Genomic DNA, 66,114 nt, shown 5'->3' with positions numbered 1-66,114 from the left:
GAGGTCACAGGATGTTGGAGTCAGTTCTCTCCTTCCACCATGTGTATTCCAGGACTTGAACTCAGGTCACCATGCTTGGCAGCAGGCACCCGTACCCACTGAATCACCTTGCCAGCCCACATGAATGGATCTTGAAACTTTTCCTGTATACAATGGACATCTTGTTGTGGCTAAGGAATTCACATCCTCGCTTCCTGGTCAGATTCTTGAGCCAAGTGAATTGTAAAAGAAGACCACGCCTCAGGGGCCCACTGATGAGTTCCTAACAGAACTGTGGAACTAGACAGAAGTGGATAATGGTGTCAGAAGGGAAACCAACTCAGACAGCATGGTCCTAGATCTAGTTCCCGTTAGATCTCAAAGACAAGTGTAGGAACAAAGCGAGAAGCTGTGCTGGCCCAGTTGCTCAACCTAACAACTGGGAGAGGGGTGGCCAGAGTGCGGTTTGTTTTCCAAAGCTTGTGTGCTCGAGGCTGAAAAGGAACCGAGACCAGATCATGGAGCAAACCTGCCTCATCGTCCACAACAATCAGGTGAAACAGGCTTCCTTCTATTGCTGTGGGTTTGGCCAGCTAAAGGGCACCTGGGAAGGGGCCCCTCCTAGCACGTCCACTGTGGGGTGTGCTGGGGACTCGATGCAACAGTTCTCATGCCAAAGTCAAGGTTTACCCTTGAGGCAGATATGAGTGACCCGTGGCTCAGAAACAGCACTGTAGGTTGCTCCAAAGACACATTCCACTGTGGAAATGGTTATAGGAGATTTTATTAGTTTCAAAACAAGGGGAGTCAAGACATTTATCGCATACGTTGATGGCAACACAGGTGTTGCATTAAAGCACGGTGGGAAATCAGCCATTGATTTCAGGTATGATCTGAAGACATGCTTGACCTCCGCACCGATGGAAGCCAGTGATCTGGTATGGATCTCTCTTAAAGAGTCAAAGGACTGGACAATGAAAGGCATTCAAAGGAACTAGAGTCACCCAAGATAATCTAACCTGCAACTTTCTATGTCTTCAAATTCAGAGATTCTAATCAGTCAGAAACGCATCTCTGTAGAATCTTCAATTTATGTTGAAGGGGGAGGACTTCAGTGATAAGAACAATAATGATCTTTGTCTTTGAGGTTTACAGAGTAGGAAAACGTGACGACAAGCAAGTTGGGTCAATGTGCCTCACTTGTCCACAAAACACCACAGTGGGAAGGGATCCACCAGTCCCTCTCCCATCTCCTAAACCACCCCACGTCAGCCCCTGCTATGGTTGCTCCTCAGGATGTCTGCCATCTTCCCGTTAGCTGGATCATCACAGCCTAGTTCTTGTCTGCCGACTGAGTGGCTGCCATCATACATAAAGGACGGTGAGCCTTTCGCATGGGTAAAGAACCTTTAAGAGCTGGAGTGTCTGAGAAGGCACTAGGTTCTTGGGGACACCACCTGTGGTGGTTTGGGTGCAAATGGCTCCCCTGGGCTCCCAGGGAGTGTCACTATTAGGAGGTGTGGCGTTGCTGGAAGAATTGTGTCACCGGGAGTGGGCTTTGGAGATTTTAGATGCTCAAGCCAGGCCCAGCGACTTCCATTCCTTTCCTGTTGCCTGTGAATCAAGATGTAGAACTCTCCTCCTTCTCCAGCACATGTCTGACTATATGCCACCATGTCCCCCCATGATGATAATGGACTGAACCTCTGAAAATGTAAGCCACCCTAATGAAATGTTTTCTTTAAAAGAGTTTCCATTGTCATGGTGTTTTTTCACAGCAACAGAACCCTAAGACACCCTTAGATAGGATTCACACTCATGGAATATGTTAGTTCCCATAGGTTGTTGTAAGGGGGAGTGAGCCAATCTCTGGGTTCTTGTCTCACTGTGGGATTTCTTCTGCACATGGCCCTGCCATTGCGATGCTACCTTCCATGAAGCCAGAGCCAAACAGAAGCATATGTCATGCTTATAGGCCTCTAGAACTGAGTTAAATAAACTTCTTTTAAAGAAAAATGCCAAGTTGTCAAACATAGTGATATATATATGCCTGCTATTCTAGCACTAGGAGGCTGAGGCAGGAGAATTATGAATTTAAGGCCAGTTTGAATTGCATGGCAAGTTTAAGGCCAGTTTAGGCTTCATGAAGGCACCCTGCTTAAAAACATAACAAAACAAACAAACACAACCATAAGATAACTTTCTTAGAGTTTCTATTACTGTGAAGAGACACTGTGATCATGGAAACTCAGATAAGAAAAACATTTAATTGGGGGCTGGCTTACAGTTCAGAGGTTTGGCCCATTGTCTTGGTAAAAACATGGCAGCATGCAGGCAGACATGGTGCTGGAGAAGCAGCTGAGATCTGGAGCCAAGGCAACTGGAAGAAAGAGTAACACTGGGCTTGGCTTGAGCATCTGAAACCTCAAAGTCCATACCTAGTGACACACTTCCTCCAACGAGGCCACACCTGCTCCAACAAGAACACACCTTCTAATAGTGCCACTCCCTATGAGTGCAGGGGCCATTTTCATTCAAACTACCACCACCACCATAAAACAAAATAAATTTTAAAATGTTCTCAGCCTCAGGTACTTTGTTCTAACAATGGGAAACAGACTGATACAGAGGCTGAAGGGTAGATAAAGGTTGGTTGTCTTGCTTCATGGTGGGAGGAGGAAAGAAAGGCTTCCCTCCAACACCATTACTTTTCTCAAAACCATCCAGTTTATGGGATATTCAGGGCAAGAAGTGTTTACTGAAGGCTTGGCATGACGGGGGAGCTCATGCCACAGGATGCCCACAGCTTAACCTTGACGACCAGCCATTAGCTCTCCTTGTCTTTGGTAGCCCACAGGCTTGCCTGCGGTTAGCAGTTCTTCACGAGGCTGCTTCCAAGGCTGCAGTTTGCTTTTGTATTCTTGGAAATCCTCTCTTGGGATGGAGGGACGGCATTTCAGCGCTCCACCCCTCCAGGGTACCTCAAGGAACATCAGAAGGCTCAGCTAACTAAGGGAAGTCATCCACCCGCTTGATTTCCACTTGCTGGAGTCCCAGAAGGACCAGCAGGGACCTTGATGTTTCAGCACTTCCGCTGTTCTCTCTGTCTGTGTGGGTGGAAGGGCACAATTTGGATATTTATCTTCCCACTGAGATAAATGATGCCGTTCCTATTAGAAGGTAGTGGGACTACAATCAGCTTGGCTGGTAATAGCATTCTTTTCTTTTATAGTAAAATCAGAACATAGGGTAATCAGTGGCCTCCTAAACATTTAACGTGGTCAGGAAATGAATAGTGTGAGCCTTCACAGCTAGGTCGGCTATTAGATAATTAATTTTCTATTTTTAAGTACAGTGTGTCTTGTGTAGATAACAATTCTTTTTTTTCAATGAACTCAGACTTGAAGAATTGAAGAATCCATATTACCCACTCACCAAAATCAGCATGTACTAGGCACATTGTTCTCCCTGTGAGCTCTATGTCCGTCAGACTATGTATCTATTGCTGTACCAACAGTGCACTTGAAAAATTGTAGTACCTTGCCTGGTATTGTGGTTCACTTCTGTAATTCCAGCACTCAGGAGGCTGAGGTGTAAGACTGCCATGAATTTGAGAAGAATCTTGGTTACAGAATGAGATCCTATCTAAACAAAACAAAAAAGTATGGTAATTCTATGGTATATGTGGTGGTTTGAAAGAAAATGGCCCTCAAAGGGAGTGGTACTATTAAGAGGTATGGCTTTGTTGGATGTGGCCTTGTTAGAGGAAGTGTGTCACTGTGGAGGCGGGCTTTGAGGTCTCATATATGCTCAAGCCACACCCAGTGTCGTAGTTCACTTCCTGTTGCCTGCAGGACACAGGACACTTGGCTACTTCTCCAGCACCGTGTCTGCCTGCACACCCCATCACACCATGATGACAATGGACTGGACCTCTGAAAATTAAATGTGTTCCTTTATAAGAGTTCCCATGGTTATGGGGTCTCTTCACAGCAATAGAAACACTAAGACAGTGTATTTTGATACTTTTCAGAGCAAATTCTCCTTGTGCTTCTCCCAAAAGATCTTGGCTTCATATGGTTCCTTCCTCCTCACTTGTTTTGGCACTGGGATTGAACCTAGGACTTTGTTCATGTTGGGTAAATGCTCTACTGCTGAACTCCATCCCCAAATTTCTTTCACCCTTTTTGTCTTCTTGTTTTAGTTTTGGGATAGATCTTACCAAGTTACCCAGGTGAGCCTTGAACTCATGCTACAGCCTAGGAAGGCCTTGAACTGGTAACATGCCTGCTTCAGTACCTTTCAAACAGCTGGAATGCACATCTTGCATCACCTGGCCTGATAGAAATCAGGCGTGCATTCGTACGCGCACATGCAGGAATGCATTGCTGGATATGGAAACATAGCCTTTAGTAGGCTAGGCAAGCACTCTGTGCCTGAGCTGTGTACTATGTATACAGATATTCCTGCTTTCTGAAAGCATAGCTCACATGTAATAAAATCAGCCAAAAATGAACCCAGTGTACAGTTGTTAGCTTTGATACATGAATATCACCATGTAACTACCCTTATAGCTATGGCATATCTCATTTCCATCATCTAAAAAATCCCCTCCTGCTCTTTTGCAGTCAACCTTCCCTTCAACCCTGGCCCCAGGCAACCATTGTTCTTTTTCCTGTTCCTATTATAAAAGGAAATCGTACAGTGTGTAGTCTTTTGTGCCTGCCTTTTCTTCAGGGGCATAATGCTTTTTGAAACTGTAGGATTGTTCATTTGTTCCTTTTCGTCGCTGGTGGCCATTCACCCTGCGGATATTCGCTATTTGTCTAACCATTTACCTGGTGATGGCTGTTTGAGTCATTCCCATTCTTTGTCCCCCTGCCCCAAAGCCTTCTGAGTAGACACAGACTCCCATTTCTCTTGAGTAGACACCCAAGGGCGGGTTTCCTGGGTCATATGGTAAAGTTTAACTTTGTGGGAAATGTTTAGGTGTTTCAGTTTCTCTGCGTTCTCGCCAGCATTTGTTAGGGTCCCGTTTTTACCTCTTCTGATAGCTGTGCAGGGCTCTGATAGCTGTGCAGGGCTCATCACAGCTGTTTTCATTTTCATCCACTTCATGACTGCACTGCCCGGTGCTGCGTCAACTTGACACAAGCTAGAGTCATCAGAGAGGAAGGAGCCTCCGTTGAGGAAGTGCCTCCATGAGATCCAGCTGGAAGGCATCTTCTTAATTACTGACTGATAGAGGAGAGCCCAGCCCATGGCTGCTGATGCCACCCCTGAGCTGATGGTCCTGGGTTCTCTAAGGAAGCAGGCTGAGCAAGCCAGGGAAAACAAAGCAGTAAGCAGCTCCCCTCCATGGTCTCTGCATCAGCTTCTGCCTCCAGGACCCTGTCCTGTTTGAGTTCCTGCTCCAACTTCCTTAAGTGATGAACAGCAACATAGAAGTGTAAGCCAAATAAGCCCTTTCTTACCAACTTGTGTTTTGGTCACGGTGTTTGTCGCAGCAGTAGAGCTCCAGTTGGGACAGAGACAGATGATAGACATCTTTCATGCGCTCGTCACTTATAGAGTTTGGGTAAAGTGTCTGTTCGAGCGCTTCAACCATTTCTTTTTGAAATTGTCATGTTTTATTACTTCTGGGTTCTTATGTAAATCATCTAGCCAGTATGTGGTGCTTGCTCATATACAGATGATATATGTTATATTCAAGATGTTTGTGTCTATATCTTGAGCTAGCAGCAGACCTGGGCAATATCATCCTCAAGATACTGGCTTTGCAGTCATGAAAGATGCAAGATAAAAGTGGTTGTGGAGGCTTATGCTGAGGTTCTATATAGCCACCAAGGCCAAAGAAGGTGCACCAGTTTCAGATTCCCTGAAAGGACCCTCTGTTATCCAAGCCATGTGTCAAGCCGTGAAGGTAATGCTAAAGTTTCATTGGAGATCTCAGGATTTGGAGACGGGGGTATCTCCCAAGGAAAGCTACAGGCATGGGATGGGGCCAGCCCAAGACAGAAGTTCCACATGCTGTAGGAGCGAAAGCCATTCAAGACCATAGGAGCCCAGGTGATTCCATCACAGTCCCAAGATGCTTGACATGGAGCTGTCAACGTCAATGCTTGCCCTGCTCTGTCTGGTCTTGCTTTGACCTGATTGTTCCTTGCTGTGCCCACATTCTTTCCTCTTAGAATGGGGGTGTTTGGTCTGTGCCTTTCTACAGTGGGGATGCTTTGATATTACAGGGACTCATTGTGGAGAGGCTGCCTGGAGTCTCAGAAGAGGTTTTGGACTTTTCAAGTGTTGGGACTGTTACCCATTATGAGGACTTTTTAAGTTGGATTGAATACAATACATACTACAAAATTTGTTTTATGAGATGACCATGGACCAATGGGAGTCAGGGGTGGGTGGGATGCTATGGTTTGAATATGAAATGTCCCCTGATGTACCATGTATTTGAACACCTGGTCCTCGTCCCGTGGCACTGCTTTGGAAGGTTGTGGAAGGAAGTGGGGCCACTTGAGGTTTTAGAGCTCAGCTCCCCTTTGAGGTTGGTCTGTTTCCTGTCCTGCCACCATATGAGGAGGAGATGGGTCCCAACTGAGGTCCTGCTGCCGTGGAGCCCCTATCACCGTGCCTCCCTTCTAGAGGAAGTAATTCTCCCCTTTAGAGTTGCTTCTTTATAATTAATTGCTGTGTGTGCGTGATGTGTATGTGCATGTGTGTGCCACAGCGTGTATATACATGCCACAGCGTGTATATGCGTGCCGCAGCGTGTATATGCGTGCCACAGCATGTATATGCGTGCCGCAGTGTGTATATGCGTGCCGCAGCGTGTATATGCATGCCACAGCATGTATATGCGTGCCGCAGTGTGTATATGCGTGCCGCAGCGTGTATATGCATGCCGCAGCGTGTATATGCGTGCCGCAGTGTGTATATGCGTGCCGCAGTGTTTATATGCATGCCACAGCGTGTATATGCATGCCACAGCGTGTATATGCGTGCCGCAGTGTGTATATGCGTGCCGCAGCGTGTATATGCGTGCCGCAGCGTGTATATGCGTGCCGCAGCGTGTATATGCGTGCCGCAGCGTGTATATGCGTGCCGCAGCGTGTATATACGTGCCGCAGTGTGTATATGCGTGCCGCAGTGTGTATATGCGTGCCGCAGTGTGTATATGCGTGCCACAGTGTGTATATGCGTGCCGCAGCGTGTATATGCGTGCCGCAGTGTGTATATGCGTGCCACAGCGTGTATATGCGTGCCACAGCGTGTATATACGTGCCACAGAGTGTATATGCGTGCCGAAGTGTGTATATGCGTGCCGCAGCGTGTATATGCGTGCCGCAGCGTGTATATGCGTGCCGCAGCGTGTATATGCGTGCCACAGAGTGTATATGCGTGCCGCAGCGTGTATATGCGTGCCGCAGTGTGTATATGCGTGCCGCAGCGTGTATATGCGTGCCGCAGTGTGTATATGCGTGCCGCAGCGTGTATATGCGTGCCACAGAGTGTATATACGTGCCACAGCGTGTATATGTGTGTCACAGCGTGTATATGCATGCCACAGCATGTATATGCGTGCCACAGCGTGTATATGCGTGCCGCAGCATGTATATGCGTGCCACAGCATGTATATGCGTGCCGCAGTGTGTATATACGTGCCACAGAGTGTATATACGTGCCACAGAGTGTATATGCGTGCCGCAGTGTGTATATGTGTGCCGCCGTGTGTATATGCGTGCCACAGCGTGTATATACGTGCCACAGAGTGTATATGCGTGCCACAGCGTGTATATGCGTGCCGCAGTGTGTATATGCGTGCCACAGCGTGTATATACGTGCCACAGAGTGTATATGCGTGCCGAAGTGTGTATATGCATGCCACAGCGTGTACATGCAGGTCAGAGGACAGCTTAGTGGAGGAAGCTTATGTGGATTCTGAGGCTCAAACTCAGGCGTTTACCTGCTGAGCCATCTCTCGGACCATGAGTTGTTTCTTTCCTTTTTTTTTTAATTAAAGTTTTTTTTTTAAAAAGTATATGTGTATTTTGTTTGCATGTATATGGGTCTACCACATCTATGCCTGGTGCCCACAGAGGGTAGGGGAGGCCATCAGATTCTCAGAAACTGGAGTTACAGATGGTTGTGAGCTACCTTGTGGGTGCTGGGAATTGAACCCAGGTCCTCTGGAAGAGCAGTCAGTGCTCTTAAGCTCTGAGCCATCTCTCCAGCTCCCTGAGTTGTTGATTGACAGACACTTGGTCACAATAAAAAGAATTACACACAGCTTTTGTTTCTCTCCCATCCGGAGCTTATCTTTTCATCCTTTTAATCGTCCGTAGAGCAGAGAGTGTTGTGGTCGATGAGGTCCAATTCAACTGTTTTATCTTCTTTTTGGTATCATTCCTGCGAGTGCACCACCTAAGCCATGCTCACAGATACTTTCTTCCTTGTTTGCTCCTAAACAGTTTGAAGTTCCGTATTCTTTACTTAATAATTGACTTTGGCCTCTTTTTGTATCTGGTGTGAGGTGTATGGTTGGTTTGCTATTCCTTTTGTTGTTGCCTGTGGGGGCCCAACTGCTTTAGCATTGTTCTTTTTTTAAATTTTATTTATTTATTTTAAATTTATTTATTTATTAAAGATTTCTGTCTCTTCCCCGCCACCGCCTCCCATTTCCCTCCCCCTCCCCCAATTAAGTCCCCCCCCCCCAGCCCGAAAAGCAATCAGGGTTCCCTGTCCTGTGGGAAGTCCAAGGACCGCCCACCTCCATCCAGGTCTAGTAAGTTGAGCATCCAAACTGCCTAGGCTCCCACAAAGCCAGTGCATGCAGTAGGATCAGAAACCCATTGCCATTGTTCTTGAGTTCTCAGTAGTCCTCATTGTCCGCTATGTTCAGAGAGTCCGGTTTTATCCCAGGCTTTTTCAGACCCAGGCCAGCTGGCCTTGGTGAGTTCCCAATAGAACATCCCCATTGTCTCAGAGTGTGGGTGCACCCCTCGCAATCCTGAGTTCCTTGTTCGTACTCTCTCTCCTTCTGCTCCTGATTTGGACCTTGAGATTTATGTCCGGTGCTCCAATGTGGGTCTCTTTCTCCTTTCATCGCCTGATGAAGGTTAATATTCAGGAGGATGCCTATATGTTTTTCTTTGGGTTCTCCTTATTTAGCTTCCCTAGGATCACTAATTATAAGCATTGTTCTTGAATGGACCATTCCTCCAACTTGCTTCTGCAGCCTTCTCTTTGTGCGAGTCTGTGTCCAGGTTCCCAGTCTCGTTCTGGCAACACTACACTGCCTCGGAGGACCAGACACGCCAGTGAATAGCTTGCTCACGTGTTAGCACTCAGCTGAGAGCTATTGGGTTGCTCCTTCTTCCACCTTTGGGTCTTTGCTGCCCCTGTACCTCACAGCCTCATAGCACAGTAGGCTTCCGGAGGTCAAGGATATGACATTTCTTCTTCTATGTGGGACACATGGCCTGCCGCCCAGCAGGGACACGAGATTTGTTGCCTAAAATGAATAAGAGTTCCCTGGCTGAATACTGCTTGCCTTCTAAAAGAGGGAGAAGAGGGAAGTTCTTGCTCACATGTGACTGCTTCACAAATGAGGGGCTGAGGCATTTTTCTATGCGGCAGGGTGGGGAGTTCTTCTTCTTCTTCTTCTTCTTCTTCTTCTTCTTCTTCTTCTTCTTCTTCTTCTTCTTCTTCTTCTTCTTCTTCCTCTTCCTCCTCCTCCTCCTCCTCCTCCTCCTCCTCCTCCTCCTCCTCCTCCTCCTCCTCCTCCTTCTTCTTCTTCTCTCTCTCTCTCTCTCTCTCTCTCTCTCTCTCTCTCTCTCTCTCTCTCTTTCTCTGGCATAATTCTAGAGAAAAAGTATATTCCTGGACTCCTGGGCTGGATTTTCTCCCTCTGCATCAAAATGAACTAATTATGCTAAGTCCCATGGGGGGAAAGAATGTATTTTTGTGCCGAAATTTACCTATTCTATTCCATTTAAAATGCTGTGAAAGACAGAGCATTCTATGTCTGGGCATTTTTGAGGTATGCCGGTCTATGGGGGTTATTGCCCTCATTCTGTGGGATGGGGCGGCTAGGTTCTGACTTATATTGGGAAACAGTCCATATGAGGTTGCCTCTTCCAGGACGTTGTGCGTGTTAGACATGCCATTTACCACCGAGAGGGGCCTCCAGCCCCGCGGTGAACTTTTGCTTCTGTTACTTCCGAGCGGTTGGAGTTGACACATGGGCGTCTCATCTCCTCCCTGTTAAGGGGAGGAAGAGCATCAGGAAGCCAGGCGAGGAACTCCCGGTTCCTTCTCTGATGTTCAGATTCTCACGTCTCTGTTTCCGACAGTCTGGTGGAGTAGACAGCCGACAAGACTGGGAAAGTTGGCCTCAAGTCTTGGTTCTCAGAAACTCCATGTTCCTTCCTTTTAAAAGCAAGGGAACGTGGTGATGCATGGCTCAGCAACACGAACGTGTTCAGCAAAACGTAGAATCAGGCCATTCACCTCTGGATGGACGTCAGAGTGCTTACACACAGACACACGACACTACAGGGGGGTGTAGTAGAGTGGACCACCCCCATCATACAGTCCGTCACCAATGGAAACGCTGATTGACAGGGACCTTACTCTAAATATAGCACACCATCCAGTCTGTCACGTTCAGAGACTGAATCATAGAGAATGGCTGTTTTTAAGCTGCCTCTTGGTGCCCCATCTGTGATAATTATATTTGTTACCCTTTCTCCCTACCCCTTTTCCTTTTGGGGTAGGGCATCATGTAGTGCAACTCGAACTTAGACTTGATACGTGGCCAGAGCTGCCCCAAATGTCCACGCCCTCTGATCCCACATCCCGATGGCCAGAGATGCCCCGAATGCCCACGCCTGATCCCACATCCCGATGGCAGAGCTGCCCTAAATGCCCGAGCTTTCTGTTCTCACATCCCGATGGCCAGAGATGCCCCGAATGCCCACGCCTTCTGATCCCACATCCCGATGGCCAGAGATGCCCCGAATGCCCACGCCTTCTGATCCCACATCCCGATGGCCAGAGATGCCCCGAATGCCCACGCCTTCTGATCCCACATCGCACATGTTGGAACCTCAGGAGTGTACCACTGTGCCCAGACCTGGAACCTCAGGAGTGTACCACTGTGCCCAGACCCTGCCACTTTCTTGAGTATTTCTGACTGGCGACCAGATAGATACTTTCCTTCTTGGAGTGAAGTGGAGCGCCACAGAAATCTCACCTGGATTTTAGATGAGCTTCCTTCGGGTAGTGAAGAATTTGATGTACTACTTTCAAAATAATCAAACCAAACCATTTACTTAAATCCAAAGGAAAATAGCTCTCTATGCTTAATTTTCCTAGCCATAAAATCTCGTATGAAAATTGCCAACAGATAAATGCTATCTGCACGGACTGTGAAAACAGAGTGCTAGGCCATGGGGGTCTATCTAGAAGAGTGTCTGAAGTCAAATACAGCCACAGTGTTTAATAAATGCTATCTGCACGGACTGTGAAAACAGTAATGCTAGGCCATGAGGGTCTATCTAGAAGAGCGTCTGATCTCTAGAAGTCAAATACAGCCACAGTGTTTAGACTGTGAAGACAGTAGTGCTAGGCCATGGGGGTCTAGCTAGAAGAGCGTCTGAAGGTGATCAAATACAGCCACAGTGTTTAGATAAATGCTATCTGCACGGACTGTGAAAACAGTAATGCTAGGCCATGGGGGTCTATCTAGAAGAGTCTCTAGAAGTCAAATACAGCCACAGTGTTTAGATTAAGGAATAGGGCTGCATTTTCAGCAGCTTGGCAGGCCTCAGCTTCAGCTCCTTTCTTTAAAGAAAAATGTCTAAACATTTAACCAGCATTTGCCAAGCTTCCCAGAGAAGCCATGCAAACCTCTGAAATCCTTTTTCACTTTAGGTTGGTTTCGTGTAGCTCAGGTTGGCCTGGAACTTGCTGTACAGCCAAAGATGACATTGAACCCCTGTGTCTCCTGTCTCTGTCTCCTAAGTGCTGGGGTTCTGGATGCTATACATCCGGTTAATGCGCAGTGTAAGCTCTGCCCCAAGGGAGCAACATCCGGAAGTGGACCAGGACTAAAGACTTCAAAACTCTGGGTATTACAATAACTGTGAGAAAAACTGCCATAAACAAATCCAAGGACGAAGGGTGTTAATATATTTTGAGGTGACAGTTCGCTGCAAAGGGACAGCACACATCGTCTTGACGACACATTTAAAAATAAAGCTAATACCAAATGGGATTTTCAAGCATGAATGTTTGCGGTACTTCTCTCTGTCTGCATGCAGAGATAAAGGCATCCGTGGGCAGTAGGACTGGGCAAGTGAAGCAAAGAGGATGGGCAAGCATTTGCTGTACACTCAGGTCATATGTAATCCTCACACATACCTGTAGGGCATTGGGATCATTCTCTTACAAGTGATGCTCTTGCTCTGTCTTTGACTTTACACAAGATCACCGTCTTAGTCCCTTTAGGCTGTTGTAACAAAACACCATAAGCTGGGTGGCTTATATACAACAAAAAACATTTCTCTCTGCCTCAGAGGCCGGAAGCCCAGTATCAAACTGCTGGAAGATTTGGTATCTGGTGTGAGCTCACTTCCTGATTCACAGAGGACGTCTTCCTGTGTTCACCATGATGGAAGGTCAAACTGCGGTCTTCGCAGAGAACACAGATCCTCTTCGGGGGCCCATCTTTACACACAGTCACCTCCCGGAGGTCAAATCTCTAGTGCCGTTGCTCCGCAGACCCGTTTCGTCCTGTGGATTTGGGGAACGGATTCATTCCAATGTTCGTACGACGTCGGTTCCTTTGTCTCTACCATCTCGCGGTGGTGACAGGTATCGAGTATGCTTCCCACAGACGAGGGTCTCCTTTTCTCACAGGTCCCCCGCAAGGCAGCTCTAGCCTCGTGACCGACGCTCATTTCCTCAGCTGCAGCTTCCTTCTGTTTGCACACTGCCAAACAGAACCAGAAGCCTGTGGTTCCGGAAGCAATGCCAGGAGTCACCGAGAGTCCCTTCCAGTCAGGTCTCACTGTAGTTCTCTTCGAAACCACGGGAGGTTTTCTCCTCGGGAAAGCGCCCTCAGCTTGTAATCACCGTTCTGGTCGTGCGGAGCTTTTTCTCTGCAGAGGGTTCTGTGGACTTCCAGCCTTCTTTGTCCAGCAGCGGCAGCAACAAATGCCAACCCCAAGGGCAGACTCAAACCCGGCTGGTGTCCCGTTCTGTGTTCTTTCTCTGTGTGACTCTTCGGGGGCCAGGATAATCAAAGCCGCTGGTGAGTCAGTCAGTCAGGATCTCATTTCTCTTCCACCATAGCTCACACGTACCAGGCAGTGACTACCCGGTCCTGGGAGCCTTTCACCGTAAGAGTATCATGAATAACCGAGAAAATGGCCTTAGAGAGTCTTAGCGACGGGGATGCTATTTTTTGTTTTGTTTTAATGTGTAGAGATTTTGTTGTTATTTTTAGTTTAGAGAGAGTATTTCTCTCTCTCTCTCTCTCTCTCTCTCTCTCTCTCTCTCTCTCTCTCTCTCTCTCTCTCTCTCTCTCTCTCTCTCTCTCTGTGAATGCAGTACCCACGGAGGCCAGAAGAGGGTGCCAGATGACCCTGGAGAGAGTTACAAGCAGCTATGAGTCTCTGGACACGGGGCGCTGGGAACCGGAAGGGATACTCTACAGGTACAGACTTTTAACTGCAGAGCCATCTTCCCAGCCCAGCCCTTGTTTTGTTTTCGAGTTGGTGTTTTGGGCGGACTATCCTTAGCTCTGGAGTTTCAGGGGATGCTCCTGCCTCAGGCTCCTAAGTAGTTGGTACTACAGATGCAGGGACCTGCCACAGTCCCAGGTTCTTCAGTTTTCCCTCTGTTGCTGAGTAGAAATGATTGGTTTTTTTTTTTCTAATGGAATGTTTTATGGATTTTTGTATCATCCTTCCACGGGAGACATACTCTTCTCTGTGTGATTCCGAGGTTTAGTCTATGTGTTGCTGAAGTGAGTACAAAGATTTACTTGTTAACTTATTTTTATTGTATGTGTATTAGTTTTTGCCTACATATACATGTATATACATCACATTTGTGCCTGGTGTCCACAGAAGCCAGAAGAAGCCACAGAAGCATTGGATCACCTGGAGCTGGAGTTACATGGCTGTGAACCACCATGGAGATACTGGGAACAGAACATGGGTTCTCTACAAGAGCAGCCAGTGTTCTTAATCATTGATCCACCTCTCCAGCCCTGGGTTTTATTTTTTTTATCTAACTTTATTGGTGTCAACTGATGGAGGAAGGTCATTGGTTAAATTAAGAAACTGCCTTGGCCCTGATAGGACAGAAAATTAGGTAGGCGGAGCAAACAGAACAGAATGCTGGGAGGAAGAGGAAGTGAGCTCAGACTCGATAGCTCTCCTTTCTGGGGCAGATGCCATGAAGCTCCCACCCAGGATGGACGTAGGCTAGAATCTTCCTGGTAAGCACACCTTGGGGTGCTACACACATTAATAGAAATGGGTAATCAAGATGTAAGAATTAGCCAGTAAGAGGCTAGAGCTGATGGGCCAGACAGTGTTTAAATGAATACAATCTGTGTGTTGTTATTTCGGGGCATAAGCTAGCCAGGCGGCCGGGAGCCGGGCTGTGGGAAAAGGCCTGCAGCTCCTACTACACTCAACCAGCCTCTAGCCTCTGGAGACTTTTAGGCTAACTGGAAAATTGTCTCTGGGAATCAAAAATTGCATAAATGGTTTCCATTTAAAACTGATATTTCAAAAAAGTATCTTTCCCCTTGTTCCTGGTACCCACCTTTTCATCAGAGAAAAGATCAGTAAAAAAAAAAAACAAAAAACAAAACGAATAACTCTTGAAACTTTCTGCACAGAATGAACTGGTCAGGGTGTGCCTGAAGCGACAGCTACACAGCCGGTCCCTCAGCTTGACTCACCTGATGTAATTACTCTTACTTTATCCTTGAAGGACTACATTTGTACCACAAGAAGAATATGAAGATTAGGGACTCATGGGTTCTACCACAGACTGCTAATCTGTTGGCCACCAACAGGTCTGGGGAAGGGGGAAGCACGGTTTTAGTGGGCACTCACTGGTCAGCCCCAGGCCCTGATGGCTAGTTCCAAACTCAGTATCACAGTGGCTACCCTGACCAAACCTGTGGGACATGAAGCCAAAACTAGTAAACAGGATCAAGAGATAAAAACAAACAAAAACCAAAAGAAAACAGATAGATGTAAGCCTGGTGGTGGTGACGCACACCTTTAATCCCAGCACTCGGGAGGCAGAGGCAGACAGAGCTTGGTGAGTCTGAGGCCAGCCTGGGCTACGGAGTGAGTTCCAGGACAGCCAGGGCTACACAGAGAAACCCTGTCCAAAAATAAATAAACAAATAAATGAGGAGAAGAGATTTAGAGATTTCTAGGGAGGAGCCGAAAACTGGTAGGGGTGAGAGGTGAAATGGAAGAGGTGGGGGCAGCGAGTCTGTATGTATGAAAATATGAAAGAACAAAATTTACCGACAAAAAAAGGAAATGAAAATTATCCATAATGCCACCACACAGGTATAAATGTTGTTAATTTTGCTAAGATTTATTTTTTTAACTTATCTCTGTTATTCTTTTGCAAAACATTGTATTCCAGTGTGGAGATGGTGGTTGGGGCTATGGCAGCCTTCCTGTAACCATGAGGAAGGCCTCACAAAGATTGCAGAGCAGAAATATAAAAAGAACGATCTGCCTGAAAGTGACCCGCACCACCTCTGCTGAGATCCCATTGGTCAAAACAAGTTAGTGGCAAGGATAGGACTTGGCAAGAGAAAAGAGGAAAGTGGTCATCTCCGAGTAGATGCTATTTCTCTAGTCATTAGCTGCATTCCCGGCATCTGTCCCCCACAAACTGGCCACCTACAGCCTCCATTTTTCAGTTTGTAGCTGGACTTGTGACTTCCAAATTAAAGTACATTCCCTTGTGAGGATGTATGGCTACCTTTTCGTCAATAAAGACTGAGCCAAAGCGATAGATGAGCCACGTGACATTTGTGCAGGAAGGGACCTGTTCCTTCTCGTCTGTTTCTCTGCAGCTGCTGCTGGCGGAAACCTTGATTGACGTGCAGATGAACCCTCGCCTGAAAGTCTCTGAGGTTGAGAAAGGCACAGGGCGGTGGGAGTCCGTGCCCTCGTGGACGTCATCATCAATCCACACAGCAGCCTGGACGTTCACAAAAGCGATAAATAGAGTGTAATTTATTCCTTTGGTCATGGTTATTCTGGGTTTCCATCAATTCTACGCAGTTCCTATCCAAACATATTTTTTTTTTTTTAAAAAAAGACTCAGCTGGCATTAAACAATACCAGAGGCAAAAAGCCAGGCTATATTTAGTAATAAATATGCCCAACTGTGGGATTGTTTCCTGACGCCATGTACAGTGACGCTGTTCAAGCACACACCTGCTCCTACGAGCACTCAGCCCAGGTTCTGTTGGGGGGGATGGTGGCGGGAGAGACTCTCCCTCATCACAGACGATGGCTGGCTGCTGAGAGCAGGGGTCACATATCTCTAGCATCGTTCTCTTCCATGTGACAGAAGCTGGGTGTTCTGGAGGGACACGAAGGATGGACAGGTCTCTGAACAAGGCCTGGACACTGCGTGTCAGGGACCTTTTCTGAGAGCAGTTGATAACTTGGGAAGCCGTTTGGCCCCCCAGCCTCTTTGTTGTGGTGGTTGGGGGTCAGCCAAAGTCCCATGGGAAACGCCCCCACCCGCGAGCTTGCCTGAGGGTTTTCTCAATGGGAGTAAGTGAGATGGGAAGACCCATACTCAAGATGGGAAGCGCAGTTCACGGCTGCGTCCTGAGATGAAGGAGAGGGAGAGAGGGAGCAGAGCATCACACACGCGGTAACTAACACACTGCTCGCTGCTCCTGACTGTGGGCAATGTGGCCAGTTCTCTCAAGTCCCTGCCGCTGCTACGTCCCTGCTCTGATGGACGGTGGCCTGGAGCTGCGAAGCAAATCAACCCTTGCTCCCTTAAGTGGCTTTTGCCAACGTATTTTATCACAGCCACAGGGAAAGAAGCCAGAGAGTTTGGTCCTTTTGTGCTGTAATGAACTTTCCGATCTTCACATTATGCCTGAGCTGAAGCCAAGTAGGTTTTGTGAGTATGTCAACTCTTACACATCGCTGGTGATTACACACGCCGCTGTGTTGGGATGGCTTGTGCAATACAGAGAGGGTCTGGATGATTCTGACCAGAACCGAATATGTGACAACTGTGTTTTATTCTCTTTTAAAACTGCATGTATTGATTTATTAATCGTTCCTTGTGTATGTGTAGGCCAGATGATGTCATGCAGGAGTCTGTTCTCTCCTTCCACTGTGCAGGTCCCGGGGCTCAAACTCAGGTGGTCAGGCTTGGCAGCAGGTGCCAGGCTGGCCCATTTTGTTCTCTTAGAACAAGCCAGCTTGCCCGAGATGCCTCTCATTGGGAGTCATTTCGATTACAGTATCACTCTACACAGCAACGTGACAAAGCCCCATATTATGCTTTCCTACCAATTATGGGATAGATTTAATTTGATATTTCTTTTGTTTCTTCCCGCAACCCCTAAAGATGGCAGGAGCCTTGGTTAAAAGCTCTGAGAAAATTCGGAAGTTGATCTGTCTTAAATAGGTTGTTCACACAGTGGACAACTGTGGCGTTCACCCAGGAGCCCACCCAAGAGGGTCAGTCAGTCAACCCTGGTTTTGTGTCACCGGAATCTGCTGGTCCCTGGAGCACGGGGCTGTGGCTTTGGGCTTCAAGGCTAAGTCCATAGCAAGTGTTCAAGCATAAGTTACCGCAGAGGGGACGCCAAAGCTGGGCAAGATAAAACTGTCTCTTTTTTGGTTCCTCATGATTCCGGGCCTCTCGCCTCCTTGTGACAGAATGTCAGGGGGAGGGAGGAAGACAAAGCTGCAGGTGACCATTTTTAGCCCGACACCGGCTTTACTGAGGCAGAATTCCTAAGCCTCAGGATTTACCCACGCAGCGGTTTGGCTTTCTTCTCGGAGCTGTCACACCGTGACCACAGTCCATTCTTAGAACATCCTTGTCACTTGCTCACAAGGGCAGACTCCTGTAGCCTCCGGCTGTCGCTCCTCGCTCTCTCCCAAGCTTTCAGTCCAGGTGACCATCAAGCTCCCGTCTGCTGTTATGGCTTCACTTGCTCGGAAATGCAAATGCAAATGCAAATGGACTTCATAAAATGCCTCCTTTCACTGAGCTTAATGTCTTAGCCGGCCTCCCTGTGGTATGTTTTATTACTTTGTTCCTTTTTACTGGCAAATGTTATTTCTAGTGTACAAACAGTAGACCGCCTTAACTGAGGCTTCCTTTACTCTGATTAGTTACTAGAGGTTAGCCCTAGTCCAAAGTAACAAATAAAAAAGTTCCAGAAATAAGCAATTCATGAGTCAAGTTTTTAAAATTTTTTAATTTTGATTATTTTGCAGATGTGGCTATTCTGCCTGCCTATAAAGTCTACATAAGTCTGTGTACCACATATGTGAGGGCCCCTGTAGTCAGAAGAAGGCATCAGACCCTTCAGGGCTGGAGTCAGAAGAAGATTATGAGCCACAATGTGGGTACTGGGACTTGAACCTGGGTCCTCTGGAAGAATAGCCAGTTGTACTGGTATTTCATTCGTATTTTAATAAATAAAGCTTGCCTGAAGATCAGAGAGTAAAGCAGCCCCACGGATCAGCCTTACAGACCAGGCAGTGGTGACACACACCTTTAAATAGCATCCAGCTCCATTCTACCTAGGCTAGGAACCTTTTCTTTGCTCTGCATACCCACGCAGCACATACCACTCGCTCATCAGTTATTCATTAAATGTTCCTTTGTTGGATCAACCAGCATGGTATTGTACCGTTGATGTTTTATTTAAGGGCTCTAAAGCGCTGTTGGTCTAGATAAGCCAAAGAGAAACTATGACATACAACCTTGATGAGAAAAGACAGAAGTTCCTGACTTAATAAGGAAATAATTGTGAACTGAGGTTGCTCAGAGCTGTAGCAAGACAGGGACCATGCAAGTCTCTAGGTGCACACTGGGTGTCCTAGTCAAGACAGGGACCATGCAAGTTTCTAGGTATACACTGGGCATCCTAATCAAGACAGGGACCATGCAAGTTTCTAGGTATACACTGGGCATCCTAATCAAGACAGGGACCATGCAAGTTTCTAGGTGTACACTGGATGTCCTAGTCAAAACAGGGACCATTCAAGTCTCTAGGTGTACACTGGGTATCCTAGTCAAGACAGGGACCATGCAAGTTTCTAGGTGTACACTGGATGTCCTAGTCAAAACAGGGACCATTCAAGTCTCTAGGTGTACACTGGGTATCCTAGTCAAGACAGGGACCATGCAAGTCTCTAGGTGTACACTGGGTATCCTAGTCAAGACAGGGACCATGCAAGTCTCTAGGTGTACACTGGATGTCCTAGTCAAGACAGGGACCATGCAAGTCTCTAGGTGTACACTGGATGTCCTAGTCAAGACAGGGACCATGCAAGTCTCTAGGTGTACACTGGGTGTCCTAGTCAAGACAGGGACCATGCAAGTCTCTAGGTGTACACTGGATGTCCTAGTCAAGACAGGGACCATGCAAGTCTCTAGGTGTACACTGGGTGTCCTAGTCAAGACAGGGACCATGCAAGTTTCTAGGTGTACTCTGGATGTCCTAGTCAAGACAGGGACCATGCAAGTCTCTAGGTGTACTCTGGATGTCCTAGTCAAGACAGGGACCATGCAAGTCTCTAGGTGTACACTGGGTATCCTAGTCAAGACAGGGACCATGCAAGTCTCTAGGTGTACACTGGTCTCCTTGTCAGTGTTTCTGTTGCAGCGATAAAACGCCATATCCAAAAGCAACTTTAGGAGGAAAGGGTTTATTGCATTTCACACTTTCAAGTAACAGTCCATCAGAGAGAGAACAGGGCAGAACTCAAGCAGGGCAGGGACCCGAAGGCAGAAATTGAGGCAGAAACTATGGAGGAACTCTACTTAATACCTGCTTGTTTTCTTCTTTTTAGTTTGTTTTGATTCCTTCCCTTCTCTTCGTCCCTCCGTCCCTCCATCCATCCCTCTGTCCCTCCCTCCATCCCTCCCTCCATCTTTCCCTTCCTTCCTTTTTTTCTTGAAGCAATGAGACTATGACATTGGGTTCTGTAGAGGGAGGCTGCTTGTTTGTTCCTGGCCACCCAGACCTGAAATAATCACACAGAAACAATATTAATTGTAACACTGCTTGGCCAATGACTCTAGCATATTCCTAGCTAGCTCTTACATCTTGAATTAACCCATTTCTAGTATTTTATATTTCACTACGAGGCTTGTGGTTTACAGGTAAGGTTCCTGGGCATCTGTCTCCTTCCGTGACTACTTGGCATCTCCTCGACTCCACCTACTTTCTCTACATCTCTGTTCAGATTTTCTGCCTGTCTTTACTTTGTTAAGTCATTGACCAAAAGTAGCTTCTTTATTAACCAATGGCAATAAAACATATTCACAGCATACAGAGGGGAATCTCACATTAGCTTGGGTAGGGAGGGAGGGAGGTGGGGAGGACCTGCCTTCTTGTACTACACAGAACCACCTGCTCAGGAGTGGCACAGCCCACAATGAGCTGGGCCCTCCCACATCAGTCGTCAATCAAGAGCAAGCAATCGAGAACACTGACCACAGGCCAAACGAGTCAGTTCATTTTCTCAGTTGAGGTTTCTTCTTCTAAAATGATGCTAGCTTATGTCCTGTTGACAGAAAACTAGCCAGCACACTGGAGATCTTGAACCGTACATCCTCCGCCAACACACATTTTATTTAGTCATTCCGATTTTGATGACTCTTTTTTTTTTTTAAGAAACCCTTGGGCTTTGGGAATAACACTAGTAGGGATATTTGTGTATGTTTTTGTGTGAGCATATGTTGCGTTTTCTTTCTGAATGGGGTTTTTAAAGTTATAAGTATTTAAGGCATATAAATGCTGTCTGTACAGGAAAAACTCTAGTCACATCAAATAAAGACAGCCCTTGGAATACCAGCAGATTTTGCATGCATATACTGAAATATCACACGGAGGCCCCATTAGTACGTAGAGTTGGTCTGTTTTCATCTAGTAAGGGCAATCCTGCACAGAGGAACACCACAGAGGAACACGCGTACCACAACAAACACAAAAGACTATTCAGAGAAGTCAGTTGACCTGTTGCGTCATTTAACAACTTGCTTCTCCCACTTCCGACCTAGCAGAATAGTGATGCTCCAGCTCAACCATGGACGGCCCCGGCCTTCTCACAGTGCAGCTCAGATTCAAACCCCAGCTTCACCACTTATTACAAAATCTATGAGTTACTTAACTTTTCCACCCCAGCATGTGGAAGAACTTACCTTAGCATGTGGAGGGTAACAATGCTGTTCTGTGGGCCGTTCTGTTTCCGTCGCTTTGGGTTGACCTAGCACACTGTTCTGGTGCACGTTATGCAGGACTATCCTCTGAGGCAAAGTGTCACCATCTTCAGGAGTCCAGCTGGGCCTGCTTGCCAAAGATCGTTGTTGCTTCTTGACTTCCCTCTTGGAAGGAGGTGGTAGGGAGGGTCATGGGACCCCCACGTGAGTGTCCAGTCACCCGCTTCAATCAACTATATGTAAATTCTGTTTCACTTTTGAGAGGCTTTCTCTGGGAGGGCCTAGGGTATGTAGGTGGAGAAGGATCAGGGTGGGGGCTCCATGTTCTTAGTCATGGGTACAGCTGCACCTTCCAATATGGTTGCTTTAGAGGCACCCACGCTCCTGCCCAAGACCTCTCACCCACTGCTCCGCAGCCCAACAGACTCATTGGTTTCCAGGGGTGAAGTTTGGTAGAAGTGAACATTGTTTTGTCATTGGGACCTTAGGAGGAGGGACAGGTAGGTGGTGTTTAACTTTCCCCCAGGGAAGGAAGTTTAGCAATGAATGTATACATACCTTTAAGCTATATGTACTACTACCCTCTCCTCCCAATGCCATATTTCTTTAAGTGGAATTAGATACAGATTTTCTGTCTTGATAGACACTCTAAGAGCGCCTTGCTAATTTTAGCCTCTCGCTTGTGGTGTGTGTCAAAGTCTCTTTATTGTCTTGGGAACATTGGCCCCAATGCTGCTCCTGTAAGTTTTGGTGGGAAATGATTTGGCTCAGACTAGGTGGGTGTAGGAGAAAGGCAGTGGCAGCAGGGAGGTTAGAGCAGCTTGGGCAGCACACAGACCCTGGCTGGTTGCGACCATGACTTCCAGCGTCTCTTCGCATTGCATTAGGGGCTTTCACATCGCATTAGGTTCTAACCATCACTGACTTGATACCCAGTGTCAGAGTGGCCACGAGCACTTCCGCTGGGCTTAAGTCCCTCAGAGTCAATATTTACAGCTCTCAATATGACTTGCTTCCTGCCTCTGCGAGCGGGTCCACCTCTCTTTATAACCTCTGGCTCTCCCTGTCTCAGAGTCCTGGGTAAATCCCCTGGGCTCCCTAGACCCTAGCACCAGACATGGTCCTGGGTGTCCTCTGAGAATCTGCAGCCCACAGCCATATTCCAGACCTTGCAATGGACTCACTAGAGAACTTAAGAAGAAATTTCATGGTCTGAATCCCACGCTGGAAAATGAAGTGGGAAATTCAGGGGTCGGGTTGGATTATAAAGGGGGTGATTCTGATCTGTGCAGGTGAGCGGCATCCTAGTTCAGATGGGTGGCAGACCCAGAACTAAGCAACAGGAACTGCCTCAGCCTAGCCCTTGCATGAAGAGACAGTATTGCATGTACTACACATATGTTCTTTGTACACTTCAAAATGTCTCTGCATGACTCCTGATACCGGATGTAATATAAATTCTATGTGAACAGCTGATATATTACTCTGTTTAGAGAATAATGATGAGAAAAAAATGTTTGAGCCTGTTCAATATGGATGGGATTCCCACCCCCCAGTATTTCCCACTCATGGTTTGTGGCATTGGGAGAAGTGAGCCCACAGACACCGCTATTATTTCAAAGTGTTTCTGTCTATAGTCCGGTGGCCTCCAAAGAAGGCCACATGTCAAACCCCTGAATCTGCGGCAGCAGACCCAATGTTGTTACACAGTCTTCTCTAAAGGAAACCAGGGGGTCAGAATCAGTGAGAAAGAGATGTGGCCTGAGAAGCAGAAGTCAGAGTGCTGTAGCCACAAGCCAAGGGATGCATGAGGCCTCTTCCCAGATGGGCAGAACAAGAAAATAGTTTTTATTCTGGAGTTTCTAGAAAGAACTAGAGCAGTTGACACCTAGGTGTCTGCCCTGTGAGGCTGGTTTTGAGCTTCTGAAAGTTAATAAAACTCCTGAGCATACCCTTCACAGCACCGTTTATCCTTTTTCCTAAAAAGAATAGTTTTCAAAGTTAATACTTAAATAGGGTACACATTTTGAAAGATAGAAAAATGCTATGTTTTAGATCTTAAATGCCTCCCAAAGGCCCTTGTATTTTAGAAATGGTTGAAGGTCCATGGCAATGTCAGGAACTAGGGAGTGAGATCTGGCAGAAGCAGAAACCTGCCTGCAAGACATGGTGGTGCAATAGCGGCACAAGGTTGCGGAAGAAACCAATCACTCTCCACTTGGCATTATACCCGTTCCACAGGATAGAACCCATGCCTGGCACTGCCTGCATGACCAAGAACTCGAGACAAGATAGGACGAGCACTAGGGGGAAACCATGTACCATACTATTGTTTGGCTGAAGGAAGTACCAATAAAACGGATGACTGCTCACGATATTCTTCTGTACTCAGATTTGTGCCTCGCTCAGCCATCATCAGAGAACCTTCTTCCCAAAGCAGACAGGCACCAACACAGAGACCCACAACTGGACATTGTGTAGAGAGTGGGAAGCCTTGGAATGCTTAGCCCTAAATGGAATTCTCCGTCAAACCCCTCCTCTTGGGGCTTAGGGAACTCTGTGGAAGAGGAGGCAGAAAGATTGTAGAAGTCAGAAGGGATGGAGGACCTGAACTAAACAAGCCCTTCTTGACACAACAGGACAGACACGCATAAATGATCTCACAGAGACGGAGGCAACATGCACATGGCCTGCACAGGTCCGGGCCAGATGGAGCCCCAGGGCTGAGAGGGGAAGAAGACACAAGCCCCCATCCCTAATGCAGAAGCTGTCTCTAACAGATAACCTCCTACGAAGGAAAGTTAGTCTTCTCCAATAGAGTCTCCCTAGATTCATGACCACTCTTAAGGGTATGGTGCTGGCCCAGCAGTAGATGGGCAATGCAGGGTGAACTCAGTGGCATGTTTGGAGGTTTTTGTTTCATGACGCTTTGTCCTGACATTATCAACCAACCAACCAACTAACCAACCAACCAACCAACCAACCAATCAATTTTCCCATAGATCTTTTGTTCATTTATTATGATTTCTGACTTTAGTCTTGTGAGTTTTCTGTGTTTGCAAATGTGTGTATTTCAGTACCTATATGTGTTTCTTGTGCTTTTTAATTGACCCCTTTCCCCCTGTTTGTTTTGTCCTATTCGGTGTTTGGTTTCTAAATTATCTTATTTTATTAGTTTTAGATGCCTGTTTGTATTCCAATGAGAGAGAGAGAGAGAGAGAGAGAGAGAGAGAGAGAGAGAGAGAGAGAGAGAGAGAGGTGGATTTGAGTGTGTGTGGAAGGAATAAGAGGGGAAACTGTAATCAGAATATTATATGAAAAAAATCTCTCTCTCTCTCTCTCTCTCTCTCTCTCTCTCTCTCTCTCTCTCTCTTTGGCTTTTCGAGACAGTGTTTCTCTGTGCAGTAGCCTAGTTGTCCTAGAACTTGCTCTGTAGACTAGGCTTCAAACTCACAGAGATCCACCTGCCCCTGTCTCCCAAATGCTGGGATTAAAGGCATGCACCACCACCACCCAGCTTGAATTTGATTTACCACAGGTATCTTGTCATAGAGGCAGAAAGGTGATTAACCTACAAAGGGTCAGGACTGAGTTATAATCATAACTTTTGCAGAGGACCCAGGTTCAGTCTCCAGTACCTCCATGGTGGTACAGTCACCTGTAGCTCCAGTTCCAGGGGGAATCTGATGCCCTCTTCTGGTCTTCTGGGGTACTGCATGCACATGACACACATACATGGAGACAAATACTCAGACATATAGAATGAGAATAAATATAATTATAAATATAAAATAAACAAAACTAAGAAGGGTTATAATGTAGAGGCTCTCCTTTGCCTTGTTCTAGCCACCAACTTCTCTCTAGAAGGAATCATAGTCAACCATCTGCCTCAGAATAGTTCCAGGGACATTTTGTGCACACACAGGAGCACACACATAAACATACAATTCATCCAAAGAGCAGCACATCACAGACGGTGCTGTGCATGCTAGTATCATGGAAGTACTTTCCTGTCTGACTGTTTTTTTTAACAATGATATTGGTTTCATTGGATATCATCATCATCTGGCCAGTCTTTCATTTAGTGATGGGCATTTGGGTTGTTTTTGGTTTCTTTCTTGTTCAAACAACAATGCAACTAATATCCTCGCACCACTACCTGTAATGTGCATACAAGCACATCTACAAGCGAGAGGGCTCGGCCAAGAGGCTTGTGCATATGTTTATTTGTACAGATTGAACTGAGGTGCCCAGTTCACACTCTCATCAGGAAATTAATGCTCCCACCAGCAAAGTATCTGCCCCCACCCCCCAGCATTCTCGTCTGCTTCCTGTGCCTGTGATAAATCCTATGACCAGAAGCAACTTGAGGAGGACAGGGTTTATTCGACTTCACTGAGAGAAGCCAGGGCAGGAACTCAAGAAGGAACTGGAGGCAGAGTTGAAGCAGAGACCGTGGAAGGAATGCGGCTACTGCCTTGATTCCAGCCTCATATCCCTGGTTACCCGCCTGGGGATGGCACTGTCCACATCAATTAACAATAAGGAAAATGGCCCAAAGACATGCCCAATCACAGGGGCTTTCTTCCCAGGTGTGGCAAATTGGCCAGCGAGGTGAGCCATCACCCCAGCTTCTGGCTACACAGAACACGATCCTTCATCTCTTCTACCCTCTGGTAGGTAAGTGCTTGGGGACTTTGACTAACTCAGAAGCCAGATGAGTGTCGCCAGTGTTCATGCCTGGAAGGCCTCCTGACTTGTGTCCTTGGGGCAGCTGAGACCAGCACACTTGCTTCCCTGTTTGGCCCTGGCCCTCCTGGGAGTGCAGCTGCGAGGGTGATCTCTCTGGCTCTTTTTTTTAACGCGGCCTCATAACTGGATGAAGTAGCTCACAGCTGGGAAGGGAAGCCCAGGCCATTCGAGGACAGGACGGCAGCAGCGAGCTGCTGCAGGGTCCTGCTTCACCCCGGGAAGTAGGGCGAAGGCATGACTGCGTTTTCAGGGCACATTACAGCTGCACCTTCTGATTGCTCTGCATCTGACACTCATCAAATCTGGCCTGGTAATCTGAGTAACAACTTTATGTAGGGGGAACTCATCCACGATCCCAGAACAATTGTTCCAGGGGCTCTGACGTTCGCTTTTCCGCTGACTTGTCACATTGCCTTTCCCTTTCCAGCAGGTTTATTGCGTAAGCACCGATTCCATCAGCCTGTACACCAGCCCCCAACTCACAGTGATTCAACTTCATGATTTGGCAACCTCATCACGGTGCAAGGAAATACTCTTCAATAGAACACCTGTGTCGCTAAGCAACGGTATAGATTAAGTGTGCGGTGTATTTCCAACTGATGATGGATTTGTTGGGATGTAGTCCTTGTATGTCAGTAGCTCTCCGAATGTATCCATTTTTGCTAAAACCAGCATGAGTGGGATGTGCAGGCCTGGGAATTTTTTTTTCTAGAAAATTGAGGTAAAGAGGTCTGAGAGGGGAGAAAATGGATCTTGGGTATTAACAGATATTTAGTCTCTAAAACACTTTCAAGTGCCTTTTCTTAACGCAGGTGGGGATGGGATCACCTAGTTTAAGCTGAGCCCTTTGTGAGTAGCGTTCTTACCATTCTCGTTCCTTTATGTTTTTGCTGTTGTGACTTATATTACCTTGAAGTCCATTACCGAGATCCCTGGTCGGCAAGAGGAGATAAACACGAGCATTGTGAAGTCTCTAATCTTTAGTTCCAATCAAGTCCTAGCCTGAGATTCCCCTCATGGATAGCTTGCTTAGGATCCGCCTTGGACTCAAATAGAAAGATGGAGGGAGGAAGCTCTGTGGGTCTATTCATGGGCGTAGCAGGTGGTGTAGATTCCAGGAATGGGTCCTGCTAGTGTAGGGTGATGCCTGAAGTCTCCATGAAGGCTTGTGACTGGAGATGTGCCCATGATCTCCTGATGGACAGAGAGAGAGAGAGGGAGAGAGAGAGGGAGAGAGGGAGAGAGAGAGAGAGAGAGAGAGAGAGAGAGAGAGAGAGAGAGATGGAGAGGTGTGGTTTGGTGGCAGGGTCGCATCTTTGCTTTCTCTGATTTCTCCAGCACCAAACCCTGCCCATTGGTTGGCTTGCATGGGATGCTGACTTTCTAGACAGATAGATGCTGGGATGCTCTGAGATAATCTAGGAGGAAGACTCGGGAGAGTTCCCCCGGGGATTCTAATTCATGGAAGAGACAGAGACTTGCTAAGGAGGAGGTGGGAAAAGAGCTTAGTTAGAGGGTGGCTGAGCTGGCGGCATGGCAGAGTCTGCACTTCAGGGACAGCATGGCCTTCCTCAGAAAGCGAAGAGTCTGCACTCCAGGAACAGCCGTGGCTGGCCTTCCCCAGAAGGTGAAGAGTCTGCACTCCAGGGACAGCCGTGGCCTTTCTCAGAACGCTTCTACTGAGAACGAGAGGGTCGTAGTTCGTCTTTCTAACCGTCACAAGCCATAGATTCTCTTCGTCATCAGTGAAAATAGCTCAGCTCCCTAATGTCATTCCAAGTAACCAATAAATTCAGTTTGGCAGAAATGTTGGTGTTTGTGACATCATTGTTAGGTGGACTGTCCAGTCTGCGGATGGAAGAGTTATTACTGTGAACTGTCCCCATAGGTTCTTGTGTTTGAACACTTGGTTCCCAGCTGATGGTACTATTATAGAATTTTGTGGAAACTAGGTGGCAGAGCCCAGCTGGAGGAAATGTGCCAGGTGTGTGTGTGAGGGAGTGAAGGGGTGATGGGGTGAGGAGTGGGCCTTGAGGTTTTATAGCCTCACTGAGGCCCAACTTCCTGTTCTAGCAAGATAGGAGGAAGGGAACTTCTGCCTACACTTCTTCCCTCAGCGGGAGGCACGAAAGTCCTTGTGCTCTTAGATAAGCACCGGGGGAACCAGCAATGTTAAACACACAGGTTGCCCCTTCAAACAGAGGAACATATTACCTGTTGTCTGTGCAGAAGGCCGGGAGAGGGCATAAAGACTTTTGTGCTGAGTCACTGAGGCCACACTGAATCCTCCCCAAGACCCTTACTGTGAGCTTGCCAGTCTACAGGATCTATCTCTATGGGAAATGTCACACACTTTCCAAGGAGTTTTGATGTAATCATGTCTTAAGCATTGCTGTGCACATCGGATTGAGTTAGTTATCACCAGAAACTTTTTCACAAGATTGTGCTGTGCTTAAATATGCTGAAAACAAACTACTTGGGGTTAGACTGCAGAAGTCTGAACCAACGCCGGCTGCTGAGTCATGTGGAGCCAAACTATCTTCTTGCCTCTTGTGTTTCGCTGCTCCCATGGCTGTGGTGGTCACTGAGACCCCCACACCACCACCCTGCCTTCCCCTCCAGCGTACTTATCCCCTCAAACTGTGAGCCCAAGAAGCCTCTTCTACCTTTAATTTGCCTCTTGTCAGGCGTTTGATGAAAGCAACAAGAACAGTAGGCTTGGGATGTAGCTCAGTGATAGAGAGACTGCTGAGCAGGCAGAAGACCCCAGATTCAATCCCAGCACCACCACGAGAAGAAGAAAAGTAACCATTCAGGGGCGTGGGGAGTCGTGACTGCTGAAAACCTGACCGTGTGGTTCTTCGGTCCTTGAAACTAGTTTGCAGGTGAAATGTGAGGGAATTTGGAGCTGTGGGCTAGAGAGCCCCCCCCTCAGGAGGCTGTAGGGGGACCTGATGGACCACTGAGGTGGGAGTTTGGAGCTGTGGGCTAGAGAGGCTCCAGGAAGCTGTAGGGGAATCTGATGGACCACTGAGGTAGGAGTTTGGAGCTGTGGGCTAGAGAGGCCCCAGGAAGCTGTAGGGGAATCTGATGGACCACTGAGGTGGAGTTTGGAGCTGTGGGCTAGAGAGGCCCCAGGGGGCTGTGGGGGGGCCTGATGGACCACTGAGGTGGGAATTTGGAGCTGTGGGCTAGAGAGGCCCCAGGAGGCTGTAGGGGGTCCTTGTTTCAAACATACCAAAACTTTGAGATGACAGTGAAATAATCTTGGGGCTCTTCTGAGCATAGGGTCCTGAGTGCCTGTTTCTGGTTTCTGTCCTCCCACCAGGTCCCATAGCCACTTAGCCCCAAAGAAATCACACAGAGGTCTACATTAATTATAAACCGATTGGCCCATTAGGTCAAGCTTCTTATTAACTCGTTTTTTTTTCAACTTTTAGGTGCCTTTTATTTTTAGTTCTCCTATGATAGTGTTTCCAGAGAGCTGCTTTTATGAAATAAGGTATGAAATTCATGGAGTAAACTTAGCACAGCAATGTTAAAGAACAAAGTACTTTCTACATCAGTTGACTTTTCTTGTGTCCACAGTCCTATTATAGCCCATTATTCTTATCTGTGTTAGCCACATGGCTCGGTACCTTTTTTGGAGGGCAAGTCACATCTTCCTTCTTCTGTGTCTGGGCAGGACTGGGGAGGAATGGGCTTCCTCCTTCCCAGAATTTTCCTGTTCCATTGACCTGCCTCTATTTCCTGTCTGGTTGTCCCGCCTATACTTTCTACTGGCCAATCAGCATTTATTTAAAACATAATTGACAGAATATAGACAATTGTCCTGCACTAAGTGCCTGCAGGGACCATGAAGCAAAAAGCCACAGTGAACTCTTCTGGGCATTTCTGAAACCATAAACCGTATTAAACAGAATGTACTGCCTTAATATGTGTCCTGAAAACTCAATATCTTGGCATTATAATTTTCTTTTATATATTAATATGAAGATCATATTTATGCTAGATTAGGGGAAAAATGAAAGGATGTGTGTGTGTGTGTGTGTGTGTGTGTGTGTGTGTGTGTTGTAACAGAGAGAGAGAGAGAGACAGACAGAGAGAGTGCAATAATAGAACCCAAACAAACACATAAACAAAATCCAAAGCCACTCCATCTTCCTCCCTCCCCATGCTGTTATGAGCTGTGGCTGCTCCACGAACACAGACACCTGGGACAGACTGGAAGAAGACAAGTTATCTGTCATCAGACCAAATATCCTGGGAAGCACCTCTACAACACCACCTGCACTGGGCTACCTAAGGTGCATATAAAATGTGACCTCTTTAACACTTGCATATTTATTTTTTAAAGTTATATTCATCACCTTCACAGGAGTAAAAGAAGACATTTTTAAGAACTATGAAAACCAGCTGCCCTGGACCCACCCCCTGCCCCCCATGTCCTCCCAGCTGCTCTGGACCTACCCCCTGCCCCCATGTCCTCCCAGCTGCCCTGGACCTATCCCCTGCCCCCCATGTCCTCCCAGTTGCCCTGGACCTATCCCCTGCCGCTATGTCCTCCCAGCTGCCCTGGACCTATCCCCTGCCCCCCCATGTCCTCCCAGTTGCCCTGGACCTATCCCCTGCCCCCATGTCCTCCCAGCTGCCCTGGACCTACCCCTGCCCCCCATGTCCTCCCAGCTGCCCTGGACCTACCCCCTGCCCCCCATGTCCTCCCAGCTGCCCTGGACCTACCCCCTGCCCCCCATGTCCTCCCAGTTGCCCTGGACCCACCCCTGCCCCCCATGTCCTCCCAGCTGCCCTAGACCTATCCCCTGCCCCCATGTCCTCCCAGCTGCCCTGGACCTACCCCCTGCCCCCATGTCCTCCTAGCTGCCCTAGACCTATCCCCTGCCCCCATGTCCTCCCAGCTGCCCTGGACCTACCCCCTGCCCCCATGTCCTCCCAGCTGCCCTGAACCCACTTCCTGTCCCATGTCTTCCCACGCCTTTTAACTTGGAAACAGCTTATACTGTCTCTTCCATCATCTTTCTAGGTAAAATGCTGACTAGTAGTTTGGGGATTGTTCCATTTTCATCAGTCTGCTGGCTTCCCCAAAGTAGACATTTGTTATATGTAAAAGCTTGATATTTTTTTGAACATGCCTCATATCTTGGTAATGTCCTGTGTGGTCCCCAAGATAGAAGCCATGAACACTGTGTCCTGGGTCTTCCTTGCTATTGAGGGGGTAGCATGGGATTTAGGCCTTACCCACCAGATACACATCTGCATTCAAGAATGAGTTCATGATGGAAGGGAGGCAGAAGGAAAGATACGGTCCTGTGACCTTGGTGACATGTGGTCTGGCTTTGGGAGCATGAAGGGCAGAGCCCAAGTATCAGCTGTGATGTCTTGGATGCAATGTGGGTTCTTGACTGGTGTGGGACTTCCCTCTGTATGCTGGTTTTCATTGGTTAATAAAGGACTGCTTTGGACCTATAGCAGGGCAGAACTTAGCTAGGCGGGGAAAACTAAACTGAATGCTGGGAGAAAGAAGGAGGAGTTAAGGAGAAGCCATGGAGCTGCTGCCAGAGACAGATGCACTGAAAACTTTGCGGCTAGGCCACGACTTCATGGTGACACACAGATGACTAGAAATGAGCTAAATTAAGATAGAAGTGTTAGCCAACAATAAGCTAGAGCCAATGGGCCAAGCAGTGATTTAAATAGTTTCTGTGTGGTTATTTCAGGTCTGAGCTGCCGAGTGGCCGTGAAACAAACAAGCAGCCTCCTCCAACACTAGACCCTGGAGATGGTAGGAACAGTCACAAGTGTAGCCTCTTAGCATGGCTAGGAATGTCCTGATCTCTGATGATGCTGTCTCCTGCTCTGAAAAGCCCTGCTGGAATCTCCTGGAAGGTGCAGCTGTGATCCTTTCACCCTGCACACCCCTCACAGTGTTATGTGACGTCATCACCAGTTTTTTTAAATCAATTCTAGTATTTACGTTATTATCGTAATGTAATTATTCCTTAGTGCTGAGATTAGTTGTATATATGTGTAGCTAGGTGTTAAAATAGGGGTTTTCACACCCCCAATTTAAGATGAAACTCCAAGACAGAAGCAAATGGGGCCCACAGCACCAAGCGAAGATCCTGGGTCAGGTCTTGCAATAGAGAATTCAGTAATTAGATTCTGTCATGTGTTAATTAGCTTTCTGTCACTGTGACAAAACCCCAAGAAAAACAAGTAAAGAGATGAAGGTTTATTTGGGCCGGCCATTCAGAGGTGTCAGCCTGTGATTGGATGGCTCTGTTGCATTTAGGTTTGTGGCATAGCAGAATGTCCTGGAGGAAGGTCATGGTGGGGGAAGCCACCGGAAAGCTAAGAGAACCATCAGGTAGGGTCCAGGGCCAGGACAAATCCTTCAGAGGCCACTTCCTGCGGGGCTTCACCCATGGTCCTACTGTCTCTCTGTAGTCTGTTCAAATTCTACCAGTGGCCTAAGTCACCTATTAAATCAGAGCCCTCATGGTGAAATCTTTCTGAATGTGTCCTAGAGATACAACCAGAAGTGTTTTTCTTGGTCTCCTAGGTATCTTGTGATGCAATCAAATTGACAGTTGAAGCTAGCTAGCTGTCACAGACTCTTGGCTGGCCACCCAGCTCTAGTCTGTAAGAGGTTGCAGGAGCACGGGGGTTGGAGATCAGAAGAGTATATTAGAAGGGTTAGAGCTCACAGAACTCTACCACCAGTTACCCCGACCTGCAACAAATGTGGATGGGGTAGAAAACGTTTTCCACTTGCCTCCAGCCTTGGGAATTGGTCTTTCATGGGTCCCCCAAGAGTGTGATAAAGTTCTGAGTTTGAAGGACTTAAGTGATCATGACAGAATCACTCTTGAAAACTTTGAAATCTCTGAAGGTGAGGTTCTGAGTCATGGGGGGAGGGGCATATGAGGAGAGTCCTTTTAGTTCTCTAAAGGGGAGCAGGGCACTGAGTGCCCAGGAGCCGAAAGGGGTGAATATTTACCTAGATCAAGAGAACCGCAGCATGAAAAATCTCAAGAGTGGTGGGTGGGGGCTTTTCTATCCCCTTCAGATAAGAATGGTTTCACCTCACTATAGTTCTCTTCAGTGGAGGATCTCAAAATGTCAACAGTTGGAGGTAGTCATTCTTCAGAATCTCAAGGTTCTGGGGTCAGGTGGGGGAAGAGTAGGAAGATTTTGGTATTTACACATAGATGGTCATTGTCGCTCTTCCCTTCCAGCCTGGTTCCCACATCTCCCCTGTGCTTGCTGAGTTCCGTTCCCTAGGAACAAAACTCCCTGTCTCAGGCCCAGGAAGTGATGGACACAGCCGTCTATATTCTTTGTGCTCGGTGGCTCCTCTCCCCAGGCTTTCCCGTGGTTCTGTGGGAGTTGGATTCAGGCTCTCTGTGTCCTCCTGCAGCTGATGCTGCCTCACCCGACGCTTGTTACCATGTGGTCCTTGTGGGCTGTAATTGTCAATTTTCTTCACTGCCGTTTTCATAGACTCTTTGGGAAAGTGGGAAATTAGTGTTTGAGGTGTTTCCCTAAGATGTCACAACTATTAACTTAAAAACAAGAGAAGTTACTAGAGAAGTTTTGCTCCTGTTTAGGACTCATCCACAGGGAATCAGTACACCCCATTTCATGTATGCTGGTCAAGTTTATTCAGCCTCCGGACTTGCAAGGGGAAAGGGGCTGAAGGAGGTCTGAACAGTTAAGAGCACTTGTAGCTCTTCCGAAGGACCTGGGTTTGACTCCCAGCACTCACGTGGAGACTCACATCTGTTTGTAACTCCATTTCCAGGGGATCTGATGCCCTCTTCTGGCCTCTGTGGTTACCAGGAACACACACGGCACACAGACCTACACATGGAGGCAAGATACCCATGGGCATAAAAGAAAGCAAAAATAAAAATAAGGATGAAAAAGTCATTCAGCCGACCAGCTAATGCTGACATTTGCAGTGCTCTAGCATGGGTTCGTCCTAGAGAAGTGTGTCTTGCTTAGATGGTATGCCTTTCCTCATCCTCAGTGTAAACCTCCATGGCTTTCAAGTGTGTCCTAGGCTAAACATCGAAGCTGGTTGTGTGTTAGCGTCATAGTGTGTGCGTGTGTGCGCACATGTGTGTGTGTGTGCATGTGTGTGTGTGCGTGCGTGTGTGCGTGTGTGTGTGTGTGTGTGTGAAGCATCATGAGGCAGAAACTGTTGGGTTCCTACCCATCATCTGCCCTTGATTTCTTTTTTATCAACTTTGTTCAGGGCAGCAATGTATCCAAGTTTAAAATTAAGCCTGTGTTTTCTAGTTTCCTTATACATAAGCCCTCTAGGGAGAGTTTGGATCAAGAAATGGAAGCTGGAATTCCGAGTTAGGTCTCATGGGAGGGCTATTTTAGAGTAAGCTTACTGAGCTAGCATGAATCATTTGAACTTTGACCTTCACCTTATCATCCTCTAGCCAGTGTACCGTGTTCTGGGGCTGGAGTGACCACACTATAGCCAGCAGTGGGCCTTCAGGAGGATCAAAACCACATAAGGATGACGGATTGGAAGATGGGAGGAGAGTCCTGTCTTCTGGAACCACAGAATCACCCAGTCAGACCCTGTATTCTTATTTCCTGTTTTTTGGCTCCCTGAGAAAACAAAGTCTCTAAGTATATTTAAAGCACCATTTAGTCACATTTTCAATTTCTTGCAACTGAATGCAACCCACGCCGACACAGATTCCCTGCATCTGTAATGATCCCACTCAGTTACATGTTCAGAGAGGGTGGCAAGAGAGGACCGGGCGGATGCCGCTGGTACCCCTCAGCGCTCACCATTTTCCTGATGCCAACCTTATTGTCATCTTCCAGCTCCTCCAACCCTGGCAGAGGTCATCCTCCAGCCTCGGGAGTCTGCTGCATGTCATCACACATGTGACCGGCTGGACAGAAGTTTGTTCCTGTCTATCAGTGGGAGCATCTGTTCATCATTCCCTGCCTGATGGAGGTAGTGTGTACATCCCCAGCTTCTGTCTTCTTCCGGGGGGTAAGACAGGCTCCCCATCGGCCCTGGGAGATCACGGTACACAGCTCTCGTTGCCTGTGGTCCTGCCACGGCATAGTTTCCACTGGCTTTCTTCATGCTTCTACGTCAAGTTCCCACAACCTTACCAGGGGATGGCAGGATGAGACCCAGCCTAAAGCAGTGGATTTATAGCATGTTGTTCTATGACACGAAAGTGAAATGACCCCAGAAGTAGTTAAGTGTTCTTCATATGTGTGTGTGTATGTATGTATATGTCTATGTACATACACACACACATATATCAAATACACACACACGCGCAGACACACATCCAGCATATCCTTGGAGTGCTGCCTAAGGCAATGCTTCTTGAAGAAACAGTGTTGCTATTAAAATAATCCTGTCTGTTAATATTTTTATTGAGTCTTTTACTCCTCCAAAATGCTCTGGGACCCAGATCCCCATGTACCAGACTGGCAGGGAGATGATCAGGATAGTGGACGGACTGATGGGGGTTGCTATGGCAATAAAGACAAAAGCGAAGTGAGAAGACACCAACCCCAGGCCTGTCACCTACTGTCTTTGCTGCGCTATCTTATCAATGAAGGCTGATGTCATTCTCTGCTCATTCGCGTAGCCCCCCCAGGCTTCTCAGAAGATAATTGAGAACGTCTCAAGTCAGACGCAATTAGGAATGCTTCAAGTAGGCAATGACCTGAATTCGCTATAACTTTCAGAATAAGGAATACACCCAGATCATATGTCCCTGAAGACCAATGATAATTCTGTCCAGTTGACAGATCTAGTGAGACTTTAAGTCTTGGGATCAAGAGGAATCAAACCCATAGCTGGTCTAGAATGTTCTAAACTGCATGAAGATGTATGCGTGCTCTCCAAACAAGGGCCAGGCATACTACTACTTATGAGCCAAAGGAGCTCCATGTCTGATTTTGGACATAAAGTTTTATTGGAACACGGATTTGGTTGTTTGCTTGTGTAATGCCTGTGGCTTTCTTTGTGCTGTAGCAGGGAGAGCTGACTGCTTGCAGCAGAGGCCGTGAGGCATGCACAGCTTAAATATTTACTGTCCACAACTTTGTGAGGAAAATGTACTGGCTCTGCCTTAGGCAGCTGCCAAAGATCCCATCTGCCTTTTACTTCAGCCTCACCCAGCTTCCACACTGTCGGTTCAGTCCATGGCACGGTGCTCTGAGACTTCAGTGTGCCTAGGAGTCGACTGGAAGCCCGCTATTATTCACAGAGGCTCTAATTCAGTACCTCCAGGGTGGGGCCCAAGACTTCATTTCTCACAAGCGACCTGGGCACTTGTAGACTGAAGGGCTGAGCCCCACATTTGAGGAACAGGGTTGTAGAAGACTGGAATTTTCTTATTAATGTTTACCATTGTTTGGCATTGCCAGACAAAATCAGTTCCTTCCTGGACCCTCTCCCCTACACACACACACACACACACACATGCACGCACGCACGTACACATGCACGCACACGCATGCACACACGCACACATGTATGGGTGCACGCACATGCACACACGCACATGCACACACGCGCATGCACACACACACAAGTACACACACACACACACAAATGTACAAGTATGAAACCACACAGTCCGCTTTCAGTGACTTCTGTTCTTCTATCAGCGAGGCACCTTCAAGGGTTAAAGAGCTTGGAAGCCGGCCGCAGCAGGAGGCATGCCAGGCCTCTAATTAGTCTCCTTTTTATATTTAGTTTGCTATTAGATAATGCGCGGCACCTGTTCACTAGACAGATCTGTTTTTAATCTCTTCTAGTTCACTTTCTTGGCCAGGCAGCAGCAGACACGTTGCACCGCACTAGGAATAGACTTAAAGGCAAATAGAATAGCCGTTTCTTTGGAATTCGAAGCACAATGAACTGAAAACAACGGCAGCTCCAGCCAGGCAGGAGATGCTGGAGGGGGAGACAGCGCGGGTGTCTAGAATTCACCTCCCAGAGTGCAGGGCAAGCGAGGGCTGTTTTACTTCTCCTTGACTTTAAGCTCCAGTACCTCTTTGAAATGCGTTTCCCACCCCCAGCAGGAGGAGAGCCAAGTTACAAGAAAGGTTTTTCTCTGCTGTGCTCCTCAGTAGGAGAGCCGGCAGACAGCCGCACAGACATGATCTAAACAGCTCTCATTTTGATTTGATTATCTCATTAGGTGGAAGTTGCTCCAAACATTCCCTTTCCGCCTTAAGGACCTGAAGACCTTTCTCCAGATGCTGCAGGTGAACCGGAAACATCAGACCCACCCTCAAACCTTTCTTCTTGGTTCTTCGGACTTATCCTTTGCCTGGAAGTGCCTGGGACTGATGGACGGATGTAGACACAAGAATCACACAAGACCTGTGGATGAACAGCGCCTGTGGAGATAGCATCCATGTAGGGGAAGAGGTGGCGAACCCCCGAGGGCTGTGCTGTGGGGATTAATTTGACACCAACAGGGAAACACTTCTTTTTGAACTGATGTAGACACTAGAAAGGCAGTGTTCAACTTCAAGGTTTTTCCTTTCCAAACACTGATCCGGTCAACGACATCTCAGTGCTGGAGCCATTGGGTGGGTTCTCAATTATTCTGCACCACCCAAGGAATGGTTTGCAGTAGCCATACTTTGGTTGTTAATAGGTTCTTTTAGTAATTACACATGTTCGCCAACAATCTCATGCACATATATAATGCACTACTCTCCCATCTTCCTCCCACTCCAGCCCCCCTCCCTTCTACTCTTCTACTTGCTCTCAAAGCCACAAAGTTCTTAATAGCTTTAGCTGTTGGTGTTTTCCTTCTGCTGTTCCAGAACCATGGATAACCTGACCCAGAACAGATGATTCTGGAGGAGACAAGGGAAGGACCTTTTCACTCCCCGATTCTGCTTAAAGAGTGCATGTCGGTTTATCAATACACGCTGTTCCTCATCAGTTTACAGGAGTACGCATTTGCCACATTCATTTGCACCATAGAGTAGATTCAGTTTCCCCCAGTTTGTCATTTTGTCTTCCTTGCCTGGGGTTAAGATGTTATAAATGGCAGGTCTCTACATGGAGAGGTAGAAACGGCAAGCGTTTTGCCTGTGTTCTGTTCACAGCTGCGCTATTGCAAATGTGCTATGGATGTCAAGCTTGAGTAGCGTCTTAATTGGAGTTCTCTGTCTGTCTGTCTGTCTGTCTGTCTGTCTGTCTACCTCTCTGCCCATCTGTTATAAGGCACTGGATCATGCAATCGTGGGACCGAGGGACTGAAGACTTGTGGTTGGCAGACTGGGGTCCCGCGAGAGCTTTGTTCCTGCCCACATCTGAAGACCCGAGAAGTGGACAAGCCAACGTGGTAAGTCACAGTCTGAGTCCTCATTCAAGGTCAGGAGATAATTGGCATCCCGTGTGAAAACAGGAGGGCAGTCCTACCCACCAGCGCTGAGGACAGTGTGCTGACTCCAGCATCCAGTCCCCAAACCCAGAACATTGCTAACACATCTGGGCAGCCTGTGGTCCAGACAAGTTGGTCCCTAAGAGTAACCAATGCAGATAGGGTGGGGCTCGGAATTCTTCTAATTAAAAATAAACTTTTCACGAGATTCTCTGTGTGAGAGAAAATCAGCCTTGAGATCTTGGTCAAAATGTTCCAGAAAAGGCATTGATTGATCTGGCTGGGTCAAAAATGCTTAACTCTGAAAATCCTACTAGATTTTGTGACGGGTCCCCTTGAAACACCTGTCGGACAATGTGGCAAGGGAGGCGTAGCTCTTGCCCAGGGGCACAGACGCTATGAGGCATCAAATTCAAAAGGCTGGTGAGCTTGGGTAGAGAATTACACTTTTATTTCAAATATCCTCTCCCTTAAATTGAATGTTTTTCTCTAACAGCACACAGATTATAAACTTTCGGAGCAGTAATGGTGCCTGTGACTTTGAGAGAGACAAGAATGCGTAAAGGCAAACATCTCCAAACGATGTCACCTTTAAAGTGGAAGGACGGTGATGCCCCCAGACCCGGTGTGTTGAAATGATAACAGAGGAGTCAGGAAAGCTCGGTGACATGGTATATACCTGCCATCCCGGTACTCAGGAGGCTGAGGCAGGAGGCTCCTGAGCCTGAAGCCAGCCTGGGCCGTGTATAGAAAGACCCTATTGATGGAGACAGTGTGAGAAAGTGGGAGGTTATAGAGAGAGAGAGAGACAGAGAAAAGCTATAGGAAGCAGGAAAAGAAAGAAGAATATATCTATATTACAGAATAAAATATTTCAATATTAGCAGTGTAGTTTGTAGCTGCGTGTTTAACTTGTTTTCTGAGGAAGGGCCCATAGATTTGTCAGATGGACGAGCCAGAAGCTGGCCGGGGCAGGTGGGCGGAGGTCGGTGATGCTCTTGGAAGGAAGGCTTGAGGACTCACACCCAGGGAGGCCTCTGCACTTGCTGCCAGGACTTGAGTGTCTCGGCATTGATTTCTCTGTGTGGAGAGCCTATTTTATGTCTACTTCAGCACCTTTTGGATCTCGAGTGTTGTTGAGTGCACTCTGTCTCCCTCAGTTTTTGGGTGTGAGCAGAGAAATTTGGTATCCGGAACAGAGGAGGATTTTCTAAGGGTCTCTAGAGCGTTGCTGGCACACTGGGGACAGGAATTACGAGGGGGTGGGGTGGGCTTTTTTCACCTCGCTACAGACTCGCCACCGACTGTTCCAGAGGCACAAACACATATGTGCTGAATTTTTGTTCTCTAAAGATGGCCCATTCGGTTATTCATTCTGCCCCCTAGAGGGACTTGCTCACACTTAATCGATGGTTCCACCATTTCCCATACAGATATAGGAAGGACCTCCATGAGAAAACAAGAAATTATTCCTTTAATTTCTGGGGAGTTTAACGTTTTTCCTTAGTTGTTCTATTACCAGTAAAGACTGGGGGGGTCAGCTACTGGGGTGAAAACCTGATAGATCAAAGAAGCAGTGGGGGGTGACCAGCTGACCCCCTTTCTGACTTCCCAGACCAAAGCAAAGGACTAAAAGGCCCGCAAATCTCCAAGTCCCTCCCTTCTCCTTCCTGCGGCCTCTCTATCCATATTCTGGCTCCTCCCTATTTCCTATAACCAATTCTTGTCAACTAGTCACTGGCTCCACTTCCTGATTCAAGGTTCACTTTATTGACACAGTCTCAGCGTGTCACCGTGTGATCAAATATCCTGCAACAGTTTAAAAATATATCTAACATTTGGTGTGAGTGACAGAGTAGCTGTTGTCACAGCCTTATTATCTCAGAACACTGCTTCTTAACTCAAGTGATTTTACCTTGCAGACGGCATTGGACAATGTCAAGAGACACAACAGGCAAGGGGATACGCCGATAAGCATGTGGGGGACAGAGGCAAGGGGTGTTGTTAACCAAACTAGAATGCACAGGACAGCCTCACGGCAAAACTTTATCAGATGACAAATATCAATAAAGCCGTGTTGAGAACCCATGTCACAGTCTGAGGTCAAAGTTGTCACTGAATCCCTGCAGAAGTGTGCACTAAAACATGGGGCGGATCAAATCAAGCCGAGAAGTGGTGAACCTGGTGTCTGAAATAGCTCTGAAATAAAGGATAGTAGAGCAGAGTTGAACATAGTCACCTTTTAAAATCTAATAAAGTTCTTAAAGAGAGGATATGGCAATTTTATTACACAGATTTATATCCACCCCCCCACACACACTTTCTTGAGAAAGGTTTCTTTGTCATGTAGCCCTGCCTTTCCTGGAGCTCACTATGTAGACTAGGCTAGCCTTGACCTCACAGGAATTTGCCTGCTTTTGACGCCTGAGTTCTAGGATTTAAAGCTTGCATCGCCTTGCCTGTCTTACATTCTTGTTTTAAAGATGTATTTACATTCGCTTGTATATGTGACTGTTTTATCTGCATGTATATCTATGCACTTCGTGTGTGTGGTGCCCATGGAGGCCAGAAGAGGGCATTGGATCCTCTGGAAGCAAAGTTACAAACTACTGTGGGAGCTCTGTGGATGCTGGGAACTGAACCCCAGTCCACTGTAAGTGTAACCAGTGTTCTTAACCACCGAGCCATCTTTTCAGTCCTAGATTTACATTCTTGAAGCTATTAGGTAATTTTAGCTCTTGATACAGTGCCAGCATCAGCTTGATTGGCTATCTAGCTGATCTCCCCATGTTGTGAAAATTAAAACAGAATCACTTGTGTTCGACTCTGGAGAATGTAGCCAGTGAGACGCAGAGGTTCAATAACAGAACTCTCGAGGGACTTTTCCAAACTGCAGCCTGCTGTGGAGCTCCTTGTAAAAGACACTTATCTGCTGTGCTGTCTTCACAAATGCCCTGAACCCATGTGAATCCTGAGACGAGTCCCTGCAACCACGCTTCTTTTGTTTTAAACTTACATGAATCTCTCTCTCTCTGTCTTTAAATCTCCCATCTTTCCTAACTTCTCTGGGTACACCTGCTCTGGGTCTGCAGGCTGGATTGCTGTTTCCTGGAACTCATTCCCAAATAAATAGTATTTTTCTTTTCTTTTTTTTTAAATAGTATTTTTCTAAGAGCATTTTTTCAGTTCTTATTTAGGTTAGCAAAATAGAGTTGCTCTATCATCTCTCTCTCTCTCTCTCTCTCTCTCTCTCTCTCTCTCTCTCTGTATGTGTGTGTGTGTGTGTGTGCATGTGTGTATCATCCCTTATCACTCGATTACTCTATCACCTACCTATCATAAATTTAACTGTTATCTATCTATCTATCTATCTATCTATCTATCTATCTATCTATCCATCCATCTATAATCTATCTGTCTATCTACCTGTCTATCATCTATTATCTATCTATCACCTATCTAACTAACATATATCTATAATGTCAAGGAGAAATTGCTTGGACTTTGGCAAACTGGAACAGGATAACTTCTGAGCCCTTGTTGACATTGCTGGTGCAGGATTGGGTGGCTGTGAATTTCTTGGTGTAGTTTGCTGTGACCAGATGTCCTTGCAAACACAGGTCTCCACTTTAAAACTGATCAGATTCAGAGGCCTGCTCACCTCACTGTGAAGGGCAGTCTCATCCTGTCCTGGCCCTGGCCCTCTTCTTCCTGCTGACTGGTGATCAGGGACCCAGCTGGTGAGGCGATTCCTTCACAGGGAAACAAAACATGAATCTCAGCTTGGATGCTTTGCATCTTCCTTCACTTTTCATGATTATTAGAGGAGAGTATTGACCCTATTTATTTTCTCACATGCCCACAGGCAGCCTTTGATGTTGATTTTAATCTGACTTAATCAGGTAAGTAAACGATGGAGATGGGGCCCGCCTGAGTCAGGATACGGTTGTCGGTTATGTGGTCCTCTTAGATTTTAGAAACCGTAAAACTCCTTAGGGCATCTTAGGTAGGCCAATCTGTGGCTGCTTCTGCCAGCCAGCAGACGGGAGGGAAGGACTGTTTTGTTTAAATCATGTGTATGACTTGGAGCCAGGAGGCGTCAGAGCAGGGACAGTGGGGTAGGAGACATAGGAGTGTGGTAACATGAATGGCCAGAGCTTCTCCTTTGCCCCACTCTGGTGAGCTGCATACCCTGGTTAGAAGGGGGGTCACAGTCAGAGGCTGAGGGATGCAAGTCCAAGAAAGTTCATTTAAGACCATGACACAAACAGGTGGCAGAGTCAGGGAGGGGCCTAGGCTTCCTGCATCCCTCAACAGCTTCAGCATAGCTCTGGTGACCTGGGGAGCCAGGGCCATCAGCAGACTGGCCAAGCTACCGAGGTCAGGGAAAAGACAGACATAGGAGCGAAGGGTGGTCAGGTGTGGCAGGCAGAAGAGACAAGTGAGCGTGGACCTTAGCAGCAGGGAGAAAATCCCCTGTGGAGTCTCAGGGGATGGGAGGGGTGAAGGTTTGGCAGAAGACCATTTAAGCTGCATCTGGGGGGAAAGATTGTGGGGTTGGTAGATGGGAGACTTTCTGTCCTACCCTAAGGCTGTCCGAAGAGGTCCAAGGAGGAACTCTACAGTGTCAGCTAGTAGGTAGGCAGGGTTCAGGAACACACTGAGTGCAGAGAGCAGGATAGAAACTGGATTTGGGGTCTGAGGATGCAGGAAAGTGGAAGAGTCCTTGTCTTGCATGCCCAAGGCCTTGGGTTCAATGCCCAGTAACACAAGTGCCCACAAGCACACATAGACATGCGAAATAAAATAAAACGAGCTGGATTCAGTATTGGGGTATCTGCATTTTTGTGGGTTATCAGCACTGCCTTCTGATAAATTTTATTCTTTCTTGGACTTTGTACTAATTACTTTTCTGCTTCTTGTGATGAAACACAAAAATCAGAAGGAACTCAGGGAAGAGAGTTTATTTTGGTTGACAGTTCCAGAGGGTGAGAATCCATGATGGTGGGGATGGTGTGGAAGCAAGCAAGGAGATCACATCTCAGTCACATGTGAAGAAGAGACAGGGAAGTGTAAATGGGGCACGAGGCCACCAATTCTAAAGCCCCCTCCTCCAGGGACACGCATCCCTTAGCCAGGTTCCATATCCTAAAGGTTCCATAACCTCCCCAGAATGGTGACACCAACCAGGGGCCAAATATTCACTCACATACATATGGGGGCACTTGTCATTCAGATGAGATCAGTCACATTCAGGGTGGTATAGCTGTAGGTGATATTTCTTATTCAAACCAGCACAGTGCTCAAGCATTTCTGTCACCTTAGATTGATAAAGAAAGAACCTGGGGAAAGGGGAAGAGAAGCAGAATTTTTTTCCTTCTGAGACTGTGAGACACATTTGAGGTTGTGAGACATAGCAGATTTCTGCACATTTGTCTAGAAAAGAGACCAAGGGGGCTTCAGAACCATATGGCAAGCTTTACATTACAAATATACATTTATGAATTTATTCATCCAGCATTTTCTCGTGAGCCCTTACTAAGGACTAGTTACCAGAAGCCAGTCAGGAACAAGACTCAGTCTTCTTTTCAAGAGCGACTGGGTGAAACAGACGCCTGTGGCCAAACTCAGCTCCGCGTCCAACCCTCTCTGCCGCCTCTGCTTTCACATGACCTTTGTTTTGTTTTCAGGGGCCGCTGTATGCCTCAAGGCGGGGTCCACTTGAGGAGTCTGTTTGTGCCATATACGACTGCATTTATGACTGTCTGCAGAAGGACACTGGGGTGTCCGGGAGCCAAAGAGGGAGAATTCCCAAATGCAGACTTTCTGGAGATTCTGAACTCTCATAGGTGTAAACACTGGAACCCATGTTTTGTAGTTAGAGCAGCAGCGGGCTGTGTCCCGCCACCCGGCTAGCTTTATACCCGAAATAACAACACGGAAACTGTATTCTTTTAAACACTGCCTGGCCCGTTATCTGTAGCCTCTTATTGGCTAATTCTCACATCTCGATTAAGCCATTTCTAATAATCTGTATAGCACCACGAGATGGTGTCTTACCAGGAAGAATTCTAGCCTACATCCGTCTGGGGTTGGAGAATCTTGGCGACTGCCTGACTCGGCTTCTTTCTCCCAGCATTCTGTTCTGTTTACTTCGCCTACCTAATTTTCTGTCCTATTAAAGGGCCAAGGCAGTTTCTTTATTAACCAATGAAATCAACACAAACAGAAGACTCCCACATCAATGTTTGTGGTTCCTCTGTCTCCACGCAAAGTCACTGAACAGGGGAGTGGCATCCCACCTGCCCCTTATCCTCTTGGTCATGATTTGAGCCTGTCTTAATGCAGAAGTGCTGGGTGAATTCTATTGCATTTCGGGGTAAGGAAGAGAGAAGTGCCTGATCAAAGGCAGAGAGGGGAGAGAGACAAGGCCATTGTGATGTGGCCAGGCATGAAGCTGGGAGCCGGGCCAGGGTCAGACCATGAACTCTTCCTTGAGATGCAAGTTGTACCCAGGAAATGCTACTACAGTTTGTGTTTCCAGGGAACACTACAGAAAGGCCAACCAGAGACATGCAACAGAGAGACTTTTCTCCTTCCTTAATTGAATGCAGCTCGGGTTTTGTAACAGCCTCCTGTGAGGAGTTGGCCTCTGTAGGTTTGGAGGCCTTTGTTGGAGACGATGCTCCAGGGATGGCTTGCACATTTATGCATGGGCAGAGGCCTTCTATAGCAGAGCTGGGGGCCCTAGGCTGAGGGCACTTCTCTTCTAATGAACTCTCACCCGATCTTCGTCTCGACCTAGAAACCAGGCTTCAGAGCTGCACAAAAGGCTATGCTCTTCCACTGTCTCGTAGTCCTGAGAGTCCTGAGGTGTGTTTTCTCCGACCTCGCTGTGTTTGCTGTCAGCATCTATGAAAATGTGACTGACAGTCTTAATGACCCTGGGCTGCTGTCACAAATGCTACAAAAAATGCCACAGATCAGGTGGCTTAAAGAATGGGCATGGGTTTGCCAGAGTTCTGCAAGCCAGAAGTTTGGGATTAAAGTACCAGCATACTTCTGTCATGGAGAGAGTTCTCATTCTGGTTTGCAACTAGCTTCCCTGCCCCCGGATCTTCACATGGGGGTGATGTTGCTATGGGGAGCAAACCCTTGGATCTCTAGTTATAAGGACACTAATACCCAGCATGAGTCCCCCATCCTCATGATCTCAACTAAGCCTAATTAGTATCATAGGCAATATGTCATATTGGGGTCAGGGGTTCAATATATGAATTTTGAGGCACTATAAATGCTTATCCCATGTATCTGGCTAAATTGTTAGCTTCAAAATAGGTGAAATCTAAGACACTTTGAGTTATGCGTATTTTATTCCCAAAACACTGTGGGAAAGAAGGGATTATCCCCCCAATTCTGACCCTGTGTTGTGCTTATTTGTACTATGATTCATCTTCCATTCATGAGATTTATTACATAAGGATTCCCAATCTGACCTGTCAACTTTAACCTGAAAGCGATCTTTAACTAGGTTCTGTTTTTAGAAAAAAAATATTCTCTTTATTTACTTATTTTATGTGACTCTGTGTGTACACATGCGTGTATGTGGGGGGTCCATGCATGTGGAGGTCACCAGAAAACACGTGGGAGTCAGTCCTCTCCTGCGACCACGTGGGTCCCAGACAACATGTGGGAGTGGGTCCTCTCCTGCGACCACGTGGGTCCCAGACAACACGTGGGAGTCAGTCCTCTCCTGCGACCACGTGGGTCCCAGACAACACGTGGCAGTCAGTCCTCTCCTGCGACCACGTGGGTCCCAGACAACACGTGAGAGTCAGTCCACTCCTGCGACCACGTGGGTCCCAGACAACACGTGGGAGTGGGTCCTCTCCTGTGACCACGTGGGTCCCAGACAACACGTGGGAGTCAGTCCTCTCCTGTGACCACGTGGGTCCCAGGATTGAACTCAGGTTGTCAGACTTGGCGGCAAGTGCCTTTACTTGCTGAGCCATCTTGCCATCCCTAAATAGTCTTATTTTTCTGTTCCTAGAATATGCCACATTGTGGGGCATGGAGTACTTTACACTCTATAAGTGTATGTTGGATCCACTCCAGACAGGAACGACACAGATTGGTTCTGGAAGAGGTTATCCTGAATTGGGTTCCCTCGCCACACCACATCCAAAATGACTAGCTGACTCCATGCAGATAGACCCCGACTGTAAGGTCACCTGCTGATATCTCTGTCCACTTCCATTTTCTACAGACATTAATGTTAAATCACCTTCAGCCAGCCGCTGTGCTCAGAGCCCCTGAGCTGGCTTCAAAATGTGACTCTAGCGGGGACAAGTGTTCCAAGTTCAAGCCCCAGGAAAATAAAAATAAGTAAATAAGAACTCACGGCCAGATGGCCTGCAAGGACGGCACTGCAGTGGAGGTTTAACTGGCTGGCAATAAAAGCTGTCATTGCGCCATGTCATAGTCAGCGACCTGTCGTTGTTGGTGGCTTATTTATTAGTTCTTCCCTTAAGATACCAAATGTCAAACACGTTAAGGCGCAGGAACCGAGCCTTCCTCTCCCAGCTGCTCCAGTGTCAGGCTGCCAGCTCTGCTGTCTCCTGCGTAGGACCTGAGGGGAGTTTTGCATTCATATGTCATGGTATGAGTACCATATTGCACTTTAAAAAGGGCCAGATGAGGCTAACTCAGGCTAATAACCAGCCTGCCAATCATTCTGCTGCATTGTGTGTGAAACTGCTCTCCCCAGAACTTTTGTTCTTACTTAGAATGGACTCTCCTTGAGTCCTGAAAAGCCAGACAGGAATAGATGGTTTATTTCATCAGTGATTGCCTTGAATCAAGGAGGTATTTCTGTCCGTTTACTGCTTATAGGACTTAGGGTGTGACAGGGCCCTGCAGCAGTGAGAATGATTCTGTGCGTGTAAAGGGGATTTTGTTTAAAACTAATGTAGCATCCCTAACTTATTCTCTCTCTCTCTCTCTCTCTCTCTCTCTCTCTCTCTCTCTCTCTCTCTCTCTCTCTGTGTGTGTGTGTGTGTGTGTCACATAAATATAACCCAAGTTAGTTTAATATGCATCAGACTTGTCTTGTTTTAATCTGTAAACCAAAGCATAATGTTTGCCCTCAAGTGACAAAACACCACACAGACAAATCCCCGATTGTTTGGAAATGTTGAGGAAGTGTTTGGAAGGCTGAGGCAGGTGGACCATGAGTTCCAGACTATTCTGAGCCACTTAAAAAGTCCCTATCATCTAAAACAAAAAGCAGCTATGTAGTAGGAGCTGCGGGCTGCGTTTCTGCCGCCCCAGCTCCAAGCTGCCTGGCTAGCTTTATACCCGAAATAACAACACACAAATTGTATTCTTTTAAACACTGCTTGGCCCATTATATCTAGCCTCTTCTCAGCTAACTCTTGCACCTGGACTAGCCCATTTCTAATAATGTGTGTGGCACCCCAAAGTGCTCTTACCGGGAAGATTCTAGCCTATGTCCATCCTGGGTCGGAGCTTCATTGCGTGTGCCCCCGAGAGCTGAGCTATGGCATCTGTCTGAGGCATCTACCTCACTTCCTCTTCCTCCCAGCATTCTGTTCTGTTTACTCCTCCCACTTATGTTTTAACCTATGAGGCCAAGCAGTTTCTTTATTACTTAACCAATGACCTTCCTCCATCACAGCTACAGAGAGGACTCAGTGGTGATGTACGAGCTATCCAAATGTGAGGCCTGGAACCTACTTAAAGCCTGATGGAGCAGCAGGTATTTGTATTCTCAATGTGCCTATAGCAAGGTGAGAGATGCAAGCCGCAGAATGGCAGAAACTCATGGGCTAGCTAGCCTGTGGTTCACAGCGTTGAACAACAAATAATTCAGTTTTGAGCAGACTACACGTTCACGGGATATGAAGCAAGAAGTTCACTATCTTCATTTTTCTCACTACTCAAAACAAAATTATTTGGTTCAGAAGACGTTTTTAGAGAAAAGACACCCAGGAGATCTCCTAAATTGTGACAGTTTCCCCACTTGAAGTGTGTAGCTCCTGTGTAAGGCCATAATTAGTGTTAGAAGTGAAGATCATGCCGGCGTTTCTTCAAAGCCACAACTGGAGGCTCAGTGAGAGGGTGCACATTATTCAATCTACCTTTAGGCAAAACTCTGGACAGATGCGTGGAGGATAATGAGACTGAAGGAAGGATAACATGCAGTTATTTTCTCATTACTACGACAGAACACCTGGCCAAAGCAACTTAAGAAAGAAAGGTTTATTCGAATCATAGTTTCAGGCTACACTCCCTGCCTTCCCAGCCTCGAGGACTCAGACCGGAAACCTTTTCTTCTTTCAGTCTCTTCATGCCAGATATTTGGTCACAGCAATAAGAAAAGTAACCAATATATAGAGTTGAGTACCAGGAGTGGGATCGGTGGCATGATAAGTCTCGCTGTGTGGTTTGTGAGCCCGTGGTACTGGTGTGTGGAAGGGTTTGGGTCTGGAGGCTGGCGAGGCTCTAGGATGTTGTAAACAGAGCTGAATGAGCCATTAGAGCAGGAGTCTGGAGGGTAAAAATGTTGAGGAAGATGAAGACATTGAAGGCCTGGTTCATGAGGTCTTAGGGGAAGAACAAGGGACCTGTTAGCAACTGTGGCAGAAACTGCTTGTGTTTCATTCTGGTTAATAACTGGTTGCATTCGGTCAACGTCACGAGAACCAGAGCAAGGCTGGATTAAAAAGTCAGGGTCTAATAGGTTTGACAGAGGAGAGTTCAAGCCAAGACAGCATTCATGCTGTGGCTTGGTTACTGTTCAATGATCTCATCAAGGACTACCTGCAAGGAGAGAGATAAAACAAGTGGTCCCAAAGTGTTTTGGGGAGTTGGCCAGAGATGACCATTCAGGCATAGTTTGTAGCTCACTGAATGAATTTATTCCAACTATATGCAGGTATTTGGGGGACCTATGTACATCCTTGAGTGTCCAGAGAATTAGGGTTTTGAAGGCAGAAACCACATCCTGGCATCTCACTTGGCAGCTTGGTGGTGGTGGTAGTGGTGGTAGAGGTGGTGGTGGTGGTGATGGTGGTGGAGGTGGTGGTGATGGTGGTGGTGGTGGTGGCGATGGAGGTGGTGGTGGAGGTGGTGGTGATGGAGGTGGTGGTGGAGGTGGTGGTGGTGGTGGTGGAGGTGGTGGTGATGGTGGTGGAGGTGGTGGAGGTGGTGATGGAGGTGGTGATGGTGGTGGAGGAGGTGGTGGTGATGGTGGTGGAGGTGGTGGTGGTGGTGGTGGAGGTGGTGGTGGAGGTGGTGGTGGTGGTGGTGGAGGTGGTGATGGTGGTGGTGGTGGTGGTGATGGAGGTGGTGATGGTGGTTGTGGAGGTGGTGGTGGTGGTTGTGGAGGTGGTGGTGATGGAGGTGGTGATGGTGGTTGTGGAGGTGGTGGTGATGGAGGTGGTGGTGGTGGAGGTAGTGGTGGTGGAGGTGGTGGTGATGGTGGTGGAGGTGATGGTGGTGGTGATGGTGGTAGTGATGGTGGTGATGGTGGAGGTGATGGTGGTGGTGATGGTGGTGGTGGTGATGGTGGTGGTGGTGGTGATGGTGGTGGTTATGGTGGTGGTGGTGATGGTGGTGGTGATGGTGGTGGTGATGGTGGTGGAGGTGGTGGAGGTGGTGGTGGTGATGGTGGAGGTGATGGTGGTGATGGTGGAGGTGATGGTGGTGGTGATGGTGGTGGTGATGGTGGAGGTGGTGGTGGTGATGGTGGTGGTGATGGTGGAGGTGATGGTGATGGTGGAGGTGATGGTGGTGGTGGTGGTGGTGATGGTGGTGGTGATGGTGGAGGTGATGGTGGTGGTGATGGTGGTAGTGATGGTGGTGATGGTGGAGGTGATGGTGGAGGTGATGGTGGAGGTGGTGGTGGTGGAGGAGGTGATGGTGATGGTGGAGGTGGTGGTGGAGGTGGTGATGGTGGAGGAGGTGATGGTGATGGTGGAAGTGATGGTGGTGGTGATGGTGGTGGTGATGGTGGAGGTGATGGTGGAGGTGATGGTGGAGGTGGTGGTGGTGCTGTCACAGCATGGGCTTCAGGTTAAAGGAACTTCCTTCAGAAGCTGATAGGTGGAGAGACCTACAGCCGGAGAGTCTAAATTGGAGGTCTGCACTGGGTCTCTCACCTTGGAGCTCAGGGAATCTCATGGAAGAGGGGTAGGGAAGGTTACAGGAGTCCTAGGGGATGAGGACACCAGGAGAGCATGCCCCACTGAATCAACTAAGCAGGGCTCATATGGGCTCACAGAGATCGAAGTGGCAAACATGGGGGCCTGCTTAGGTCTGTGCCAGGTCCCCTGTGTACGTGCTACGACTGTTAGCTGGTGTTTTGTGAGCCTCCTAGCAGAGGGAGTGAGGGCATCTCTGGCTCTTTTGCCTGCTGTTGGGAATCTTTTCCACCTTTTGGGTTGCCTTGCCCAGCGTTGATATGAGGGTTTTGTAATTATGTCTTATTATATCCCATTTTATTGTTTGGTTGTTGTCTCTTGGGGGCCTATTCTTTTCTGAAGGGAAATGGAGGGGGGAGCTGATCTGGGAGAGTGGGGAAGTGCAGAGGAGCTTAGCGGAGTGGAGGGAGGGAAAACTGAGATCAAGATATAATATATGAGAGAAGAATCAATTTTCAAGAAGAGGAAGGAGAAGTGGTACCTCACTGTAGAAAATAGATTACGGGGTGGGACTCGGAGGTCTTCTGGCCTCTCCTCTATTTGCACTGTGTTCCTTGGCTTAGAGAGATGGCTCAGTGGCTAAGAACATTTGCTGTTCTCCCAGAGGACCTGGATTGCATTCCTAGGAGCCATGTAACTCTCGCTCTAGGGTATCTGACACCCCTCCAGGTCTCCATGGGCACCCTCTGGTGGCACACTTCCTGACTGAGGATACCACGTGACCAGAGGATTCATCTTTCCCGCCACACACCTGCCGTGATAGACTCTATACCTCCAGACCATCATCCAAAATAAATCTTACTTCTTTTGATTCGTTTCATGCTAGTTATTTGGTCATCATGAGAAAAACACAAACATAAGATACCTATCATATCTGCTGTGCCCTTCTCAGTCAAGGTACGAGGCAGAACCGAGCATTGCGCAGAACAGTCTTGAAGTCCCAACACACAGGAGGCTGAGGCAGGAGGATCATGAGCTTCAGACCAGCCTGGGCTGCACCTGATTTCAAAGACTAAACAGAGAAACGAGATTGGGCAAAGATGGCAAATGTCCCATTTCCTAAAGGAAAGCTCACAGAAACCCCTATCTGGCATTTTCCTAGCCAGCCTGCTGGCAGAGGTTGAAGTGAGTAAGAAGGCTGGCATTTGGATATTTTATTTGTCATTTCCTCTTTTAGCCTCTCAGTATGGAAACAAATTTCTAGTTTCTAAGCTTCCTTTAATGATGTTTTTCCCCTCCATATAGTCCCTTCTGTGAGCGGGTGTATAAACAAGGTAGTCATCTTTGGAGGGTGACATCGAAATCTACAGAATGCTTGAGCCAGGATGATAAGTTGGTGGACACCCAAGTATGACAGCTGCGATGCTGGAGTTCTATGAAATGGCGTTTTGGTACAGCTGACTTTGACAAAAGTGAGGAAAGGGGAGCTGAACAGATACAGACAGAAAGAGACTTCAAAGAACAAGTTTAGTGGGCTAGCGGGATGGCCCAGCAGGGAAGAGGGTGACTCAGTGGGGAAGGGAATGGCTAAGCAGGGAAGAGGGTGACTCAGTGGGGAAGAGGGTGGTTCAGCGGGGAAGAGGGTGGTTCAGCGGGGAAGAGGGTGGCTCAGCGGGGAAGAGGGTAGCTCAGCGGGGAAGGGAATGGCTCAGCGGGGAGGAGCATGCACTACTCTTTCAGAGGACCTGAGTTCGGTTCCCAGCATCCATGTCTAGCAGCTCACAATTGCCTGTAACTCTAGCTCCAGGGGAGCTCAGAAATGAATGTTAGCTCTTCAAACATGGCCCCTTTAGAGATATTACAATCACATTCAGCTTGTTCCCCAGTCTAAAGCATGTTTGACACCGTTCATGAGTGACCACCTTCCCATTCTGTGTCGTTCTCTTTTCAGGAGTTCAAATAGTCACTTTTCCTCCCTAGGAGGTGGGTTTGGCTTTGAGAAAACACTAAAGTTTATCAGACAGTCTCCAAAGATGGCTTTGGAACTTACAAATGAATCATGCCATTGTGATGGGTTAAAAACAGTTTTGCATCTACAACTCCATGCTCTGGCAGATGTGGTCCAGTGCTCTTCTGACTCCTAACTGGCTCTACTAATCTGTTTCTAGGGAGAAGGGCTGGAAGAAACCACCATACACAGGGAGGTGACCGCCCCACAGAGATCACTTTGGAAAAGGACACCTCCCTTGGATGAGATGAGCCTGTGGTTATTAGTAACCACTTTTATGAACTTGACTGAATTCTTGGTTGTAGTGTTTTCTATGAGAAACAAGGTACAAATTCACACTCATAAGTAGCTCTTCATGAGAGAAATTGTATATTGTTGCCTTTCTCGTATGTTTGCCATGTTACTAAAACATACAATGTTGCTGTTTATACAACATAGCAAAGATTGTCTGGTCACGTGTACTCAGTTACCTTTCACGGTGGCAAAGGCAATGGTTGTCTCATCGTCCAGGTCCGCTGAAGTGTATTATTTTATGTTACTAATGTCTGACTTTGGTTCAGCGGTTGGGAGTTGGTACATGTGAGTTCATGTGTTTGTCCCAAGGAGAGAAGGGAGAGATTTCGCTTTGAACATGGAGCAGATTCTCCCCCTAATCTGTGTCTCAGGGTAGCTTGCTGTGCCATCCTTCCTGCCATCCACTCTCAGCTTTGATTCGGCTACGTTTTAGTTTTTTTTTTCTTTTTTTTTTGCCAGGAAATATTTTATTGACAACCAAGGTTATAGCCATAAGAGAGGGAAGCACACAGGACTGCAAACTAAAACCCAACAGCCAGTAATGGTCATTTGGGGCAGGAGCACTGCACCCTGGTGTCCTCACATTCTCCCACCAGTAGACACACAAGACTGGGCATCCAAGGGAGGGGGCAGAAGTTCTGGTGTCCCAGAGCGTGAGAGGATCTGTGATGCTTCATTATGAGCGACAGGGCAAGGAGGTAAAATGGAACCGAGGTTCATCACTGCCCAAGACCTCGTCCTCTAAGAGCCAACACCAGGTGGAGGACTGAACCACCTAGGATCTTGTAATCAGCTGCTGTCTTCTCATCATTCACTTGTTTGCCACCGTAGAGGAGCCTCTGCTGTGGTGGGGGGATGCCCTCTTTCTCTTCCACACGTTCCTTGATTCGCTCCACCTTGTCTGTGGGTTCAATGTTGATCTCGATCTCCTTTCCAGTCAGCGTCTTCACTTTATATTTTTGGTTGTGAGCCTAGCCTTTAACGGCTGAGCCATCTCTCCAGCCCCAGCGTCTTCATTTTAATTAGCGTCTTCCTCCCAGGTTGGGGCTGCAGGCGGCTATAATGCTGCTTCTCTCGCTGTGGTCCTAAGTTTTAGTTTCTCATTGTTGAAATCTTGGCCTCAGTAGGAATGGAGGATGGAGGGCCATCTCACCACCCGTCAGTCTAGGAAAACATGGAAGCCATCTAAAATCAAGTCAAGTGTCTTACAGTGTGCATCTCTCAAACGTCTCCTTCCAAAACTACTATAGCTAGGAAAGACGCACCCTTACAACAGAATAGCACAGCGGGGTGGGTCTTATTTTTTCACACAATTCAGAAAGCCAGGTCTCTGAGAAGTCACCGGCACTGCAACCCCACATCCACCCCCAAGGATCCCACTGTGGGCTTCTGCCCAAGCTGGCACTAGACCTGTGGACTCTGGGCCTTTTTTACTGTGCCAGGCTCTTGTGTGTGTCAACCTCTTGCGCCACACGGCTCTGCTTTGGTAGCTCCAGCTGCAGAAGACGCAGTATGTCTCTGCTTGTGAAGAGCTCACTGCAGGTATCAATGGGGCAGAGACATCAAGGATGGGCACAGGGAAATTCTCTACCGAGCTCACATCCAACAAGAGGCTGTGCCTACTTTCAATATATTTATAAAAGGACCCATGTGCTGTTGACTTAGTCCTTTTGGAGGGTTTGTTTATAGGTGCTGTCATAGAAACTTGAAATGGGAAGATTGCTGAATCAGTATTTATTAGGTAGTTGTACCATACAGGCCAAAGGGAGAGGGTGCATGTATGCCTGCTACCATCAGGGGTTTTAACAAACGTTGCCAATGGATCATGTGTTCCACAGCACTCAGGGCATGAGCACAAAGGAGTTCTTGGAATTCTTCTCAATGAATAGCCACTCTTGATCAGTCATTAGACTATATGTTCACAGTGCTACACCTGACGTTTCAGTGTGTTCCAGTCAGCAATTGGAGAGAAGGATGCTGGCATTCAGAGCAACAGCAAGTGCTTCTTGGGGTCTCACTACTCACCAGACCCTCACAGACTTTCTCCTCACACCACCCCATTGCTTTTCAGGGAAACTTTATAGATTTATATAAATGGTCTCACTTTGTTGCTAAGGAAATAAAGACAAAGAGGGGTTAACTAGTCAGCCTATGGTCATGGATTGTGGACCCAGGTCACCACCTTCTGAGGTTACAGTCATTCTGCTATCCTCACTTTGGACCCTGGCCGGTGGAATGATGGACAAGCGCAAGCCTCAGATCCAGATGTGCACAGAGATCTCCCAGGAACTCGCTGCTGCTGCTCCTGGTCCCTTGTTGCCTCTTTGCCTAGCTTCCTCTTGATTGAGCCCTGCCATCAACTTGTCAGCCACCTACTAGGACCTTCCATTTCCAGTATCTAGATGCCCTTTGATTAGATCGGATGGTCCTGGGTAAGCTGAGTCAAGAGTCAGGCTGCTGGTGACCTCATCCTCAAGACCCAAGCAGGGTGGCAGAATGAGTGGCTGTCCCCGATTTCCTGGCTGTCAGAGCCTAGATCTCCTCTTTCTTATATAGCCTGTGTCTTCAAAGTAGAGCAGTCAACTTCTCTATATTAGTGAAGGTTCTCCAGGGAAACATAATCGATAAGTTATCAACTATCTATAATCTGTATCTGAGAAAGGTATTTACTATAGGATATTGGCTCATACAGTGCTGGAGACCAGCCATGGTGACCCAGAAAAACTGGTGGAAAGTTTAAAACCCCCGAGAGCTGGAGAGCCAATGCTGTTGGCCTTGATGTGAATCTGAAGGCAGGAGAATCAGCAGGTGGACGCTTCAGCTCAGCTCAGTGGAGGTCATTTAGCCGTCCTCTGTTATTTTGTTCTATGCACAATGTCCACCTGCACAGCGGAAAGGCCATCTCCTTACCCAGTCCACCGATTCAAGGGCTAAATTACTTATGGTCCAACTCTCTCAGACACACCTACAAATAACATCTAGGCGGCTCTCTACCCATCTCATGGCCCAGTCAAGAAGACACATAAAATTAGGTTTCACTTGTCTACCTACAAAACAGAATTGATGGATTCAGCCTACTCCTCAGGAAGGACTGCAGATGCCTGATCTAAGATCCATTGAGTAGAAGTCAATCGCCATGGGTGGCCTTTATAATGCTGTCTGCTCCTAGTTCCATCCCCAACGGGATGCCCTAGAGAATGAAATGCATTCTTTGTGCCATCGAAGATCATGATTGTTTTCATGTCATTGAAGAGGGCTTGGTAGTGCACTTGCCAAAATGATCTGTGTTCTTTACTGGCCTTCACTACCAGTCTTACTGACACTGCTCACTATGAAAGAACTTTCCCACAGTTCATTTCAGAGCCCTTTTACCTTCTGTTTTATATATTTTGAATCTATGTTATTAAAATCATCCAAACGTAGTTTTGTTATGTCTTTCTGAATTGATCTATCACCGTCCATTGAGAAATGTTTCTCTTTGCCTCTAGCAATGTTTCCTGCCTGGAAATCTACCTTCAGAGCTAATCTTGTACTCCTTGGTTGAATGTTAGTGTAGCATCTATTTTTAATCTATTTACTTTCAACATGCTTGTGTTTATTGTATTTTGTAACTGTATTTTTAAAAAGCTAATCTGATAATCTTTACTATTTCAAATATTTTTATTGAAGTATGATTCACATACCATAAAATTCACTTGAAGATGTAAAATTTAGTCCTTAACTATATCCACAGAATTTTGCCACTAAGAAAACTATATAAATTTAGGTCTTTTCTAGCTCTGCTAAAACACTTTGAATGAAAGTAATTTAGGGAGAAAATATTTATTTAGCTCACACTTCATCATTGAGGGAAGTCAAAGAAGAAACTCAAGAAGCAGAAACCATGGTAGAAGGTGTCTTACTTGCTGGTGGGCAGATTCCTGATTAATTAGATTCTTTATACATCCCAGAACCACCTGCCTGGGAATGGTGCTGCCCACAGGGGCCTGGAAACATCTATATCAACTATTAGTACAGACAGTCTCCCCATAGACATGCCCACAGGCCCCTCTGCCCTGGGAAATCCCTCAACTGAGACTTCCCCTCTCAGGTGACCCTAGGTTGTCAAGATGACAGTTAAAACCAAGGAGGACAAGATGATTTGCATAACTTCTTAAATCTCACACCCTTTAGCACCCACTGGTCACTTCCCATCACCTCTAATCAGCACTGATCTGATGTGCCTTTATCCAGTGTGGATTTGTTTATTGTGGGTGTCTCATATAAATGTAGACATGCGTCACCAAGTCATAGTTTAGAGTATCAATACTCCGCACGTACATTGGAGTTGTTTCTGATTTGGGCGGGTATGAAAACGAGTGCCAGAAACATTCCGCTATCAAGTTGGTGTGTGTGCAAGCTCTCACTCCTTTTCAGGGGTGTGTTTGAATGGAACCGCTGGGCCGTTTGGCTAGTCTACGTGTGCCATTCTGAGGAGCGACTGGGTAGTTTTCCGAGTTACTGCTCCACAGCCTACCCCCATCAGCGGTGCCGGAGGATTCCAAGTTCCCACATCCTAGCCCACACGTGGTATGGGCTGTCTTGATTCTAGCCGCGCTGTGGGTGTGAAGCGCTGTCTATTGAGGTTATGGATTTGCATTTCCCTAATGACTAATAGTATCGAGCATCCTTTCAGATGGTGCTCATTCCTATTCTGCAAGTTGTCTTCCCATTTCTCTTGGTGCTGTTCTTGAAGTACAAACGGTTTTAATTTTGGTAGAATATAATTTATTTTTCTTTTGTTATCATCTTGGTGCAAATCCAGGAAATTACTGCCCAACTCAAGACCAAGGTTTAACTTTTATGCCAGGAGGATGGTTCACTGAAGCAATCTTGGCTACGCTGAGATGTCGGAGTATCGCTTCCTGCTTGTTATGATCTGGTTGTCTCAGCAGTGAACTGAAAAGACAGTTTCCCTATTGAGTGATCGTGGGCTCCTGTTATGAACAAATTGATCACATATGTGCATTTTTATTCTTGAGCTCCCAGTTCTGTTCATTGATACATTGGCCTAGCCTTACATAGTAACAGACTGTTCCGAAATTGGAAATGGGATTCTCTAAGTTTGTTCTTTTCTAACTTGTGTTAGCTATTCTATGTCCTTTACCTCTTCATAAGGATTTTAGGATCATATTGTCAATTTCTTTTTTTTTTTAAGGGAAGGCAGGAAGCTAGGTTTTTGATAGATACTGCACAGACCAATTTGGTTCTTAAAACTTTTGTGTGTTTACCGTAAACAACATGATGCTTCAGTGTACGCAGTGAATTACCTGCCGTGGTACATGGACGTGCCCATCATCTCGAGACACTTTAAACCTAGTGCCTTAGCCGATTTCTAGCACACAAAGTAGTAACTGTAGCCCTCGTGCCATGCATCGGGTACTGGACTTACCTTGCACACTTGCGTCTCTGTACCCTTTCTCTGTTCTTTTGCCCACATCTTTTTAAAGTCTGAACACTATTATGTCACACACACACACACACACACACACACACACACACACACGCACCCCACAAGTTCTTTACCAGTTCATCCACTGAGGACACTTACCTTGTTTCTTTGTCTTGGCTGGAGTGAAAAATGCCACAGTAGACACTGGAGTGCAGTCCTTGCCTTCCTGTTTAAACATGGCCCGCGTTCTTTCTGCCACTATGATGGCATCTAGGGGATTCTCTAGGCTCTGTCTTCCTTCTCACTTTAGGGGTGCTGGGATTAGAGATGCCATTGCCTGTGGCTTTAATATGATTTCCAGGTTCACAAACTCAAGTCACCAGGCTTTGTTGTCAAGCGCCTTTCCCTGCTGAATCACCTCCATGGCTCCTGCGGAGATTACTTTAAAGCCCTACTACTTGGTGCTTCTTTGGCTGTTCATCATTTTTGGGCCTTGAAACACCTTGACTCAGTTTCCCTCACTTCTACCTCCTGCACTACACCCTATTTACATATATAGGAACAGTGCAATGGTTATTGGATTCAATGAGTAGACATTTAGTTTATCATATAGCCATCATTTCTATTGCCCTTGATTTGTTCATACAATTTTTCCTTTAAAGAAATCTCTTTAGTGTTGTTCTCGTGTAAGCATGCTGGCAGACATTAGAAAATTCCCTTCCTCTCACTCACTTTTAGTTTTATTTATTTTTTTTCTGGGTGTAGATTTCTCCGTTGACATTTTCTGTTAGTACCGTAAAGATGACATATGCCCTAGTCTGCTCAACTGCTATAACAGAATGTCAGAAACTGGGTGGCTTAAATGACAGGCATTTAATTCTCATAGCTCTGAAGGCTGGGGAAACACAGGGTCAGGATTCTAGCCAATTTGGTCCTTGTTGAGGGCTCTTTTCTCAGCTTGCAGACAGACACCTTTTTGGCCGTATCCTCGTGTGTCGGAGAGAGAGATGATTTATCTCTCCTTGTATGAGGTTACTTATTTACAAAGGCTCCATTCTCATAATCGCTTCTCAAAAGCCACTGTGTGAGGTTAGGGCTCCAAGCTATGGAGTGGAGACACAGACATTAAGTTCAGAACAGCACTTACCATAACATAACAACACTTAGCATAACATAACAGTTCCATTATGTTTGTTAAATAATGGTTTCACATATTTGTACTCTTTGGAAGGTCGTATATTGTTTTCCTGGACACTTGAAAAGATGTTTCTATTTGTGTTTGATTTTAGCACTTTAGTCTTCTGTGCCCAAGTTATTGTTTGCTCTTTCTTCGTTCTGCTCAGTTTGTGGGGCTTTGTGAACTGTGCTTTGTGGTTCCTAAGTCAATGAAAGTCCTTGTCCTTCATCGTTCCACGTGTGGGAGCTCTTCTGCCATGTGTGTGCCTTTCCGTGCTTCCCGCGTGTGTCTCAGAGTCAGGGTGCCCTGGGCTCCCTGCTGCTCATCTGACCCGTGTTCAGTCTGCCATCCCACTCAGAGCGTGGTTTTCAGTTTAGACATTATAATTTTTAATTTTATAATTTCCACTGTGTTTTTAAAGTTGATTCCAGTTCTCTGGCAAACATCTCCATGGTGTAGCATAATATTTGAATAAGTCAATGAGATAGTTTAAAATCTGTGTCAGATCATTTTAATCTAGGGAACCTCTCAGGACACTCTCTACTTGTTTATTGGTTCTGGCTTTTCTTTCTTTAATGTTTTGCATAACTGAGGCTGAATGACGGATGTTATAGATAATGAGTAAGCTATAAAGCTCGGCATGGTTTACCTGGAGAGGATCTGCTTGGCTCTGTTGGGCAACGGAAGGGAGGAGCACTCATCCAACTGGGACTGAGAAAACTCAAGATTGTCTTCAGCTGCCCTCATCAGGATTGTTCTAGAATGAGATCACGTCTATAGCTCCTTCTTATCCACGAGTCAGAGCCTTGTGACACCATCATAAGCTTCTCTCTCTTTTCTGGTTGTTTTAGTTTGGCTTCCTCCTGTCTCCCCCATGGAGAAGAAGGGGCTCTGTAGTAGAAAGTTTGGTGCTGGGAGCTGCGGGGATAGCTGTCAGTAAAGTATAGCTGCGTCGTCATTGAAACCTGAGTTTTAGTCTGTGAACTCACATTTTAAAGGTCATGGGCATGATTGCACAGCTTGCAATACTTTTTGCTTGGGTGAGGCAGGGACGGAAGGATCTCTGAGGCTCACTGGTCAAGCAGCCTACTCTTTGTACTGAGTTCCTGGCCAAGACAGTGGGAGATACCATCTCTCTCTTTTAAAACTTTATTTTATGTGCATTGGTGTGAAGGTGTCAGATACCCTGGAACTGGAGCTACAGACAGTTGTGAGCTGCCATGTGTGTGCTGGGAATTGAACTCGGGTCCTCTGGATGAGCAGCCAGTGATCTTAACCACTGAGCCATTTCTCCAGCCCTAGGAGATCCAATCTCAAAACCAAAAGCCAACAAAAATAACAACAAAAAAAGGTAGATGGCATGTGAGGAATGACTCCCAAGGTTATCCCCTAGCTTCTAAATGTGGGCACACACGGGCGCCCATACAAAGGCACACATGCAACGACAGAGAGCAAGAAGAGTTGGCCCCCTCAAGACCTGTCTGCTCTGTCCCAACACTCCAACTCCTGTCTCTCACAGCAGGGAGCTTCTATAAAGCTCTGTTGGTTTTTCAGCCTCATAGGAAGTCTTTGAGCACTTCCAGGAGGGGCTATCATGAGGAGTCTGGTCTTCTTCCACCGCCTTCTTCCTTTCGGGGTCAGCTGACTCAAGCCCTGCCAGCATTCAAAGCTCCTTCAAAGCCCTGCACATCTTCAAGCTGGGGAGGTTTTTTTTTTTTTTTTTTTTTTTTTGGAAACACATCCTTTTAGTGTTTATTTTTCTGGGAGCACTGACCTGTTAAGAAGTTACTCCATAATAGCTGCAAGTAAGTTGGCTTGGATTTATTATTAATGACTTGGATCTTAAAGAAGTTTTAGGTTCACAGCAAAACTGAGCAAGAAAGCAGCAAGAATTCCCAGGTGGCCCCTGTCCTGAAGAAAGTGCCTCCCATTATCAGTCTGCTCTGCCACCCAGGCCTACGCACTATAGACAGACGGCACACTCTCGTCAGCACAGCCAAACCCCAAACTCCAGGTGCATTTTACTGTTTCTGGCAAATGATATCTCACTTAGTTAGTTATTTGTTTATCTAAAGCTTTGCTTTCTAAGGATTTAATTAATTATTTGGTATACATGTGTGTCTGTCTGCTTGAGTTTATGTACACCGCATGCATGAAACAGTTCACAAGGGCCAGAAGTCACAAGTTCTTGTGAGATGCCATGTAGCGGCTGGGAACTAAATCCAGGTCCCCTGAAAGAGCAGTAAGAACTCTTAGACACTTAGCCTTCTTCTCAGGCCCTTATTTTATTTTGAATTTTGTGTGCGTGTTCTGTCTCTGTATGGGCAGTGAATACAGGTGTGAATACAGGTGCCTGCGCAGGTTAGAAGAGGATGCTGGGCCCCTTGGAGCCTGCATTACATACCACTGGGAGCTGCCTGATGTGGGTGCTGGGATTGAAGTTGGGTCCTCTGGAGCTGAAGAGAGAGCTCCTAAACCTGAGCTATCTCTCCAGCTCCCCAGTTTATTTTTTTCCCCAAATAAACTTTGTTTAAAAACTAAATATAAGGAACTGGAGAGATGGTTCAGCATTTACGTACATGTACTGCTCTTGCAAAGGCCTGAGTTCAGTTCCAAGTTCTCATATTAGGAGACACACAATGCCCCATCAGTACAGTTCAAGGGAACAAGATGCCTTTGTCTGGCCTCTGTGGGCACTGCACTCATGTGCACGAACCCATTTTCAAACATACACACATGTGGAACATTATTTTAAGGTGTGTTACATTTGTTTATGCTGTGAAACATTTGTTTTAACAATGCAAAGATGTGTTGCATTCTTTTATGTTGTGTTTGTTTAACTCTGTGAAGCTGTGTTACTTTGCCTGCCTAAAACACCTGGATGGTCTAATAAGGAGTTGAGTGGCCAATAGAAAGGCAGGAGAGAGGATAAGTAGAGCTGGCAGGAAGAGAGAGAAAAAAATCAAGGAGCAAGATCAAGGAGAAGAAACCAAAGCAAAAGGAGAGGAGGACAGTAGGAACCAGCCACCCAACCACTCAGCCGGCCATGGAGTAAGAGTAAACGTAAGACATACAGAAGTAAGAAAAGGAAGAAGGCCAGAGGCAAAATGTAGATGGGATAATGTAAGTTAAGAAAAGTTGGCTAGAAACAAGCCAAGTTAAGGGCGGACATTTCTAAGAAAAATAAGACTCCACTTGCCATTTATTTGGGAGTTGGGTGGCTGGGTCCCCCAAAATAGCCAAGAGTAAAAACCTACAACAATACACATGCATGCACACATGCATGCACATACTCATGCTCACAGTTTCCCAGAATTTCGGTGGATGTAAAATTAGCAAAGACAGCTCTGAGAGTTGGTCTTTACACCTCACCATCCTTCCCCACCACTGACATTGCATCTCCATGGAACATCCGTAGAACCAAGACAAACAACAGTGGCACCATGCTCCTAAGGAACCTCCTGACTTGACATGCAGTTTTGTGAGTTTCTTTGTTAAAATTCCTTATCTGTTTTAGGATCCAGTGTAGGACCCTGCCTTGTATGTGGCTGTTGGGTTTCATTTGGCTCTCTCTTTTTTAGGGAAAAGGGGTTTGAGACAGGGTTTCTTTGTGTAGTAGCCCTGGCTGTCTTGGAACTTGCTTTGTAGACCAGGCTGGCCTCCAACTCACATTGATCTCACAGAGATCTGCCTGCCTCTGCCTCCCAAGCACTGCGATTAAAGGTGTGCACCACCACCACCACCACCCAGCTTCACTTGACTCTCTTACAGGACACAGTTTCCTTTACTGAGTGACACTGAGTTTGGGGAAATATTGAATTGATATTTTATAGACTGAATCTCGGTTTGGCTTCATTTGATATTTTTATGTCCACAATAAGGCTATGACATTTTTAAAATAAAAAAAAACATCACAGGGGTGAATTGTTTTTTACAGTAGAATCATATTGTAGGGACATATTATCAGTGCATACTCCAGCCTTGACCATTTAGCCAGGGCAGCGTCCATAGGAGTTTCTACCGTGAACTAACTATCTTTCTTTCTTTCTTTCTTTCTTTCTTTCTTTCTTTCTTTCTTTCTTTCTTTCTTTTCTTCTTGTTGGAAGCAAGCTCTGCAGTCCAACCCACACTTCAGCAAAGGAGTTGATGAAGGTAACTGGTCCCTTTTTTTGAAAGCAGATACAGAAAGGACGCCCAAAGTCATAACCTTTGCCTGGGCTGACCTGCCGAAGCTGAGGCTCCAGACTCCTTAGAACCAGGTCTAAGAATTAGTCTCCCAGAACTATGAGCCTTCTTGCTTCTTTAACTGTTTTCCAAAGGGATGAAAAAGAACCAGAAGGGATAATGGAAGATGTGGGATGCTTGCAAGATACAGGAAGACTCACCAGGAGAACTGGGTAATTCGCTTGTAAATGTATCTGTTGCCTCGGGGCTCTATCTAGCCAGCAACACAGTGAAGTGGAAATTTGGCAAACGTGATCATTAATTATCTAATTTCGCTGTTTATTCCAATCAAGTTCATTGGTTAGCTGCCAGGCTTCCTCCACGCTTTGCGTTGCTCAGGGATAGCGAAAGGGAAGGAGATTAAGCCATACATTGGATTCTTTTATGCAGAGCTGATGTAAATCTCTTCAAGGAATTGGTATTTGGCCTTTAAGGTACTGTAAGATAAAACTTTTCCTGTATTTTTTTTTCCAAAATGACAGAAGAGGCTCTGCAGGGTTTCTGGGTCCATTAACTCTCTTGGAGCCTGAGATGAAGCCAATTCTTCACTCTTAGACTCCCCAATATTATTGTCCAAGGATTCCACAAGATGAGTTTAATAGCAGTAGCAAAACTCCTGGAGGAGTGCGGGGGTGGCATTCAGCTCATTTCAGGAGCTTTGTGTCGTGTAGAATCTTTGTGGATATGCTTTCCCATTCCTCCGTTCATTTTGTTCCTTGTGGGGATGTGCCAGGCACTGCACTGCGTACAGCAGAGATAAAGGTGACTGATAAGGAGCCTTGCCCAGAGACGGTCCATGGTTGGAGAGCAGGCCCTGGAGATTTAGAGTGTCACTATAGATGATTGACATGATGATAGAGGCCATCAATAATACGAGTGTTAGCAATGTGGAGTAAAGGACGTTTGCTTGGATGGGTTGTGGAAGATTTGGTAGGGAGTTAGATGTTGAAACAGACAGATGGCTGTAAATAAGACCACTCTGTGTCTGAGAGCTGATAAGAGGTTGAAAGGAAAAGGTGGTCTAGGCATGCTAACAGCATCTGCAGCGACATACTAAGCAATGAGTCTTTTGGGGTGCCTGCAGCACCTAGAGTCTGAGATGATGGCGGGAAGGTGGGCTGAGGATGCAGAGGGTGTAGAGGACAGACAGAGTCTTCCTGTCAGTGGGAGGAAAAGCCTCAGCGGATGCTGAAGAAAGAGAACTGTTCAATCATCTTTAAACAGCCACCCCAAAGGCCAGAGAAGAGCAGAACCCCTAGAAGCAGCTACAGTTGCTGCAGACCCAAACTCAAAGCTAGACAGTTGCCAGATAGCTTCAAAGTAGGCAAGACAGGAATGTCTTTCTTGAAGTGTTGTTGATAGAACAAGAAACAGTGTCTGTAGAGTGCCTACAACACTATCCATGGTGTCTGCTGAGTGCCTACAACAGGGTCCACAGTGTCTGCTGAGTCTCTATAACAGGATTCATGGTGTCTGCTGAGTGCCTGCAATATGATTCAGCATCTGTCGTCATGGCTGGGATGGGGATGCTAGAACACACTGGAAATTAGAAGGGTTTTCCAGTGAGACAGTCTTGGGTTCTGATCTTGGTTTTGCTTCCCTTGCCATGTTTCTTAAACTTAGCAAACCCATTTTCTTGCAGGGAACCAACCCTTTAATCAAAAAACAGTGTTAAGAAATATCTCTATGCAGTCCTGTGTTCATGGAACAATCTAGGACACTATACTTTATCCATCTGGCATCCATATACATCTCTTTTAAACACTAGTTCTTCCAAATAAGGACAATGCAATGCTTTCACCTAACATGAAGCACAACTACCCTGAGTAACAATAACATTATTCCTCTTCTGCAAAGAAAACATACACTCTCTTCTTACCCGTGATGTGGGATTCCCCTCTGTATGCTGTGAATACCATTGGTTAATATAGAAACTGGCTTGGCCTATGATAGGGTAGAGCTAGGTGGGAAAAACTAAACTGAATGTTTGGAGAAAGGAGGTAGAATCAAGAAGAAGCCATATAGCCCCACCAGAGACAGACGCTGGAACTTTACCTGTTAAGTCACAGTCATGGTGATACACAGGTCAATGGAGATGGGTTAGTTTAGGATATAAGAGTTAGCCAGAAATACGCTTAAGCTATTGTCCAAACAGT

The 66,114-nt window shown here is 46.8% G+C and overlaps 1 protein-coding gene across 1 annotated transcript; it reads right to left on the bottom strand.

Annotated features, from left to right (window-relative positions):
* Nucleotides 1–53,553: 53,553 nt before the first annotated feature.
* LOC142843942 (ubiquitin-like protein NEDD8) lies at nt 53,554–58,795 on the bottom strand. Its single transcript, XM_075962478.1, has 2 exons — nt 58,717–58,795; nt 53,554–54,075 (listed from the first exon to the last, which is right to left on the bottom strand). Exons 1-2 carry the CDS (start codon nt 58,793–58,795, stop codon nt 53,846–53,848), a joined length of 309 nt encoding a protein of 102 aa, XP_075818593.1. The 3' UTR covers nt 53,554–53,845.
* Nucleotides 58,796–66,114: the final 7,319 nt, after the last annotated feature.

The sequence above is a fragment of the Microtus pennsylvanicus genome, chromosome 1 (assembly GCF_037038515.1).
Source record: "Microtus pennsylvanicus isolate mMicPen1 chromosome 1, mMicPen1.hap1, whole genome shotgun sequence".
Lineage (NCBI taxonomy): Eukaryota > Metazoa > Chordata > Mammalia > Rodentia > Cricetidae > Microtus > Microtus pennsylvanicus.
Note: the sequence above shows the minus strand (reverse complement) of the source record. Positions and strands in the feature narration are given on the sequence as shown.

Coding starts and splice junctions, on each gene's coding strand:
- LOC142843942 (XM_075962478.1), bottom strand. CDS start 58,795: ATGTTTAAACAGGAAGGCAAGGACTGCACTCCAGTGTCTACTGTGGCA. Junction 54,076..58,716: donor AGCCAAGACAAAGAAACAAG/GTAAGTGTCCTC, acceptor AAAAATATAAAG/TGAAGACGCTGACTGGAAAG.